This window comes from Cryptomeria japonica, chromosome 11, assembly GCF_030272615.1.
Source record: "Cryptomeria japonica chromosome 11, Sugi_1.0, whole genome shotgun sequence".
Lineage (NCBI taxonomy): Eukaryota > Viridiplantae > Streptophyta > Pinopsida > Cupressales > Cupressaceae > Cryptomeria > Cryptomeria japonica.
Genome location: NC_081415.1, coordinates 83955052 through 84027140, shown reverse-complemented (window position 1 = coordinate 84027140; position 72089 = coordinate 83955052).

Here is a 72089-nt window from a genome sequence, read left to right as displayed (position 1 = left end):
CATATTTGCCATTTACAGTGTGTGAGGAAGTTTTGCATTGTGGAGTCAAAGCGATTCTATCTCGATCGCTATATTCTTCTTCTTTGTGCGTGGTGACTTGGATATACCGACCACTTATATTAATGCAATCAGGTTTTAGTTGGGCAAATATATAATGATAATTTTAGTAGACGGTGTGACCTTTCTGAAGAGTTCAAAAATACTCAAATTTTGAGATTGGCCGCAGGTACTTCCAAGGGCATCAATATATTAAGGTAGTGAATCGCCTTACCATATGCTGGCCGCGTGGAATCATGTTAAGTGTGGAGATACTCTTGGCATGAGAAGGTGTGACTTTGTTTATGCCTTGAACTGAGACAGAAGTATGACTTTGTTTATGGATTGAACTGAGACAAAGGTAATCTTAGTACTGTTTACTGATAGGAATTTTGGAAGTGGGAAGTCTCGAGCTAAGTGTTGGACCTAATTCTGAGGATTCAAAGAGGAAAATCCACGTCATTTCTTGCTTCTCATCTCCTATAAATTCCACTTAGGAAGGTTGGTATTTATAAGTTGTATATCTATTTGTAGTTGTTAAGTATGGCCAGAAACAGAGCAAAAATAAGAATGTTACTCATCAAGTTTGTGGAAGAGAGATTTGTGTAATATCAACAATGAGAATAGAGAATTTCATTTATTATCCCATTGATAGACTTCATATTAGGAAGTTGTGAGAATGGATCGTGACCAATATGTAAGGATTGCAACTTATGCTTTTTATGATAACTAGTTCAATATTAATTGATCATTGTGGTTGGCCCATAACAATGCACTATCAATATTAAAGGATAGTTACCTTTTCATAAAAGGCACATCGTTTAGATTTAGATTTTGTATAGGGTTTTGATCTATTAAAGAGAACATACCTCTCAAAAAATGTATAAAATCAATAAGATTGATTGAAACATTAAACTATTTGATATACGGTGAATTTAAAATGATTGTGTTCATGTACTTGTTTTGAGATGGTGTAACTCATTTTATGAATTTTTTAATTGATTTAATCTCAAAAATCAATCAAGTGAAGATCTTTTAGCAAGAGAAGAAGTTGTGGGATGGATTTTCCTAAGGTTATTAATTTTTTTTATCATGGAGATATAGTTAGATATCGTATTATTAAATTGTATATACTTTAGATCCTCTTGAAAATAAATCTAGTCTTGTTGGAAAGAACCATGATTAACTAATATCATTTAATTACCTAAGAAGGTGAAAAATGCATTCTAATCTTTCAAATGAATATGCACCTTTCACAAGTCTTAAATTTTTGTGTTAAAATAATTTGATGATACATGTAATTCAAAAAAGTAATTCAATTTTTTCTACATTATACAAGATGCACATAAATTTTACATATTCAATATTTCCAAAATTGGAGGAAAGTAAAAAAAAATTAAAACTATTTGTCAATTATTCTCATAGAAAAACTTTCTATTTCTTTTAGAAAATGTCACTCTTTACCTCTTGAAGTGCAATCCCAAATGCTAGCCTCTTTTTTTTGGAAAATGTGACCTTATAATCATGCTACTCAACTAATGCAATATATGATACATCTCTTCCTCAAAAAAATAGCAATAAACAATTATGTCACTTACTCAAATTTGTGGCATGGATTGTAGGAAATTTCAAAAGGAGATTTTTCATCAATCTTGACATATTTTTTTAATATAACCTGTAAAAATGATTACTATAGCCTAACCTGCTCTGATACCATGTTAGAAATTAGGATCTTAGGATACTAATCATTATAAAAAAGATTATAAAGTAAGTGAAATATGAAACATACATGCAAAATGTACACATTACACAATATATACACGGAGAAAACCCTTTCGAGTAAAAAACCCCATAAAGCATCATTTAATTAAAACACTTACAAATATAGTCTATAATAAAATAGACATGAACCTGGGGACACTCCTCCAATACTTCCACATGGTCAATAATACCTCATATGCATAGTGATACAACTCATCATAAAGCTCCAAATTCACCCACCTCTCAAATGAGAGAGAGCCTCCTTAAATATAGGAGGAAGGGTGACTTCACTAGTTACACCTTTTCAATAACCCCCACTCATAAATAATTAATAATCTAATAGTTATTAGATAATAATTATTTCAAATGGGATATGCTTATAAAGCATATAATATATAAGGTTTTATAACCTTGTATTAGAACATTATATATAAATGTTATAAGGATGTGATCCCTAATAACATTATGTTCTAACACTAAGTGTTGTTCCATTAGGCATGCTAGAAAAATAACTATTGATCTCTAAATCCTATGCTAAGAGAAATGACCTTATGGAGAGCATGAATGGGGACAAATTATACTTCATAGAACAACCTCCTGGTTTTTAGAAGATGGATCTTCATTTTTCTTTTGGGGGAAGAAAAGGGTGAAAGGAAATAAGCATAAAAAAACATAATCTAAGATGATGCACCAAAGCTTTTTAAAATTCCATCTTAGAAATAATAGGAAACAAACAACTCGACAAACTGAGCACAAATTATCACAAACTCTTCATTGTTGGAAAGATGATAGAATGCATAAGGTCATATAAACACAGAGCATAACATTCAAATCCACCACTAAGGCTCATTGGAACTTGGATGTTTCTATTGTTTCATTCAAACTACTAATAGTCTGTGAATTTTGCTCAGCAAAGGGGATAATCTAATTCTTAATCATAAATCATTATAGAAAATCGAAGATTACATGACATGGTCTAAATTTCGTAAGTTTACACTAGAAATTAAAAGTAGAGACTTATAATTATCTGTAACTATATCCATCTTAAGATGACATGACATGGTCCAAATTTCGTAAGTTTACACTAGAAATTAAAAGTAGAGACTTATAATTATCAACAACTATATCCATCTTAAGATGAAATAGAGCATTAAAGTTAAGCACTAAAAAAAGATAAAAATCACAATAGACAAACTAGGAACAATCTATTGCATTTGATTTCTATTAGTAAAGTAAACAAACAATTCTAAGCTCTAAGATAATTTCTATTGATATTTCTAAGTGGTCTCTTTTATGACAAATCGTGAACACCTATCATAATTTTTGATTAGACTTATATATAAAAATTCCTCTTTACTAGACAAGATGGCTGCAACTGAAAGAGGCTCTGCATATCCACCACATGTGAGTTTCCATCATGAAGTTCATTAAAATTTCTTTCAAATTAATCATTTATGTTCCTTTGCATGTGGAAACGTTACCATCTAGTCATCCCACTACTTCTATTGCAACCTCTTGGACAAAATGGGCTCTTGAGCTATGTGGGCATCTACCTTTTCCAAAACTAACACTTGGAAATATCCATGGCCTTTTGAAGCCATCCCACTCTCAAAAGACCCAATAGAACACTTTCATTTTCCTTTAGGCTAAAAACATCCTTAAGCTTGTGCCCTGGTGACTCATGGCACCTTCAATGGCCTCTCTGTATTCCCCTTTTCTTTTCCTTTATTGACTTATGATCCTAGTTACATGGCTTCACCATGCAACTCACTGGTTATCTTAGTTCTTGGGATTTTCAAAGAGTACATCTTGCGAACATTTGGCACCTCTTAGTAAGCACCTTCAAAAATTAAAGGTTGTGAATGCTACATATTATTGACATGGGGGATCACTAGATGACACTTTCATGTAACTTTGCAAAGAAAAATGATCACAAGCTTGCTAAATCATGCCACTTTGATATGTCGTTCTCTCCATGCTAACTTTACACTTAAATAATGAAAGCTGGCAGACTTGATAAAATGAGGCCAGAGCAAATAAAAAAGTTGGGAATCTTTTCAAACTATGAATGGAGTTTTTTCAAAATGCTAGCTCAGCCTCGAGTTGTAGTAGATGATTCTATAGAAAATAGCAAGAGTACAATTGTTTGTTGCATCCTAGACAAAAAGAATTATAACAAGAATATGCTAACAAATGGCCTTGGTGGGCATAAATCTAGAGTCCTTTTAGCATTTGAATCCAGTTTAAAGAAGAATACTTTGCATAATATGCCCATAGTGGGATTCTAGATCCCATAATATATGTAATTATATTAATGAGATTCTGTTGGAGGGTGTGAGCAGGAAATTGTGCAAAAAAAAAAGATTGAAAACCTAAAAAACTACACAATTATCAAGCCTACACTCATGATTAGGATGCTAAAAAGGAAATCAAATAATGCAAAATATAAAGCAATAAAACGTGCAAACCCAATTTCCTTGATTTGATCATCCTTTTATTTGAATGTGTTCTCGTCGCTACACCTCCAAAGATGCTTGAAAATGCTCCATGATGGTTGAGTATGCAAGAACTTAGAAGCTAAAATGGATGCAAAGGTGAGTAGATGTGAGTAATTAAAATGGGATTATGACATTACAATAGCATGAAAGTGGATGGATTATGAAGGAAAATGAAGGGATTAAATAGGATTTGATGGGAAAGAAAGAAGGCTTGAGGATGTGCCACGTGTCTCAATTGAAGACAAGTGGCAATGAAAAGAGTGACAAGTATCCTTTAGAGGGGCAAGTGTCAATGCAAGAAATGACAAGTGTAACCATGGACACATGTCTATCTGGGAGACAACCACCCAAAATTAGTTTCTTTTCCTAATTTATTAAAATAGAGAGTGTGCACATGACTTGGATAAGGTTGGTTGAAGGGATGGGGTTGGTTAGAACCCTTGGGTTGGATGGTGGATTAGGTTAGATGGGAGGTTAGAGTGGGGAGACATGTGACCAAAATGAATTATTTGAATGATTTAAATTCAAATAATAGGAAGAAAAATGTGACATGAACTAAAAAAGATAATTATTTATTCTATTTGGTAGAAGGACATGGTAATTATTTAATTAAAATATTAATCATTTAATCAAACATGACTCGATTAATTAAATTAATTTAGCCAAATTGGATGCCATAACCAACTAATTAATATTAATTATTTAAAATATAGGTAACCAAAAGGGATTAAATTTGATAAAATTAATTAACGAAATTTAAGTGTCTATAGAGGGTTATGACGATGTCAAACACATATGGAATGTATATAATCTATGAGGGTTGCATAGAAATATTTTCATTAATAGACATGGAAGGTATGCTAGTTTATTTCAGTAGTAATTAATCCATGTGGCAGGTGCAAAACCTATTCCTAGCATGAGTGACCAACTATAAATTGTTGGGTAGAAAATGATGGAAAATAAGTGGGTAAAAGGGTTTCTAAAGAAACACATTGTAGAACATAATTAAATAGTTATGTAGACACTACAAATTGTCCTAAGTCTTTGATGACACTTTTCACTAACCTTTTTCATCTAAACTGATTAAATAATTTTAGTTATTTAATTATTGCTAATATTCTTCTTCTAATTTCCAATAATTAAATAATTCTTAATTATTTAATTATTCTTCTAAACCATTAATTAAATAATTTTCATTATTTAATTAATATTCATCATTATCTCTTTCTAATCAATTAATCTTGATCTTAATCAATTAATCCCAACTATTCCTCTTTGATTAAATATTTCTCTTAATTTTTTATTTTTTATTTTAGGCAAAAGTGGATGAACCACGAATATATTTATTATAATAGTAAACTGGTTCAAGAGCTCCTGGAGGAAAGAACCAACTAAGAAAACCTCCATTCCTTGCTCAAGATTACAATGCATAAGAGGAGTCCACCTCTGAGGATGAAACCTACATACCTAGCTAGATATAGAAATATACTACATCCCAAAAAACCTGAATGGTGTTAAAAGAATTTACTCAAAAAAACACCAAAACATCAGTATATCCAAGGACTAACACAGTCCAAACATGACACTTCAATACTTGTCATGAGATAATCGGCCCGAGCAAGCCATTCAGAGACCATAATAAACATCATTGTTTCTTGCATCATGTGTATATACAAATATCAACTCCCCTTTAGAAGACAAAACTTCTTTATCAGTAATTACTCCCCTTTATCAAAAGAAGAACAACAACGAATAAATGGTTATCTTCTAAGCTATCAATTGAATTACCTCCTTCATAGTTAACAAAATGAGGTTGCCGAACAAAGCTAGGAATAGAGAAAGGGGGCATAGAATATTATCACAAAATTCTGTGTGAAATGAAACCGAAAATACTCCTCCATTGGCTATGAGCCCGAATAGGAGCATTCTCCAACACTTAAAGAAGTAAAATAAATTACCAGTCTTTCGATAGGTGATTAGTGAAGCTCATTGACCTGGTTGAGAGTAAGTCTCTCAGGTGGAGAGTCTCGGTTAACATGCATCATAGCCTCATTACCCACTTGCAATGGTAGAAGGAGAACAAAGGATCCCATTTGCCCATGTTCATGGCCTAATATAGCTAATATAGCATGTATCTTTGAAAAGATTCAACTCTTCAAATCTGAACTCAAAACTCTACCCACATTCTGTACAGCTAATTGGAAGGGTCTCACAATTTGAATAGACAGAGACCACTTGATACTGTCAAAGATTAGGGGAAAGTCCTCATGATTCAACAAGAAATGCCTAGGAAATAGACCTCCAACTTTAGCTTGACCATTCCAGAGATCATAATGACGAATAGCTTCTAGAAGTTGATTATCGTCCAAAATATTTTCCCTAATAGTTTTGTAGACAATGTTTTTTAAAGGAACTCATGACTGTAACACATCAACTATGTTGGACAGGAAAATTGAAACCAGTTGGGAGGGAAAAACAAACCTCTTTTCCTGCGGGTAAAGGATTTCCTCACAAATTATCCTCTGAATGCTACGTTTGCAATGTTGACAGGTGATGTTGAAGGAAATTCCCAAATTCTCCTTTGTGATATGATCCTCGAACGACATCTCCCAAGTAGCAACCCTCAAGGGAACTCTGTAATTTCGAGGGGAGAATTCCATTATGCACCAAAACAAAGCAAGCGATAGAGGAAATATGCAACTGAAGCAGGGACACTCAGGTAATAAAACTGTCGCTAGCTTTATGCGTATGAAGGAAGAGATAAAAAATAATAATATTCCCCATCAAAAATCATTACCAATTCTTTCCATATGATGTCAAATAATTAATCGGTCTGAATTGCATGTGTGAACTGAATCATGTAATTATAATACGAACTGGCTAGTAATGTTGCATGTGTGAGATCAAATGAGGAAATAACGTCAATCTCATGATACTCATAGGCTAGGCCACCATCGTACTACCAGCAAGGATGGAGGAATAATAGATCAATCAGCCTGAGATAATAAAAGCGAGTATGAAATGTATCTGTTAGCTCGTAAGGTGCAATGCAAACCATCAAATCAATAGGTTGCAGATTGAAATTAATCATTATCTAATCTCTTGAAATAAAACAAGAAGCTACTCCATCATGAAGAGATATAGGATAATGAGAATGAAGAATCTGACATCCAATTAAAAATTTGTTTTTTCAGAATTGATAATGTTTGCTAGTTGAGGAAAATTTTCTATATTAAAATTTGAAAGTGAAGAATCCTCTTCCAGCTTGTCATAGCCCAGATTAGCTAGAGCATCTGCTGCTCTATTACCTTCCCTGAATACATGAGAGATGCAACATTCATCAAACAAGTCTAGCAACAACCAGGCTTGATTTAAAATGTAAGAAAATTTCCAATTAAATGAACATCTAGAAATGCAAGCTTTAACTATGATAGAAGAATCTCCTTCTATAGGGATCTTAGAGAACCTTAATTTTTTTGCCAATGTCAATCCAGATAATAGGGCAAGAGCTTTAGCCAAATTATTTATCTGGGAGGAATTGGAGAAGATTTAACTGCTAGGAGAAGACCTAAATGATCTCTAATACAAACTCCAATCCCCGAGTCACCGTCCTCTAGAGGAACCATCAAAATTTAATTTGACAAAGCCAAGTGGAGGAGGTTGACATTTAACTAGTTCTTTGTTGATTGAATGATTTCCATGACCAAATGTAGCACATAAAGAAGGGATAGTTAAACCTTTCCAAACCTTGATAATGCGACCATCCCAAGAGGAAAAATTAAAGTTGCTATTTGTGTTCTTGATGTAAGCATTAACCTGTTCTAAAGTATATTTCTCAATTCCCTCTAGAATCAATTGTATTGGAGAATCTACTTGTCTAAAAATTCTTCTATTCCTTTCCCACCAGATTGACCATATGCCTGTTGCCAGGATACTTGCAAATAAAGAATTAGTGAATAGAGATGGTCAGGATTGGAATATCTCCCATAAAGTATAGGGCAAAACATAGAAAGATTTAACTTTTCCAAAACATGAGTCCAACATTGATGAGCAAAGGGACACCTTAGGAGTAAGTGATCAACAATTTCAGTTTCAGCTTTGCATAATACACAACAAAATGAGTTAGCAATATGCAATCTTTCCAATTTATCACTTGTTAAGATCCTTTTTCTCGAAGCTAACCAAGCAAAGTAGTCTGCTTTAGGAAGAACCACACTATTCCAACAAAATGAAAAGGCTCTACTATTAACTTGTTGGTTTTCCATACGTCGAGCAACCACATAACCATCTTTAATTGAGTATTTACCATCATGCGCTGGAGCCTAGATCAACTTATCTTCTTGATTTGAAATGTACACTCTTCTTTTTGTAAAAAGCTCTTGAAAGCAAATCCTTTGATCATCTTTAATAGGTAAATCCAAAGGATCTTTCCAAATGACTTTCCTTGGAAAAAGTTCCACTCCAATAACATAATCTATCAAGAATGAGCTCCAACAATTTTTTAAAATTGGAATAGCATCTAGTAGAAGCTCTGAGAGCTTTAAAGGAGGTAGACCATTCCATGAGTCCTCCCAAAATTGAATGCTCTCGCCATTGTGAACCTCCCAAGATACATATCTTGTAATAACCTGTCTACAAGACATCATGAAGTTCCAAACAACTGATCCCTTTGGAGGGTCAAGAATAGTTATGACACGAGAAGGATTTAGAGAATCCAAGTACTTTTCCTGCATGATCTTGCACCACTTAGTGTCTGGTTTGGAAACCATTTTCGACACAATTTTACCCCCAAAGGCAATGTTTATTTTAGTTAAGTCATGTAGACCTACTCCCCCTCCCCCCATGTTATGTGCCATTTCCTGAATTGAGATAAGCAGGATCTTTTTTTCTTCTGATAAATTGTCCCTCCATAGGAAACCTCTGATAAGTTTCTCAATCTGTTGAATGAATCCAGCAGGGGCTTTAAAAAATGATATGTAGTAATTAGGAATAGCAGACAAGAGTGTTTTTATTAGGAGTAATCTACTTGACAAAGGCAACCAACGGGTCTTCCATGTGGAGATGGCATTCTTAATTCTATCAATAATAGCTTTCCAATAAGCTGACTTATTAGCACCCACAAAAAAAAGAATGCCTAAGTATGTGGAAGGAAGGCATTCTTGTCAGAAACCCAAAGTGTCAACAATTTTCCTTGTGACAACATCATTTGTGTTAAAAACATAGATCTTTGATTTCTGAGCATTAATTATTTGTCCCGAGATGGCCATGTAAAGATCCAAAGTTTGTTTAATCTGTTTTGCCTCTTGAACATTTGACTTTCCAAATAAAAGTGTGTCATCAGCAAATAAAGAGTGTGTGACTGAGACAGATGTTCCTTCAATATGAGCTCCCCTCCAAAGCCCTTGATCATATTTAGACTTAATAATTTTGTTGAAAGCTTCCATCATGATTATAAATAAAGACAAGGATAAAGGATCTCCTTGTCTCACACCTTGTGAGGCAGCAAAAAAGCCAATAGGAGCACCATTAATTAACACTGAAAAGTAAGCTCCTAAGACACATGCCCTAATCCATTTACACCATTTCTCAACAAATCCAAATTTGCACAAGACTTTAAATAGAAAAGACCAATTAAGTTTTTCGTTAGCTTTCATCATATCCAATTTCACTACAAAATAAGAAGGATTGTTGTAATGGATAGAATGCAACACTTCATGAGCCACTAATGCACCTGTTGGCATTATGATGCATTTTGTATGACCGGTGAAATGGTTGTCATTATTGGCAACATCATCTTCTAAGTCTTCACAATCCATCGATAATAGAGTAAAGGGTAACCGATGAAGAACAAGAGTCCTTATTCCTATCGACAGTGAGTAGACCAGTATATAGGGGTTAACCGGCTAAGTAGTGACTAGACCAGTATACAGAGGTTAACCGACTAAGAAGTAAGTAGACCAGTATATAAGAGGTAACCAACTAAGAAGTGAGTAGACCAATATACAAGAGGTAACTGGTTAAGCAGAATTTGACCGGTACATAAGCGACAACTGACAATACAAGAGTCTCAACTAACAGACCTAGATAACATCCAGTTGAATCGATAGTCTTCTCTTTTCAACCGATGGGCTTATCAACATGAACAACTATCTTTACCGATATTCCTGGAATGATTTTTGGAGAGTAATTTAAGGCACGGTAACATAATTTTGAATTAGATTTTTGGAGGGAAAGTTGGCACCAAAACTAAAGGCTAATATATTCACATAATTCATTTTGATTATGTTGTTGTCAATGTGAAAAAGATCTGTGTGAATGTAAATAGGGGGAGCATAATAGAGTGCAGTAGAGAGAGGTATGAATCGATGAAGTCGACACCGATTAGAAGAACAGAGCATGCAAAGTGGATCTATGAGATAGAGGTAGTGTCATCAGACAGATCAATCATCTTTGCTGCCTTCTAACAATTGCAGCACTGTAAATCCCTTAACAGGTTGAACCTTAACCAATTCTTTATGTAAAATCTCTTAATTGAGTCACTTCAGATATGAAGTTGTAAAATCCTCTAGCAAGGTGAGCTTTAATAGGTTCTAAGGCATTCTTAACCGGATATCAGTTACTTCTAATAGGGTGATGTTCTCAGAAAGAACTGGCTGTAATCTCTTAACAAGGCACTCTTTTTCACTGCAGTAAAAGAGATTGTGGGTTATTCCCATCATGGTTTTCTCCCTCTAACCGAGGGTTTCCATGTATAATTTCTAGTGTTATGTGATTCTTATTTGTGCATGCAAATCTCTTTTATTTGATGTTCTCCACTTTCATGATTTATGCAATGTTTAAGTAGATTCGGAAGGATAGTTGCAGGTTGGTCAGTTTGAATGTTTGAATTGTGTATAAACTATTTTGACTTATTCACCCCCCCTCTCAGTCATCGGTAAATACTAACAACACCTTCCATAGTCTCTCTCCTTGGCACAAAACCACCCTATTCAAAAGATATGCTTTTAATGATCAAGTTTTGCAGTCTCAAATAAGTGGCTTTGGTAAGAATCTTATATATTATATTGCATAACAAAATGGGCCTAAAATCTGCAAAAGTTTTAGGCTCTTTAATTTTGGGAATAATAGCAATGTTAGTGACATTAAAATTTTGAAGAATGGATGAACTCTTTCTCGATTCCTCCAGTACTGCCAACAATTTAGAGCCCAAAGCATCCCAACATTTTTGGAAAAAAGAGTAGTAAACCCATCTAGACCCGAAGCCTTATCCGTAGGGAAAGAAAATACTACTTTATGAATCTCTTCAATTTTGAAAGGAGCCAATAATTGTTGATTATCAAGGGGAACAACAATATGGGGGATAACATCCATTATCTCATGTTCTTGAACATCTAGTAAAAGGATTGAAGGAGTAGGGGAAAATAAGTTCTTAAAGTAATTTACTCCTTCATCCTGAATTTCTTGTGCATCTGAAAGTATTTTACCTAAGGAAGATTCCTTAATGGAAAAAATAGTATTGGCTGCTCTCTTTTGTTTAGTTGACATCTTAATTTTTTTTGTATTTTTATACCCTTTTCTTAACCATAGCTCACGAGATTTCTATCTCCAGTATTCCTCCTCTCTTTTACAAATTTGTTCCCATTCCTCCTGAAATTGCTTTTGCTTAACGAACAAATTTGAATCTAGCCCTTTAGAGATGATCTGCTCATTGATCTGTTGCAACTGATTTTCAACATTCTTTTTGAGCAAATAGGTTTTTGAAGACTTCATTATTCCATAGTTTAATTTGAGCTTTAACATGTTGCAATTTTTTATGAAACTTAAAATTTTTGGTGCCCAACACCTAAGGAGAACTTACCCACCATTGTCTAAGCAAGGAGTGAAAGTGGGGGTACCAGAACCACATCCTTTCAAACTTGAAAGAAGATCTATGGTTATGTTTTGGCAAAGCTACTGCTTTATCAATGTTCAATAGGATAGGGAAATGGTTTAAGCCTGATAAGGCTAAAATTTGAGATTGTAGTGAATAGTGATGAGCCCTCCACTCATGTGAAAAGAGGAATCTATCTAATCTCTCCACAATTTGAAAGAAGCCAGGCCTCCTATTAGTCCATGTAAAAAGACCATTTTGCGGAAGAATATCAAACAAGTCATTATCACTTATAAATTCTTTTAAATCTTCAATAGTCCTAATAGGGGGGCAAATACCACCTTTCTTCTCCTCTAATCAAGTAATTGCATTAAAATCCCCCCCCAAAATTACATTCTTCCCTGCAACTTGTTGAATGATCAAAGTGAGAAAGGACCATAAATTCTTTTTATCCTGGGTAGATGTTGGGCCATAAGCATTTATCAAATTAAAGCACATGTCAAAGTACTTTATACTAATAAGCTGCCAACTAGTTCCTTGCTTCCTAAGCTATGCAACTATCGATTTTGGATTCCAAAGCACAAGTAGACCTCCTAAAGCTTCTATACTCTGGCTATGAGCCAATTTCCAATTTGACCATTTAGCTACCAATTTCTGAAAAACCTCATCTGACATTTTGGTTTCTTGAAGAAAAACTACATCTTCCTGAGAAGAGTCAGCCAACTAGTTCCTTGCTTCTTAAGCTATGCAACTACCAATTTTGGATTCCAAAGCACAACGAGACCTCCTAAAGCTCCTATACTCTGGTTGTGAGCTGATTTCCAATTTGACCATTTAGCTACCGATTTCTAAAAAACCTCATCTGACATTTTGGTTTCTTGAAGCAAAACTATGTCTTCCTGAGAAGAGTCAAGTTGTTGCTTGATTCTCTTCCTTTTGTCAAAGGCATTTATGCCCTTGACATTCCAAGACAAAACTTTCATACCTGTTGAGGAGAACTACATTGAATCCTCCCCGTAATTGTCTTTGTAGCTGAGAATTTATGGTCAATGGTAGTTTGGACACCAGCCTCAATTTCCTCTTTTGCTTTAACAAATTTTGACTTTCTCCCTCTTTTTTTAGGAGTTCTCAAATCTAATTTATTTGAAGTAGGCATTTGGGAGATGGATAAGGTTTGAGAAAAATCAAAGATTCCCTTAAATTGATCCTCTTCGAAGGATGAATTGCAAGGGGCAAAAGCTACATTTTCTTCCTCTATTAGAACCGCTTTTCGATCTATTTTTGATATATTTCTTGGAAACTCTATAGGTGATAGTTGGTGAATGATCTCAATGTCACCTAGACTAGAGTCAAATGAACCAGCATAATGAAAATTTTCCAAAGTGGCATAATCCATTGGCAAATCTTGATCAATTGTAATATCATGAATTTGAGTTGCTATCTTTTGATTTCCAACAATCCAATCTACAAATTGAAACTATGAAAATATCTTAGGTCCATCAAACTTAGTTAATTGGGATAGAATATCAACTTTACCACTCAGGGTAGATCCAACCTTACCAACATGACCTAGTGGGTGCACATAATTAGCATAATTCCCAAACATTTCCTCTTGAGCAATTTCATCAAAATGTTGGGAAGCCACATTCAAAATCATCTCATCCGCCATTCTTTGAAGCTCTTCTTCTAACTTCTTTTTACATTTAAAAAGATGCAAGGGAGGAGAGATTATCTCTTTGTAAAAAACATCAATTGAGCATCTTTGGAAAATCAAATTTTGGACAGTTTTTTCCAATTTAAAGTGAGATCTAAGTCCTTCATGTGAAATATTGAACATATTTTGACTAGGACCCAATAATTTATGCAACCGAAATGGTGCATCTAGAGAAAAAATAGAGTAGAAATAGTTCCCAAAGTTCCTGCTCCTATCAAAACCTTATAACTTATGCTTCCTTTGAATAGATGGAAGAAAAGCCTTAACAAGTGCATCAAAAAAGGCAGTACAAACCAACTTAAAATTGAATTCATTTAGGCCCTTCTAAGTAGGAGACACATATGAATAGTTTGGATGGAAAGCCTTAAAAAGTGACTCAAAAGGAACATTTGAAATCAACTGATCCTGTAACTTAAGTGGCGGGAATTAAGGCTCACTGCCCAATTCCTCGACCTCGTACTGACCTCTGTTCTCTTTCAAATTTAAAGAGCACTGAAAGGGATACGAAGTGTGATCTTTACACACAGAAATCATTTTCTGATCAGTGCCCTTGCATTGAGTATTATAATGACCCAATTTTTTTTGATGTTGATCTACATAAGTAGCATTTTGGATTTCTATTTTCTAATCCCAAATACCCCACTAAGATTGAATAGAAATTGAGGAAGGGAATGAATTTGAGAGATTAAAAAGAAGGCACACTCTGACTGATAAATGGATAAACTCAAATGGAATCAGATCATGTTTTATAAAAATACCAAGCTTATTTGCCAAAATTTCAATAATATTAGGATCTCTGTATTCTAAAGGTAAGGTTGGGAATGATATCCAGAATGGCATGAATTGACACAAGTTTGAATCAGGTTTAAAATTTGGAACCCAAGGCAAAGTAAAAAGCCCCGATCCCTTACAAAACCAACCCTTATGTTGATGGACTGCATCTCTGTTATCTTTAGAATCAAATAAAACAATAAAGAATTTTGATTATGAATCTATGGAAGAAATAGTCTTAACTCCTATCCACATTTTCTTTGCCCATTGCATAATATCAGAAAGATGAAGAGTTTGGTCCCAAAATTTACCTATGAGTGTCGTCTCCCTTAAAAATTTGATCTGAGAAGAGAGTAAAATGTCTGACAAGGCAATCTTATATTCATTTTTAATGGATCTATCAACAACATCTCTCTCTATGGGATGATACGAGGGCTTGTCATTTTCAGTATGCGGCACCTTCTTTCTCCAACATTTGCTAGATTTCTTTGGTATGAAGGAAGCACTATTATTTCGTATTGCCTTTAAATTTACTCCCACTGAAGACCCCTTTTGGATCAAAATGTTGTTAGGACTGGAAAGAAATTTAGGGTTATTGACAAAAATATTATTTGGCCACGAAACAAAAGATGGGATACACCAGAAAGTGTCTACGCACTTATAAGATTCAGTCCTAATCGTGCCATGGTCACTGGAGCCTTGATTTTGCCACAATCTGTCATCATGAATTTTAAAATGAGCCTTATTTACCGACTGAGGATATCCATCACATATGTCAAACACAACCCTAGGATCAAGTCTCTGATGTCTTCTCTTATCCGTCAAATCATGTACTTGCTCATGATTCTTTTTGTACTTCTGACCGTGCTGCAAACCTGTCCTTCTTGTACCTCGACTGCAATCCATAAATTTTTCCCACCCATTACCCAATTCAAAATTTGGGTAACACTTGCTCCTCCCCATCCTCCTAAAATTTTCAAATCTTGTCAATTATATCACATTTTAAAATGGGTATCTATTTCGAATTACATCATGAAGCAGAATTACATAATTCTCTTAGTTATTTAATCTCTTTCTTCTAAGCTAATTATTCTTCCATGATTAAATAATTATTTAATTTTTTTAATGCCTTTTTCTCCAATTTTTCTAGTTAAATAAATTTTTAATTTATTTAATTGTCATGTGTGGGTGAAATATATACATTTCTACTTTCTAAATTTTATCTCCCTTATCTCTTCAACCTGATAATTTGGTATTTATGAGAAGATAATTAAAGATTTTATTATTTATTTTCATAATATCTTCTCATTTGCTTTCTTCTATCTTCATCCTTTCCCGAATGGCAGCTCTGTTATGCACCCAATCTTGTTTGTTGATTATTTTCAGTCTTAAATCAATCTTAGTCATTCAATTAATCCTCAATTTTTCTATAAATTGAGCTCTCATTGCTCATTTTCGACAACCACGCTTCTAGTATACTTATGCTGCAAATTTCCTTTGCGATCTTGCTTTTCATTTGCACTTTCTTTGTAAGTAAGATCTACAAAGTCCCATTTGAAGGAGAAAGAAGGACAATGGAATAACATGGAAGGAGCATTTGTTTGGTTTGTGTTTCCTTTTAATGCTTTGTTTCCATGATTTCATTGATTGTATTAGGAGTTATTTTCATTGCATTTTAGTCTTCGTGGTTGGCTAATCTATTGCTTTGATGCCCGTGTCTAATTTTCTAGTTACATTTTCTGGTGAACCCGATGTGAACATGCAAAATCTAACAATTCTATGAATCTATTTGCATGCAAGTTTAATGTGTTGATATGTTGTTGCATGCAGATTTTATGAACTAATTTGTTGTTGCATGTAGGTTTTATGAACTAATTTGTTGTTGCATGCAAGTTTTTTGTGCTAATATGTTGTTGCATGCAGGTTTTTTGAATTAATTTTTTGTTGCATGCAGGTTTTACGTGAGGATCTATTATTGCATGTGGGTTTTATGTAGTCTAAACAATGATTCATGTAGGGTTTCTTCATATGCAATGAACATTTTTTTTTCACATAGCCTAATTAGGAGGTTTTAATGAGCGACAATTTTTCTCATAGCCTAATTAGGAGGTTTTAATGAGCAACAATTTTTCACATAGCCTAATTAGGAGGTTTTAATGAACAACAATTTTTCACATAGCCTAATTAGGAGGTTTTAATGAACAACAATTTTTCACATAGCCTAATTAGGAGGTTTTAATGAAAAACAATTTTTCACATAGTCTAATTAGGAGGTTTAAATGAACACAAAATTTTCAAATATCCTAATTAGGAGGTTTTAATGAAAAACAAATTTTCACATAGCCTAATTAGGAGGTTTTAATGAACACCAAATTTTCACATAGTTTAATTAGGAGGTTTTAATGAACAACAATTTTTCACATAGTTTAATTAGGAGGTTTTAATGAAAACCAATTCTTCATATAGTTTAATTAGGAGGTTTGAATGAATCCTACAATTATCACATAGTCTTAATTAGGATTTGGATCAAAGAACAACAACAAATTTCACATTTCATGCATGCAAAGGGTTTAAAATGAACAACAAACTACATTTAATCATGGTTTAAATTGATCAAATCCTTTTTCAAATTAAGGTGGAATTAACCTCATCTAGTCTTAACTAGGATGCAAATGGATCAATGAACTCATATCATGCAAATTTTGAAGCAAGACTATTTGCCTTAGCGTAGAGAAAATTTCATTTTTTAAAGGTTAAATAATCACTAATTGTCATGTCTTCCTTTATTTTGATCATGTGATTTTACCTTTAGAGGGCATGCCTCTCAATTCGCCTAGCACTTCGCACAGGTATTGGTGAGAGGGAACGACCCAAGGGGTAACGAGCTAAGACCAAGCTCTTCTAAACCACTATAAATAAATGTGTGTTGTGACAAAAGTTGCAAGCGATGAGTGTCGATGTGTCATACCGACATAAGTCTCTCTCAGTGTCTGTGTGGCATGTGAAAACCTATAGAGCATAACCTCTATAGGCTAGGATGCCTCCTTAACGGAGTGAAATGCCACATGTATGGCCACCTGAATGGATTCCTTGACTAAAAGCTTTTTGTTTTAGAAGCCAAAAAACTTCTAGTTGTTGGTACAAGAGGTTGGACCTCTGATGATGTCTCACGTCCTTACGGTTCTTAGTAGAGATACAAAGTTCACCATGGGGAGTTTTCATGGGGACTGATGCTTGGCTGCCTCGAAGAAGTGAGTTTCGTAGAGTGGATCTAGTGGGGTCAAGCATCTATGTATCCGCTTTGAGCAAGCGTAGTTGGGAAAACCCAAGTGAAATCCAACAACTATTGTCCTTGCCAGCCATAGGATTCATTGTTGAAGGTGCATGATTGTCTTGTGTCAAGGTCAAACAAACACTTTGTCTTCCATGTTTGTCAAAAGGTGAAGCAAAAACAATTCTCATAAGTGGTCATAAATAACCTTGGTTTTCATCAAAAATAAAAACAATGTTTCCAAAAAGTTCAAACAAGTTTCATATCAAACAAAGTTCAAACAAGAGTTCACATTTTGTCCAAGTATTCATCCAACAATTGAACATGGATTGTCAAAACATTGGATAACCTTGTTTCAACATTTATGTCACTCAGGGTTAGCCTTTTCATAGCCCAAGCTTAGGTCTTAGGACCCATAGACAGTGCCTTTCATTTTAGCGTCCTCATTTTTCACTTAGGTTTAAAATTATTTCTCTAAGTCTCCATTGTATTATCATCATCCTAAACTATGTTTTGGCTTAGCTTATACCCTAGGTTATATCATTTCATAGTCCAAACCCTAGGTCTTGTCTTAGGTTGACATTGTCATACATTTGCATTTACATCCCTAATCTTACATCATTAGGTCATATCATATCATTTCTCCAAGTCATATCATATCATATTGGGTCATATCATAACCCTAGGTCATATCTTTGCATCATAATCATAACTTTGGTCCATATCATAACATGAGGTTGCATTTACAACCTTACGTCATGTCACATTTTTGAGTCATAAATTTGGTCCATTTCATATCTTTAGGTCATTTCATATCTTTAGGTCATTTCATATCTCTAGGTCATAGCACATCTTGAGCTCATTTTCACATCATATCTTGGGTTCATACCCTAGGTCATTGTCATTATCATTGTCCTCTTGCATTTAGTCTCAAAATTAGGGTTTTCAAACTTGCAAAATCAAAACTTTATATTAAACCCTAATTTATCATTAGGGAGTCTTGACCTTGTCCAATATTTGTCCTTTTGTCATTATCATTTTGTCAAACCTAGCTTAGTATCCAAGCATGTAGGTGAGACATTGTCAATTTTTCCTTTGTCCTCTTAAGGTCTTTACTTCATTTCAACTTCCTGAGGGTCACATCTTTAGGTTTGCATTCCAAGAGTTTGTCCAAACCTCAAAAACAACAAAAAACATAGATTACATTATTGTCCTAGATTGCATGATCATTACCTAAGATTGAATTTAGTTGCATACCATCATCACTCCAAAAATTCAAAAGGTCCACAAACATTTAGTTGCTTTGTCAATCACCTAGATAGCATTAGTTGCATATTTCATTCCTAAATTCAAAAATCCCCAAAACATTGCATAGTGACATGTCTATTGAAATAAGGTTCCAAGCTCCTATGATGTAACAAAATTTAACATATCAACCAATGATTGGACCAATGAATAACACAATGCAATCAAGTTTTAATACAAGAAAATTATAAATCTATCCAACCCAACAACAAGGCAATATCGGTCAAACATTTTATGATGAAAAATACGAAAACTAGAGGAGAAACTAGCTTGAGAATAAAGATTTTGGAACAAAAAGTGAAAAACATTGAGAAGAATAGACCACAAATGTCTAAAATGTTTCAAAAATTTCTAGGCCCAAATCCAAATATTGAGCTAGTTGATGTAAAAGCTCTCATCGAATGATCAGATATACCAACTCTCCTCACACAAATAGGGATGATAAAACAATTTCAAGCAATGAACACAAACTTCAACCAAGTCTCAAATCAAACCTCATTCAATCAAATTTTGCATAAACAACCAATGGTCCAATACATCCCACAACAACAACCATAGGTCCAACATTTCCAACTAGCACAACCAATTATACAATAACAACCAATCATCCAACAATAACCAATGATCCAACAACAACCAATCATCCAACAAAAACCAATGGTCCAACATATCCAGCCAACACAATCAATGGTGAAATTTAAACAATATTCTCGACCAAAAACACAATGTCAATAATTGGTTCAACCAAATGTGGAGTACCAACAACAAATTCAGCCAACAAATCAATACCAATAACTACAACCAAAAATTTAAAAACCAAAGTTGCAACTCACGTCAGGCCAAGTTTCTAACATGTCAGACCAATTCAACAAAGTCCCAAAACAAGTCCAAAATAAAAAGCCAACTATGTCAAAACCTTGCAAGGATTCAAATGCATCTCCAAAGAAAGGTGTCACTATTACACAACTCTTAAAGAGAGCCCTAAGTGATTTTTCTGAGAAAGATCAAAATCATGCACCTATGTCTAGCAATGGCTCACTCTTGTATGAGGAAATTGACTTTCTAGTGGCCTCTATTCCTACACCTTTTGAAGCTTCGTAAGAACTTCCCTTATCATCTCCTAAAGCGCCACAAGAGAAATTTCCACCATCTCCTCCAAATGATACATCAAATAATCCATCCTCCCAAGGGTTGTCTACAACAAAATTACATGCTAATATATGTCTTTATACAAATCCCTTGTACTATTTGGAAATGCAAGATTTAATGCCACTGGATGCTTCTCTTTTAGAAAGTCCCATTGAAAGTCCATCTTCCTCATGTCAAAGCATTAATCCCTTGCCAGAATCCCCCATGCATATCCAAAGTCCAACCCCATGTCAAGAGGATAATTTGGAGCATGAAGAAATAAGTCTTGAAATAGATCAAGATCAAGATCTCTAAACCTTATCATCCCATCCAATTGTTGACAAGGATCCTATCTTCGTAGACACACATGATGATCCCCCTATCCATTTTATCCTAGAACATAACATCTTTTCAAGTCCCATTGACATCCCACTCCTTAAGAAAGATCAAGCTATTCCTTCCATCATTTTTTAATTATCCCATTGAAAGTCAAGAACATAGCACCTTTAAAGAGAAATCCAAGGGTGAACTCACAATGCTGATTCCCACTTTTTCGTGCATCCTAATTTTTGCTGAAATCATACATTTTTTAGAAAATATAATGATTTAAGCTTTAAGAGGTCCCATTTGAAGTAATTAATTGAAGAGATTTATATGAAAGGCTCTTAGATCAAAATTTCTTGGATAGAACCTCTCTACTTCTAAATCACACTTGCAATGGACTCTCCTTTATGTCTATCAAATACTGATAAAAAACCAATTTTACATTAGCTTTTGGGGTGTCAAATGAATTTATGTAGAAGTTTTGTTTTTTAAGTATTTAGCTCTTATTATAAGCTTTCCAAATAATATAATTTTTTATATATTTAATTTCATTAATATATTTTTATTTTAATTCTTATGAATGTAGGGTTTTCACTGAACATGAACTTCTTTATTCAATGCTTATGGAATAATAGTAAATATCACCCAAAAAATTTTGAAAAATATTTACACACTAGGTATTGAAGTCCTCTTTTCAACTAAAAAAAAATATTGATTTTCGTTACATATACAACAAGTTATGTAATATCAAATGGACATATGACAAAATTATAGTTAACTCGACTTCAAATCTTAATAAAATATAAAACATTGAAGATAATGTTATTAAACCAATTGAAAACACTAGATATTGATGTTACAAAACCAAATTCTAAATAATCACGTTCATATCTATTATAGAAAAAAAGTTATGCTATACAAAGTGAGTATCACTCTTTAAAAATTTTATATTTTGGAAAAAACTAGTTTTCGAGGGAGATATAGAAATGGAAACAAATTGATTCCAAAAATTATCAAAAATAATAATTTAGAATCTAAATACAAAATGACACAAGTCACTAGTTCACATCATCTACAAATTCCTTACGGTTTATAAGTAATAGGTGTCTGAAGCTGAGGTTTTTTCTGAAAATGAATATTGTAGTGTCAAGATCAAATTATCCTTTTAAATCTTCCTTGTCAAGATCAAATTATCCCTTTAAATCCTCCACAAGATTTCTTTGTTCCTCCGTCTCCATGTCCTAATCCTCCATAGACACTCCAAGATCTCATTTCTTTTGATGATCCCATTATTCCTCCCATTCCATCTCATGAAGAGCTTGTTCTTGATCCCCCTCATGATCCTAACATGTTGGTGCAAGATGTTCATGAACCCCCTACATGCACAATTGTTTCCCCCTTTTTGGTCCTGTCTGATCCACTTCATAATCCCATCCTTCCCATTCATCACATCCCCCTCATAATGGATTAGCATCTTCTTCCTAAAATAAAGAGTATCCTATGGGTCAAAATATTCATGAAGGCAAAGGGATAGAACTTCATAAGTAGGAACCCCTCCATATTAAAGAAAATTCTAATGGTCATGGCCTCAATGACATTCCTCAAGATGTTGGTATCCCTACCAAACCTGAATCCAAACATATGCCTTCCCCTTCACCCCTTCCATCCATTTTAGGTCCTTATATCCCTTTGTCCCTTATGCAGGATCAACAAAGACACACATATTTGAGAACCTTCCACCTATCCAAAAGACCTTCATAGATTTCCTATCCATCCATACATTCCTATCCTTCTCCAAACAATTTGGATGACAAGCACAAAATTCATAAGTCCAAAAGTCTACATGTATTCTAGGATCAACATGCCCATCTAATCGACATGTCAAAACAAAGCAAAATATGATCCAAAAAGAAAAAGAAGTATCCAAAAGGCCACAAAGGCCCATTGCTCAAAAATAAAAAATAAACTTGATTATTTCGTACTGTGACTCATTCTCCTTATCTAGACGTAAAGCACACCTCATTGATATGTACATCGAATGGTATTCTATCCCCATCAACTACCAATAGGGGGAAAAGGTTTCAAGCTATTATGAGGGGCACTGGTTTCAAGCTAATATGAGGCCCACCATGGTTGAGATGGTCTAACTCCTAAGAGGACTGTATGAACCACTGAGTACTGGTAAACCTATTAAAAATGTGATCAAAGGGAGCAACTCTGGTGCTGATAGGGAATTAGCTAACCCAAATACAAGAGCCTTTAAAGCCAATTTTCTAGAAAAGGAAGGGACAACACCAATGGAAGAAGAGCAAGCCAATTAGGGAGATAAAATGACTTTATCTACTTTATCTAAGTTAGTTGTTCTTGTTCTTCTTTTTTCTTTTCATAAGTTAGTTGTATGAGTCACATTTGGTTTGCAATGACTTTATCTACTTGAAACCTACTTTGGATGTTTTTCTTAAGCTTGTAGCCTTTGACTCCCTTGCATGTTTTCAACATTTCCCCCATCAGGTTTCCATTTTAGGTTATCAACCTAATGGGAATGGTACAACTCTATCTTAGTAGAAAAATCCATTTGCCTTCAACATATTCTCCCCAAGTTTGGTATCTAGCTCGAATGACCATTTATCATATTCTATAAAAACTCTAGTACCATAAAATTTTTATAGCACCAGTCACATAGAGGTTCACATTCACTAGAATCAAGAGCTTATTCATAGACCAATTGTTCATATCCAACACCTCCTAAATCCCAAATAGATGTCAACAGCTTCACAAAACACTTTACAATAAGTTTTTTCATATATGATATTTTCTAGAGATGTAAGAGGTTACTTCTTTAAGGTATACTTACACCATGTTCAATGAATAATGATTAATTCACCTTGTGTTGTGTGATAGAGAGATGTGTGGGGACCCTCTGCATCCAATCAACAAGGTTGGAGATCATGTTGTAAAGGAAGAACATAAGAACTATTGACTGTCGTAGAAGGACAGACTGTGACAAATTGAAATTACTAGTGTCATTGCTGCAAAACAGAGTCTTGTTGGAGGGTTTGGGAGGTTGGAAGTCCAAGAGACTGGTCCTAGTTCTTGTGTAGTTTTGCAAGTCAGTTTCAAGGGTTTTTTTTAAAGTCATAGATGTGTTGATTTGGCCTTTGGCAATCAATATTGACAGTCCTAATTGCAAAGGACTAGTAACCATCAATGATAGTATGTGTGGCATTGTTGAGATCCACTAATTTGCACTTGTTATGATGTCACAAGCCCAAGACTAGTCTACCATGATGTTTATATTGCCTTGTAATATTGGATCAAGCCTTTAAAGGGTGATCAAAGTATAGTGGCCAATAGGTGTGTCCAAGGGTACCCATAAAGGATGGGATATGAAACCAATGTCATTGTGAATTGAAACACTTGTGAATTTTTAATTTGTGAATTCTTATGTTATGCATTTGTTGATTATTTTTATCCAGTGAATGACCTTTTGGCCATTTCCTTATATTAAGTTCATTTCTATATCTTCTTAAGCATATTTGTTTATTTTTCTTCTCCCTGGAAAAGTGAATGCAAAGAACCTATTGAAGATCTTATACTTAGTTCTCATAATCACACGATGATTGTGCTTGATCAAGTATTAGAGTGAGACATATATACACACCAACAATACTATAGGTAGACTAAAATTAAATAACAATTAACAAAATAGTGGAAGAACGTTAAATTTATAAAGAACTACTATCATATTTACAAACTTACAATAATGTCTTCAAAGTTATTTTCTTTGTCTATCATGTCTCTCCACTATCTTCAATTTCTATTTGTTAGATCTATTAGTTTATCTCAATTTATATATACCAGTGAGCATGCTAACATGAGTACAAGGATCATGTGACAAACACGATCGCTTGCCAATTCTAGGGTTTCTACATATAATCAATCTATGCAGAATGAATTGGTCCCTAAGGAACCCTTGCAAGGGATTTCTATCAATGGGTAGACAAAAGTGACGAAGTTTTCCCAACTATTGAACCATGGCCTACACTCCATTGTCTAGATCTTTGCCCCATGATCACTATAATTAGTGGGAAGATATTGACAAGGTTATATGGATGCTTTCATTAAAGGAGTTGTTGCATATCCTTCCTCAATTGTGTAAACTACTTTATGTAAAACTCCATTGGATTTATATCTTAAGACTGAAATCTAAACTTAATTATTATTATAATGACATCAAGCAAATGATGAGGTAAAGAAAAATCGAAGCCAAGCAAAACCTTAGACAAAAGACCTTTGGTGATTAGAAGTGAAAGAAATAATTGAAATGTTACAAACAACCATTTAACCTATGAAATGGGATGATTATCGATGGAATCCACTACACATTTCTTAATAGATTTTATGGGACATCACAAAAATAAATCTTCTGACAAATTTTAATCATGAATTAAAGCCATTTTTCTTTACCTTATTGTTTGGTTGATGTCATTATAATAATAATTAAGTTTAGATTTCAGTCTTAAGTTATGGATCCAATGAATCTTTACATAAAGTAGTTTACACAATTGAGGAAGGATATGCAAAATCTCCTTTAATGAAAGGATCCATTAAAACTCATAGCTGTTGTCACCTCATGAAATGTTATGATTGCAAGATAAGCACAGGTTTGGCCAAAACGGTCAAAATTTGAGATTTTTGTTTTTTTTTGTGTTATTTCATGTAAATAAGGCCATTTGAGGCCATTATTATGTATTTGGACCTAATTGGGAAAGTTTGATGTCCATTGGGCAAAAATTGTAAAAAGTTGTCATTATTGTCATGACAACGTTTTAAAATTTGGTTGGGAGGTTGGTTTTTGGAGGTTTGAGATTGTAACCCACTTGGATGGGCATAAATAGGCCTTTTTAACACTGCCCAAGTTTTTCTTGTTGAATTTTGAATGTTTTACTAAATGAAGTTGGAGATTTTTGTTCATACAAAAACGTTTCAGTTTGATTCTCATTATTTTTAATTGTGAAATTCATCATATTTTCATTAGAAGTCTATTGGATATGGTAGAGAAGTTAATTACCTTCATTTCATCTTTTGTAGCATTGAGATCCATTGAAATTTGAAGAAGATATCACTATTTTTCCAAAAACTATCAAAACCCCCACTAGGGTTTCCAATGAGTGGGAAAAAAATGTATTTTTGGCCTTTTCACAGTTAAAAACTCACACCACTGGTTGGAAAGGCTCTTGTAAATATTTATTTTCATTTCTCTTTCTTTCAGGTCTCCAAAACCTCTGAGACACATGCTAGATTTGATTGATTGGTCTGATATTCATCATGTATCAGACCTCTGGGATAGCAACATAGAGAAAGTGGAATATAAGATAGGTGAGAGAGAAGTGCCTTGGATGGAATGTTGGAAGAGATGTGTAGGACCCCTGCACACCCCATAGAAGCATTTAGAAGCCATAAAAAAGTGCCATAGACCAAATATTAATGATTGTCCTAAGGGTACCAATTGTGACAATCATAATTTTACTAGTGATACTACCTACTCAAACAAGTTGTGTTTGGAAACCCTAGGTGTGGATATGTAATGGTAATGAAATGTCCTAAGAGTATCCCATACACCAGTATGCACAAACCTTGGTGTCACAATGGTGTTGGTGTGGCCTTCAGCCAATGGTGATTGATTGTTACAATTAGGATAATTATCTCAAACACAATTTACGGTGTTTATAACTCTAATGTCCCAATCTACTTGTATATATTTTCACAAAACAATGAACAACCCAACCATAGCTATTAATAAGATTTCCCCATAAAATGCATGCAAAATGTATCATCATTGATAGGATAACTGACTTGCATTTAGTAAGAGACTTGAATGAGTGGAGTTTCATGCTGAAAAGAGTACTTGCAATAAAGATATTGAAATCAACAAGACATTATGCATTCAAAAATCCAAAAGGAAGATCTAATATTTATGAATGAAATTGCAAATCAATCTAAGTTACATGTTTGATATCTTACTTATATCATGGCAACATAAAATGTATATATGCACTCAACATACCTCTTTGCTTGTTTATTTGAGAATGTTGCTAGGAATTAATAGGTGAATGATACATTGATCTACACATGAATCACTTATACTTTCCTAATACTTTCATCCCTTGATCAAGGCCGCATACCCCCTAACACTTGAAGATTGTTTCCACCCTCTTGATTACTTGGAGTCCATGCTCAAGTCACACTAAATCACAATAGTTATTAGAAAATAGTGACCACAACCAAGGAAGCCCAAATTTACTCATACTCAAAATAATAAGAAATAACTAAATCATCTGGACCATTATTAATAACGTAACCTCTTTTCACATCATGGAAGGCCAAAATTACAAGGATTGAGCTTCTTCAAACGAGCCATTGTTCAAAGCCACCAAACTATCAACAAGAGTATCTAATTTATTTTTGTATGTAATAAAGAAGGTACTTTTCTTTTCTAGAGCCCGGGTGATAAAGAAGGGACTTTGGTCCCAAAACTGTTGTTCCACATCCTAGAGTGAAATTCCACTCACAAGGCCAGGGTTGTCATCATGCAAGTGAAACTGGCTCATCAACAAAACATGGAGGGTTAAAGGTCAACTCTATAAGAGTGGGTTATACCCAAACCTAACTGCACTCTTCACCCCAAATATTGTCCCTAGTTGAAGGAAGACTGGTTGCATGAAACCCCTATATAGCTGATATAGCTGGGTGAGCATAACACACATAAAATATATCTACTAAATCCTCACTTTATAATAATTCCTTGGTCATATCAATTGTCATGGATGCACAAGAAGGACCGACTTATTACTAAACTATTTATCTATGTTTTGAATAATGTGAGATTGGTGTATGGTCTTAGATCATTGCTTATTCATTATGCAGTAGAGTCACAATGCATTGTGAAACAAACAAATTGGAATAAAAGGTGGAGCTATGTATTTTCAATTTTGCACACAACTAAGATCATGAAATTTTGTAGCAAAACATACCTAGTAATCCATTCAACTGCATATGTTAATATATAAAATGAGAGGATCATTACAATACTTGCATTGTTCTTAGAATGTTGTTACATTCATTTGACCCAATCTTACACTCACGCCAACAAATTTGACATGGGAAAATGCTTGGTTATGGCCAATAAATCTTCTTGAATGTACACCTAATTCCATGGAGATATTCTACAATAAAAGCTACTTACAATACTACTCTTCTTTGATTCCACTGGTTTGTAAAATTTCAACAAATTGCATGTGGAGTCTATGATTGCCCTGCAATTTATTTGGTTTTTAGAGACCATATCTGAACTAACCTCTTCCATAATGGATTCCAAAACATTACTTAGTGAATGTTGGGCATGAAACCTAACCCGTGGTAATGTAGTAGTGCCAAATCTAAGGGCAAGGGAGAATCTCAACCAAAAAGGGCATCTTAGATCAAATGACGGGTTGAGCATTAAATTCTGCTAGTTGGGAGACCTTCTACATGCATGGCAATAGTTGGGAGCAAAGCTAGATGTTTATTTTGGTGCCCAAACTAAATTTAAAAAATATGCTTTTGGTTCCAAGTGAGGCCCGAGGCTTGGGAAGTAACTATAGGTTGGGGAGTTGGGAGTGGAAGTGGACCTAGAACCAAAACGTATAGGTTCTGGGTTCCAAGTCCCTTCTAGGCTCTAGAAAAAGGGAAGTGATAAAGAAGGGAGGAAGAAAATAGGGAAGCAAGTGAGGAAATAAAGAGGGAGATCTAATTTATTTTGGTATGTAGCCTCTACTACTCTTTTTCTTGTTGAATGATTTTGCAACATTTTGAGAATACTGCAAGGCATGAAGTAATGCTCATAAGGCATGAAGGAGCTATGTAAAGCACAAACCATACATATGAATACATGCAAGGCATTAATCATAAATGTAAACCATTAAGTAATACATAAATACACATAAGGTACAAGCATATATGAGAAAGGTTCTCATGGAGTGTACATGCTGAAGATACATTGATCATGAAGCATACAAGAGAGAGGCATTCATGGAATAGACATATGAAAACATCTCATTCATTAAGTAACAAAATGCTAAAGAAAATGTTAAGTAATAAAAAAGCTTACAAGGATGAGGCATATTCATAACTTCTGCAGTCCTGCCATGGATATAAACACTAGAAGCAACTAAAACTATTAGTGTACATACCCAACAACTTGTGGTGTTGTTGTTCATGTTGGCTCTATTGGACCCTGCAATTAAGATTCAATAAATATTATTCAATAAGATTAAATGTGCAGCATAATGAGATATTGAATAGTGTGTTATCTTATTAAGCTTCGCTTGGTTTCGAGAATAGTTTAATATTCTCTACTTAACAGGGTCAACCACATGAAGGTGGAAGCTCATTTGGCCCCTCCCCTCCCTAACATTACTCTATATTCCCTATTAATATCTAACATTCATTCATTCATTCTTTCTATAATTAATAAAATATAGCATTTATTCATTAATATCACAATTAATGGAGTTTGGATGGTGTAATTGACTCAAGGGTCGTTGAATGGTCTTGTTAAGGGATTGGGGAATTTGTGAGGGAGTTATAAACATAATCTAAGTGTTTGGTGACCAAAAATTCCCATCAATCTGTGAGGGTGTATGACTGTCCTAAACCTTGCATTGACTATCACAATTTGACAGTGAGTTGAGTTAGTCCATTAGCGAGATTGGGAAGGAGTTTGGTATTGAGTTTGGTGTTGGTGGAAGGTTTAAGGGGGTACACTATCATCATAATTAATGTTAGAGAGTGTTGTGAAGAAGAATGGCCATGAAAGGAGTGACTATCCTAAGTGCTTGAGACTATCACAAAAAGTGAGTGTTGCACTAGTGAATCTTCCTTTGACCTTTGGGTGGTTAGGAGGGTAAAGACCCATGGTGGTATATGTTGAGTGGTCCTTGTAAGAGTGTCCAAAATTACATTGGTTTTTGGATATCTAATACATTTTGTGATTTGAGTACCCGAGGGGATTAGAAGACCTAGTTGAAGGACGATTTGCGTGAATAAGGGTTGAGGGTGTTGGTGGTGATTGAATGTTGGAGAGTTGGATTGTGACTTAGACATGTTTATTTGTCCTATTTGAGTGTGATTCAATGGTTGGGGGAGGGTTGGTGAGTATGGGTGTGTTTTGGGGTATTGAATCCTTTTGAGTAACTTGTGTCCTTGTGAGGGGTCTTGTGAGTAAGTGAAGGGTTGACACCTAATTGAATAGGTGAGTTGGGAGAAATATCTCCCTAGTTGGTTGTGTTTATTGGATTCACTACATCACCATGCCTTTTCGCTATCAATCCATTCAAACTTCCACCCAAAGATTCAATCTTGTCAAAGTTCAAAATAAATTTCCTTGTTGTCCTTACTATCTTGCATCAACTTTCATATCACTAGGTAGTCTTTTTCTTAGAACTATCATCTTTCATGGTAGGATACCATCTCAATCCCTTGAGTTAAGTTAGCTTACCTTTAGAATTTATCATTTCCTAATCAAGTTGTTCAAGGGGAAAATGCCACTAATCAAGTTAAAATATCAATTTTTCAATTTGCATAAGCTAAACGGTTAAAATAAATTGCAAAAGATAGAACAAGGCTACGAGAAAATGAATCATCAGTATTACCTAAACCCACATTATCAACAAAATATAGAAATAAACTTGTATGCAAATAATTTATCATGCCAAAATTGCCAATTCTAACATGAAAATGAGACCAAGGAAAGCTCTAGAACAACTACTACTATTCATTCACATGTTCCTTGTTAACCCCAATCACCACGAAAGATGCACAAATTGATTATAACAAAGAAGATGTTTCATAAATGTAAATATTAATTCAGGACTAAGGAAAATGAAAGAAATAGAAGAATACCAAGCAATCAAAAAAGACTACCAATACTATTGCAAACTCTGAACTTCATTTCCATTAATTCTTCAAAATATATCAGCAAAGCACAAGTATTCAATCTACAACTTATTGCTAAATGTATTTTGAAAGAAAACAAACTAAGTAGTGTTACTAAACTTGGACCTTAAATAATCAATTCTTAGACCCTCAAAATGAATTTTGAAATTACATTTATAGGAAAACTTTTTCCTCAAAATTAAGGATTAAAATCCACCCAAAACCTTATCAAACTAAGAGGTACAATCAACACACAAGATACTAGCCTATAGCTGAATTGAGAACTATAAGTTGACTCATGAAAATGAAATATAAGTCAGAAGGAACTTACAATATGAAGTCAAAGAATCATGGAGAACAAGAAAAAGAGGATTTATCTAGGCCTCCACCCCCAAGATGAATCCTCCAAAATTTTAAACTTAGGTGCACAAGCAACAAGATAAAGAAGTTGGGTGAATATTTTTTCACTAGCATACCAATGACAAAATATATAATTCGCTCACAGCTATATTGAAAAATTAATCTCTCCTCTCATCAAGGGGAGGTTCCTTTTGAAATATCTTCTCTAATTAATAAGAAATTTAAATATGTGGGTTAGTGTTGGGCATATAACTCTCTTTTTTCAGAGTTAATGTATTCTCCCTTCACTTTGATACATAAGGAAATTAACTAATTTATCCAACAAACCATATCAAGATTTTATAAACAAGAAGCACAAAGTCTTTCTCAAATATAACACCACCTAAACTAATTATCCCAATGAAAAGGAATTCAACTTGCAGCTCAAAGTCCTCAAGTATAATTCCTTAATTCTAAAAACTACAAGCAATAGTAGCAATAAAAATCCTACTACTAATTACTTAACAATAGAAATTTTCTCAAATAATCAAGGAGCACAAAGTCTACTTTCATAATTTAAGAGCTCTTTAATCCGCTTAACAATACTTCCTATATCAAGAAATTCAAGAACATATATAAGTCATGAACTTAAGAACATTAACTCATATAAGCAATTCTTTTAAACACAACACAAAGTTTGGGATCAAATAAATTGCTTTCTTTATTTGCTTGATCAAATTCTCACAACAAAGCTCAAAGTCCTAGATGAGGCAAAAATTTAGTAGATTTTTTCTTAGCATAATCCAAGATAAAAATATACAAATGAGGGTCCCCCTTATATATAAGAAATTAGAGAAAAATATGGGCACAGTTGACTAATTCAACTGTACAGTCCCACTTGACTACAACTACAGCAGAAAGAAAATATGTTGTTGCGAGAAAACTTGCAGCATCTAAAAATGTAACTACATGGAAAGAAAATGCTAAAAAGGGGCAATTTATTCATTTTTCTCCTCCTCATTTGATTTGTGGAATTCCTCGAACCTAGTTAGGATGGCCTCCATCTCTATTTGATTCGACATCTAGGTAGAATCTATGATCACACGAACACGGGAGATGGTATCCTCAACCTCTACAAATTTCTTTTTCCCGTCCTTTAGCATAGATGTGAGGACCTCAAAACTGACTTGAATTTCCAGTAACTTATCAAATGCATCAAGTGAGAAGTCTTGTCCAGTGCAGTGATCCATTAAGGACATAAATTCTTGTGTGATGGCATCGCTAGTAATGAGATTATGATTGTCATCATACAAATAACAAGGAAGGTCAACAATCTTGGTAGAAATGAGATCAATCTCATCATCACCTTCCTTCCATTCTCGATCCAGCTTTGCTACCATCAACTTTATTGTCTCTTTCCTATAAGATAGTAGCGAAAAGATTTGGATATATTTTTATCTTGAAGTAACCACTTTATTTTCAACAAGGATGTCTATTCTGAAGTCTTCCATTTTGCTCCAAAGTGTTGTACTTTTTTCAATATTTTCAATCTTCTGAGATAGTGAAGTTTTAACACTTTGCATCTGACTTTGGATCACTTCAAAATTTGTCAACAACCCAACTATTGAACTTAGGAGATGAGACCCTTTTGAATTCAGTCATACTATCCACTCGTCCACCATTGGCCCTTGGCTCCTACATGTTCAATTTTATTGAGAGCTTCAGCGTCTATTGAGGATCTTATTGGCTGAACTTCATGAGAGGATTGGGTAACTGTCAAAAGAACATTAGTCAATTGTTCACATTTCTGTCTTAATTAATTCTTCTCATCCCTCTCTTGGTCAAGTGTTTGTATCAAAGATTTTAAAGTCATCTTAGAATCCAGCATAACACTTTCATGCATCTGCTTCCCAAGCTCTACAGTCTGCATGATGTAATCCTCAGGTCATATATCATCATTATTCTTATCTGATGATGACATCATGACCTCAACATACTTCCTTTTAGAGGTCGGATTTACTAACACCCCGGAAACAGTCTTCGGCTTCTTTGTTCCTTTGGGCCTTGGAAGAACCAATTTCTCAAAGTCAAACTTTTCAGGCGAAATCACATGTTTCTTCCTATTAGGTGCTACTACCTCCATCCAAGGTGGTAATTCAAGATTAGCTGGTGGGGTAGTAGCTTCTTGTTGAGTGTCACTTGGTATTTCAAGAGCATGGTGGCTTGAACTGGTAGTGATGATTGATATCAATGCTGAAGTATCTAGTGATATACCTACTAATGCACCAACAAGTGCTGATGCTGACCCTTCTTCAGTTACGGCCATAGAGGGGAAAGTGGAGGATGCAGTTGTAACAACTTGAGTGGTAACGAGAGGTGGAATTTCTATTATAACTGTCATAATAGAAATAACTTCAGCACTTACTTGAGATGGAATCTCTGTTATGACCACTGTAGAAGGCAAGGTCATCATTTGATGTTCCATGAATGCTTGCTCCATAGCTTCAGGAAACTCCAATATTGAAGATTCAATAGTGGTTGAAGGAATATCATCAAGGTTGGAAAAGCTGGATAGTGCAAAGAATTGTTGAGCAGTCTCTGATTGAGTCATGCCCATACCCAGGTCCTCATCATCGAATTCCTCTTCCTCTTGATCAGAATCAGAATCGATGGAATGAATAATCACTTGTGAATGAGTTGGTGCTTATGAAGTGCCTGGAACATTAACTTCACCACAATGTGACATTTCTTCAGCTCGTGTTTCCTCTTGTTGAGGAATTTCACCTTCTTCCACCTCTTTCTCTTTTCCAGTATCTCTAGTAGTCTATTGTTCAAGCTCCTTCATAACTGTCTCCTATGCTGCTGAGGATTATTTGGCTTTCTTGGACCTTTTAATTGTGATCTTGATTTCGGGTCCTTTCCCCTTGGATTGTGTTACAGGAGCTGAGGATAATGCTTGTGAATCTTACCAATTGGGCCATCACTATTAACATCATCTCCAGAACTAGCATGAAGCTATTTCATTCTAAGATTCTTTTTAAGCAATCATGCATTAGTGTTTTCAAAAATAGGAGAGATTCTTTGAGTGATAGATTTACTTTCCTTTTTTGACCATTGCACCAGTGGGAGCGGGGATACGACAATCTTCTTTTCATAAAAGATAGGGTCTATTATGTCATCAGTGTCTTCCATGGTCATTGGGATCCTTTTTAAATCCAAATTTTCAATCTATTCCAGGGTAAGATGACTGAAATCCATCCTTCTTATATCTTCTTCATTTTGACAGTCTGTCCATACATCTTCAAATCTATAGACATGGGTGTAACTCCTCTTGAGTTTGTTCTTCATGCCATGAAAATCAAAATTGTTTCATGCCTTGAATCTTCTCATGGTATTCCATTGCATTTCTTCCTCCATGTTTTTGGCTTTGGGGTTGGTTAGGACTGAGTACTTGCCAATTGATTTTGGGAACTTCAACGCAGTCTTATGTGCTTGTGATTGCTTTTCATGCGCATAGATTAGTTGCCGACACAAATCCATGAGAATGATCTTGTTAGAAGGATACCTTGGTAGAATAAAGGGTTCACCTGAGAAACATCCAATCCAGATGTAAGTGAATGTTGGGAACTAAAGGAAAACACATCCAAAATGAGACACCCTGTTATATGCAGCCTCTGATAATCTTTTCTTCTGCAGGCTCTTATCAAACATGCACTTCCACACAACAAAGAAGGCATCATTAACTCTTCTAAAGTGGCTACCTTGATTCTTGATCGTAAGTTATTCATAGTATTCCTAGACAGGAACTAATCTCCTGTCAACTTTAGTAGTCAAACCTACATATTGCCTCATGGAAGTGGTTGCATAAACTAGGTAGGAAGTCATATAAAATTTCAATGTTACTTTGACTTCTTTCAATTGTGCGCAGAGTGCATCGCTGATTTGCTCACCCCAATTAATCCTAGCAACCCTTTTCCTGATTATATTCATGTAATAACACATCCAGCTTTGAAAGTAGTGAGAGTCCTTTAAACCCTTCACTCTTGATAACATGGTGACCATGTTGTTGTACTCCTCATTGAAGTCACTCCTGTGAAAAATTTGGGCCATCGCGAGGTAATGGAATTTCTGGTAGCAGAGAGGTACACAATATTGATCAGTTTCTTGGATTTGGTCTCATTTTTTGCATAATACTCTTGAGCACTTTCTTGAGAAATGTCAGCTACTTCTTCAATTGGAGAACCTTTGAAGACAGTGTTGAAGAAAACACTATCCAAAGTCATGATGAAATTTTGATCAGCATCCCTAACCTGTCTTGTATTCAGATCGAAGTGATCCACTGCTACAAGTACAAATTCTGGATCATGAGTTGCAACTGGGAAGGATGCATATTTATGCAACTTAGATTTGATTAGGTTTGTTAGGGGGGCTAGAGCTTTCTCAACTCAATCAATAAACTCTTGCATACTGACATGTCCAATTTCTGTATCTTTGATCTTCTTGATGTTTGAGTCTACTGAACTTTCTGGGTACAAATTCAAGTACTTATCATACTTGTACTTCATCTTTTTTGATGATGTTTTATTCGAAGAAGATCCAACTAGCTCAAGGAAGGCTTCGATTTGTCATGAGAGGGCTTTGACATTTGCAAATGACCACATTCAATACTAAGGATTAGCTTCTTTGATATTTTTCATCATCAATAAAATCAACTTTTATGAATCGGATCCAAAAGTCAGACTCAGAATAAGATTGGGAGTAAAACTGTCAAAAATAGCGGGTTGGGAAAAAAAGTCCGATCTACTCCTTAGGAGACAAAATTTGCACATTGGACTTTAAAGTCCGATGTGCCAGGATAAAACATCTTTTCTTGCATATCAAACTTTAAAGTCTGATGTGCAAATTAGGGGAAAGTCATCGGCACATTGGAAAAAAACAAATTAGCACATCGAAATTTAAAGTCCAATGTGCTCATAGGTAAAACATTTTGGAAACCTACACATTGGACTTTAAAGTCTGATGTGAAGATTAGGGAAGGGCAATAGATTGACATGTTAGGTTTTAAAACCCGACATGTCAATCAGACATTCTCCTCTTTGCATATCAGATTTTAAAGTCCGATATGCGAAGTTGACACTCCTGCATATCGGACTTTAAAATCCGATATGCAAAGAGATTTTCATATAGAGTCCTGCGGATCGGGTTATAAACCCCATCATGTAGGCTGGGTAAAGGGAAAAGAAGATAGATTTTAGCATATACCTTGCAAATTGGGAGTTTTTGAGGAACAATCAAACCTTAATGTCCAATACGCATCCAATCAACATAAAACCTAAAGAGGAAATAATGCAAGGGAAAAAACCCGAAAGGAAAAATAAAAATAAAAATAAAATAAAACCTACCTCAATCCACCGTGATGAATGAAAATCTGGTAGGGATTTGACAAATCCGCAAGGCTAGCGAATGAAGATGGAGGAAAATGGAGGAGGGCACACGTGCAAGAGAAATTGCAAACAAGAATGGAGAAATAATCTCCAAAATTCAATAAATAACCCCTAATTTAGCATTTAATGCGGCCATTAATTACTAAACACGTAGTGGATGTCGAACTTTAAAGTCCGACATATAGGAATAAAACCCTTGCAAGTCGGATTTTAAAGTCCAACATGTAACTTTCCGATAATGCAATCTGTAGATCGGACTTTAAAGTCCAAACTGCAGGGGAAGGATTACCTCCAGGTTAGACTTTAAAGTTCGATCTGTAGATTTGAAAAAAAAACCTTTTTGGACTTTAAAGTTTGATGTGCAATTCCTTTGAAAAAGAAGGAACCCTGCAGGTCGGACTTTAAAGTCGGACCTGTAGGAAAAACTGCAAATCTTAAACACTTAGAAAATAATAAAAACAAAAACAAACAGCAAAAACGAGCTAACCGACGAAGTCGATCAAACTCTCCTAGAGGTTGCAAGGTATGAAAAGGACAAGTTTTGTAGGGATGCCTCATGATTTTGGCTGCACTGAAATTGAGGACAATAGCTGGCTCTGACTGGGGAACAAGCTACACCACTTGAAGCTTGTAGAATCCAAAACTCCGAGTGCCTGTATCAATTGGGCTATAGATTCAAGCGACTAAAAGACTTAAAAAGAAAAGACTATACAAATTTTACAATAAGTACAACTCCCTTTACATTGCTTTGTATTGAGTAAAGAGCTTCAAATGTTCTCCACTATGAGGTAGTGAGAATGGGGTACCATCCACATATGTAAGTAAATAGGTATGCTTGCCACATATTCCATGAATAGTGAAGGGACCTCCCCAACAGAGTCGCCAAAAAATTGTTGGGTGGTATTACAAAATGACTTGCAAGTGGAACAAATAAAACTTGCAAACTTGATGCCTCACTTGGTATGAGAGATCATCATGTAGAAGGTGGAAAAATTCATGTCCGTTGTAAAGGACAACACATTCATGGAAGTGTCACAAAAGGAAAATTATGTTGCTATAAAAATTCAAAAGTAGGATCAACAACTCTCGCTAATCGCTGCCCACGAGTTTAACTTCGATCAGCCAGATTATGATTTTTGAGAAAATCTGCAAAATAGATATTACAATGAAAAGAGCACTGCAACCCAAAGGGAAAATACCAGTTGCATGTCGCTCCGTAGTAGAGTCGCCAAAAAACTGTTGGGTGAATATTTTGTCACTAGCGTACCAATGACAAAATATATAATTCGCTCACAGCTATATTGAGAAATTAATCTCTCCTCTCATCAAGGGGAAGTTCCCTTTGAAATCTCTTCTCTAATTAATAAGAAATTTAAATCTGTGGGTTAGTGTTGGGCATATAACTCTCTTTTTTCAGAGTTAATGTATTCTCCCTTCACTTTGTTACAATTTCCCTATCACTTTGATACTTAAGGAAATTAACTAATTTATCCAACAAACTATATCAAGATTTTATAAACAAGAAGCACAAAGTCTTTCTTGAATATAACACCAACTAAACTAATTATCCCAATGAAAAGGAATTCAACTTGCAGCTTAAAGTCCTCAAGTATAATTCCTTAATCCTAAAAACTACAAGCAATAGTAGCAATACAAAGCCTACTACTAATTACTTAACAATAGAAAATTTCTCAAATACTCAAGGAGCACAAAGTCTAGTTTCATAATTTAAGAGATTTTTAATCTGCTTAACAATACTTCCTATATCAATAAATTCAAGAACATATATAAGTCATGAACTTAAGAAAATTAACTCATATAAACAATTCTTTTAAACACAACACAAAGTTTGGGATCAAATAAATTGCTTTCTTTATTTGGTTGATCAAATTCTCACAACAAAGCTCAAAGTCTTAGTTGAGGCATAAATTTAGGAGAGTTTTGCTTAGCATAATCCAAGATAAAAATATACAAATAAGGGTCCCCCTTATATATAAGAAAATTAGAGAAAAATGTGGGCATAGTTGACTAATTCAACTACACAGTCCCACTTGACCAAAACTACAACAGAAAGAAAATATGCAGCTGCGAGAAAACTTGCAGCATCTAAAAATGTAACTACATGGAAAGAAAATGCCAAAAGGGGGCACTTTATTCATTTTTCTCCTCCTCATTTGATTTGTGGAATTTCTCGAACCTAGTCAGGATGGCTTCCATCTTTGCTTTCTTTGACATCTGGGTAGAATCTGTGATCACACGAACACGGGAGATGGTGTCCTCAGCCTCTACAAATTTCTTTTTCTTGTCCTTTAGCATAGATGTGAGGACCTCAAAACTGACTTGAATTTCCAGTAACTTATCAAATGCATCAAGTGAGAAGTCCTGTCCAGTCCAATGATCCATTAAGGACATAAATTCCTATGTGATGCCATCCCTAGTAACAAGATTCTAATTTTCATCATACATATAACAAGGAAGGTCAACAATCTTAGCAGAAATGAGATTAATCTCATCATCACCTCCTTCCATTCTCGATCCAGCGTTGCTATCATCAAATTTATTGTCTCTTTCTTGTAAGATAGTAGCGACAAGATTTGGATATATTTTTCTCTTGAAGGAACCACTTTATTTTCAACAAGGATGTCTATTTTGAAGTCCTCCATTTTCCTCCAAAGTGGTGTACTTTTTTCAATATTTTTAATCTCCTGAGATAGTGAAGTTTTAACACTTTGCACTAGACTTTGGATCACTTCAAAATCTGTCAACAACCCAACTGTTGAACTTAGGAGATGAGACCCTTTTGAATTTAGTCATGCTATCCACTCATCCACCACTCGAACCATGGCTCATACTTGTTCAATTTTATTGAGAGCTTCAGCGTCTATTGAGGATCCTATGGGCTCAACTTCCAGAGAGGATTGGGTAACTTTCAGAAGAACATTAGTCAATTGTTCACATTTATGTTTTAATTTAGTCTTCTTATCCCTCTCTTGGTCAAGTCTTTATATCAAAGAGTTTAAAGTTGTCTGAGAATCCAGCTTAACACTTTCATGTGTCTCCTTCCCAAGCTCTACAGTCTACATGATGTAATCCTAGGTCGTATATCATCCTTATTCTTATCCAATGATGACACCATGACCTCAACATACTTCCTTTTGGAGGTCAGATCTACTAACACCTGGGAAACAGTCTTTGGCTTCTTTGTTCCTTTGAGCCTTGGAAGAACCAATTGCTCAAAGTCAAACTCAACAGGTGAAATCACTTGTTTCTTCCTCTTAGGTGCTACTACCTCCATCCAAGGTGGTAATTCAGGATTAGCCGGTGGGGTAGTAGCTTCTTGTTGAGTGTCACTTGGTATTTCAAGAGCATGCTGGCTTGAACTAGCAGCGATGACTGATATCAATGTTGTAGTGTCTAGTGATATACCTGTTGATGCAGCAACAATTACTGATGCTGACCTTGCTTCAGGTACGGCCACATAGGGGAAAGTGGAGGATTCTGTTGTAACAACTTGAGTGGTAACCAAAGGTGGAATTTTTATTATAACTACCGTAGTAGAAATAACTTCAGTGCTTACCTGAGATGGAATCTCTATTACGAACACTATAGAAGGCAAGGTCATCATTTTCTATTCCACAAATGCTTGCTCCATAGCTTTAGGAAACTCCAATATTGAAGATTCAATAGTGGTTGAAGGAATATCATCAAGGCTGGAAAAGTTGGATAGTGCGAAGAATTGTTGAGTAGTCTCTGATTGAGTCATGCCCATACCCAGGTCCTCATCTTCGAATTCCTCTTCCTCTTGATCAAAATCATAATTGATGGAATGAATAATCGCTTGTGAATGAGTTGGTGCATGTGAAGTGGCTGGAACATTAACTTCACCAAGATGTGACATTTCTTCTACTTGTGTTTCCTCTTGTTGCGGAATTTCACCTTCTTCCACCTCTTTCTCTTTTCCAGTATCTCTAGTAGCCTGTTGTTCTGGCTCCTTCATAACTATCTCCTATGCTGCTGAGGATGATTCAACTTTCTTAGACCCTTTAATTGTGAACTTGATTTTGGGTCCTTTCCCCTTGGATTGCATTACAGGAGCTGAGGATAATGCTTGTGAATCTACTTTTTGCTTGGTTCTTGTTTCAACCGTAACTGTCTTACCAACCGGGCCATCACTATTATCCTCATCTCCAGAACTAGCAGGAAGTTGTTTCATTCTAAGATTCTTTTTAAGCAACCATGCATTAGTGTTTTCCAAAATATGAGAGATTCTTTGAGTGATAGATTTACTTTCCTTTTTTGACCATTGCACCGATGGGAATGGGGAGTCGACAATCTTCTTTTCAAAATAGATAGGATCTATTATATCATCAATGTCTTCCATGGTCATTGGGATCTTTGCCAAATCCAAATTTTCAATCTGTTCTAGGGTAAGACGACTAAAATCTATCCTTCTTATATCTTCTTCATTTTGACAGTTCACCCATACATCTTCGAATCTATAGACATGGGTGTAACTCCTCCTGAGTTTGTTCTTCATGCCACAAAAATCAAAATTGTTTCATGCCTTGAATCTTCTCATGGTATTTCATTGCATTTATTCCTCCATGTTTTTGGCTTTGGGATTGGTTGGGACTGAGTACCTGCCAATTGATTTTGGGAAGTTCAACCTAGTCTTATGTGCTTGTGATTGATTTTCATGCACATAGATTAGTTGCCGACACAACTCCATGAGAACGATCTTGTCAGAAGGATACCTTGGTAGAATAAAGGGTTCACCTAAGAAACATTCGATCCAGATGTAAGTGAATGTTGGGAACTGAAGGAAAATGCATCCAAAATGAGACACCCTATTATATGTAGCCTCTGATAATCTTTTCTTCTGCAGGCTCTTATCAAACATGCATTTCCACACAACAAAGAAGGCATCATTAACTCTTCTAAAGTGGCTACCTTGATTCTTGATCATAAGTTGATCATAGTATTCCCAGACATGAACTAATCTCCTGTCAACTTTAGTAGTCAAACCTACATATTGCCTCATGGAAGTGGTTGCATAAACCAGGTAGGAAGTCATATAAAATTTCAATGTTACTTTGACTTCTTTCAACTGTGCGCAGAGTGCATCGCTGATCTGCTCACCCCAATTAATCCTAGCAACCCTTTTCCTGATTATATTCATGTAATAACACATCCAGCTTTGAAAGTAGTGAGAGTCCTTTAAACCCGTCACTCTTGATAACATGGTGACCATGTCGTTGTACTCCTCATTGAATTCACTCCTATGTTAAAAAATTGGGTCATCGCGAGGTAGTGGAATTTATGGCAGCAAAGAGGTACATAGTATTGATCACTTTCTTGCATTTGGTCTCATTTTTCTCATAGTACTCTTGAGCGCTTTCTTGAGAAATGTCAGCTACTTCTTCAACTAGAGAACCTTTGAAGACAATGTTGAAGAAAACACTATCCAGAGTCATGATGACATTTTGATTAGCATCCCTAACCTGTCTTGTATTCAGATTGAAGTGATCCGCTACTGCAAGTACAAATTTTGGATCATGAGCTACAATTGGGAAGGATGCATATTTATGCAACTCGGATTTGATCAAGTTTGTTAGGCAGGTCAGAGCTTTCTCAACTCGGTCAATAAACTCCTACATACTGACATGTCCAATTTTTGTATCTTTGATCTCCTTGATGTTTGATTCTATTGAACTTTCCAGGTACAAATTCAAGTACTTATCATACTTGTACTTCATCTTTTTTGTTGATGTTTTACTCAGAGAAGATTCCAACTGGCTCGAGGAAGGCTTTGATTTGTCATGAGAGGGCTTTGACATTTTGAAATGACTGCATTCATTACTAAGGATCAGCTTCTTTGATATTTTTCATCATCAATAAAATAAACTTTTATCAATTGGATTGAAAAATCAGACTTAGAATAAGCTTAGGAGTAAAACTGTCAAAAATAGCGTGTTGGGAAAAAAAGTCCGATCTGCTCCTTAGGAGACAAAATTTGCATATCGGACTTTAAATTCCAATGTGGGAGGATAAAACATCCTTTCTTTCATATCGGACTTTAAAGTCCTATGTGCAAAATAGGGGAAAGTCAACGACACATGAGACTTTAAAGTCTAATGTGCAAGTTGGGAAAAAACAAAATTAGCACATCGGACTTTCAAGTCCGATGTGCTCATAGGTAAAATATTTTGAAAACCTGCGCATCAGACTTTAAAGTCTGATGTGCAGATTGGGGAAGGGCAACCGATGGACATGTCAGGTTTTAAAACCCAACATGTCAATTGGACATTCTCCTCTTCACATATCGGATTTTAAAGTCTGATATGCGAAGTTGACACTCCTGCATATCAGATTTTAAAATCCGATATGCAAAGAGATTTTCACACAGAGTCCTGTGGATCGGGTTATAAACCCCATCATGCAGGCTAAGTAAAGGGAAAAGAAGATATATTTTAGCATATACATTGTGGATCAGGAGAGTTTGAGGAACAATCAGACCTTAATGTTTGATACAGATCCAATCAACAGAAAACCTAAAGAGGAAATAATGCAAGGAAAAAAACCTGAAAGGAAAAATAAAAATAAAAAATAAAACAAAACCTACTTCAATCTACCCCGATGAATGAAAATTTGGTAGTGATTTGACAAATCCACAAGGTCGGCAAATGAAGACGGAGGAAAACGGAGGAGGGCACACGCACAAGAGAAATTGCAAACAAGAATGAAGAAATAATCTCCAAAATTCAATAAATAACCCCTAATTTAGCATTAATGTGGCCATTAATTACTAAACATGCAGTGCATGTCATACTTTAAAGTATGACATGTAGGAATAAAACCCTTGCAAGTCCAATTTTAAAGTCTGACATGCAACTTTTTGACCGGATAACTTGTAAAGGGGAAGGATTACTTGCAGGTTGGACTTTAAAGTTTGATCTGCAGATTTGAAAAACAAACCTTTGCACATCGGACTTTAAAGTCTGATGTGCAATTCCTTTGAAAAAGAAGGAACCCTATAGGTCAAACTGCAAATCTTAAACACTTAGAAAACAATAAAAACAAAAATGCTTTCGCATTCCTTCCCACCCTTCAAAAGAAAAAATGAGCTAACCGACGAAGTCGATCAAGCTCTCTTGGATGTTGTAAGGTACAAAATAGACAAGTTTTGTAGGGTTGCCTCACAATTTTGGCTGCGCTGAAATTGAGGACAACAAGAACAAAGGCCAGAGTAGGTTGTAACTACCATGAACCCATCCATCCAAAGTGATGAGAATCTAGATGTTCCTAAGTGGCTACAATTCAACTTTGAAAGGATAAAGAAGAGGGTATTGAAGAAAGTAAGTTTCAAAATGATGATCAGTGAGGTTGAGGCTGGAAGGAAGCCAAAGAAGGCAATGACTTTATATGCCACCTAAAACTATGCAAAAGGAGAGATAGTTGCCAATACCCTAAACTAGAGAAGATTTAGTAAAATTTGCCAATACCCTAGACTAGGGTAACTCGAGACAGTAAGAAAATGGTTTGGGGGTCATATAGACTAGCTTTATGTTGTATGTTAATCACAAAGTGATAAGTTGTGTGGTTGGAGATTTTCAGTCCACCCCTTCTAGGTTGGGATTGTGCTAAATCGAACACAATTGTATCTCCCTAGGGCTTCCAGGTCGGGTGTGTTAGGTTGGCTAGCAAGAGAAAGAAGGGATTTCTTGAACAACATTGAATGAAGGTTGCAATTGATTAACATTCATTCCTGTTGTTTTCTTGTGCGTTGGTTTGATCTTCATCAATTCAGCAGCCAGAGGCAGACACTGCCCTATATATTAGCTCGTACAATAATGATCAATTAACATGTATGCGAGAAGAAGGGATTGCTCCAACAAACTTGAACCCTCACTCCTCAATCATAGTTATATGGTTTTACGAGGAGTGGATTGCTATAGGGATTACACATTCAAGGAACCACACCTTTGACTAGGAGCCATCCAGCCTAAGATTGGATAATCAATATGAATATATACAAGATTTGTTAGAGTAAAGGTTTTAATTTAATCATGTTGATCAAATTACCTTTATTCCTCTCTTAAGATTTCACTTTAGTTTGCATTTGTGACATTTAATAATTATATTGATTATTAAATGTCTACCTATTAGGGTTTCTTTTAGGGTTGCACAATATCCTTTTATAAGGATTCATCATTGTAATTTATCTCTCTCTTGGATGAATACATTTTTTAGCTTTCAGAGCACCCTTGCTTGTTTGTCTCCATCTCTTCTTTCGGTGACAGGTTATTTGCATGCAGGTGATCTTCGAGGTTTGTGAAGTTGGCTTTCTCAACTTCTACATGGTATCAGAGCTCCAGACCTGCTGCTTCCTATTCGTCTTCTGAAGAATTTGGAGCTACGAGGGTTAGATCTGATTTTACGGTTTTGGTTGCATCAGATCTGTGTGTCTTCTGTTTTTTATTTTGGAATACGGGTATTTTTTTTTAGGTGCACTTTGAGCCCAAACGAACCTGACCGTTGAGCTCGTAGCGCCCAAAAACCCCTATTTCCATATAAAATTCATCCGATTTGGACACAGTTGCACCAGAAGGCAAATTTTTTTTATGCCCCAAGGCCGTACGGCCCCAGGGCACGCAGACCGAGGCAAATCCAAAAAAAAAAAAAACACTGTTTGTGTTTAACGGCGGGCGCAGCCAGTTTAAAACGCAGCGCCGCCCAGTGGCCACTGCCCGGCCGCCGCCGCCGGCGGTCACCACCGGTCGCGGCCAGGCAGCTCCCGCGACGCCGCAGGCGACGCCCGCAGCCGCCGCGCCACCCGCGCTCCGCCTCCCGCGCCCAGCCCGCGCCTCGCCCACGTGCCTCCGCCGCTGCCACTGCACCGCCCCCGCGCCGCCGCCCCCTGCGCCCGCCCCTGGTCGCCCAGAGGACCAGGGGCTTATTTTTTTTAAGCCCTTGAGGGCTTAAAGGGTCTATTTGGGCTCTTTTGGAGCAGTTTTACTAAATCGGGTATAACTCGGGCATTTTAGCTCGGATTTTTGAATGAAAATAGGCATTGGAAAGCTGGTTCCGAGCCCAATCTAAAAGATATAAATCTTTTTTTCTGATTTTTCCGTTTTGCAGTGTTTTTTGCCAGTCGAAGTCAGAACAAGTTTTTTGCACTCCAGGAGCCATATCTTTTGCATACGGACTCCGTTTTTCACAAACGAATAGGCGTTGGAAAGGGGTTTCTGTGCTCTTTCCAGATCTATCATTTTTTTTTCCAGAATCTACACCAGGTACATTTTATTCAGTACTTTGTGTTTTCACACATCTGTCACTTACTTGGACGTTTTAGACTTGGAAATGATTTGTTTGCATGGGATGGCTTTATTTGATCTGCTTTATCAGTATTAAAGTCATTTAGTCTCAGATTTGTTAGTTTGAAGAGTTATCATGGGTTTTTCTACTCACCCTTCAGTTGTATTTCTAGAACGGGGTAATTATGAGTCATGGGCAACGGGCATACTTACACACTGTAGGTGGCTTAATATTTTGCCTTATTTGTATGATCTCATACCTGAACCAGCAACTTTAGAGAGAACACTAGCTTGGGATATCATTAGAAATCACATAGTAGGAATTATTTTGTCTAGTGTTGATTCTGACACTGTGTGGGCTATATCGGGCATTGATTGTCCTCACTCACTTTGGACACGTCTTTGGGAGATCTATGGAGACCCCAGTCTTTCTCCATTCCCAAAGGATCCTGCTTCAGATTGTCTTGTACCCATTGGTTGGAGAGATAACACACCTTTTGATCATGATACTTTAAAGGAACTTCAATATTTAGACACCCTTACATATTCCGATGAATCAGAGGATTGTCTCACAGTTCCTACTCTTCAGACTGAGATTATACATGTATCAACATCATCTCTTTTTGTTCCTGATCAGTTTGATATTGCCTCTTCTTTGGCTCCTATTGATTCAGCTAAGCAGGACATCACACATCTTTCAGACATGGCTACTTGGGATTCTTATCTTGCCGGCATTTCATCTTTGTTTGTAGAGTCCTATATTGCAGACTTGGAGGATTACTTTGAGGATTTTCAGCTCCTCTTTGTTGACAGCCATATTCCAGCTGTTCGCCCACCATCATCTGTGCATTCAGAGGTTGCAGTTTTTGAGTCTTCAGTTCAGTTTGGATTTGACATCTTTTGTTTCAGTTCAGACAGAGGGATTCTTCAGCATCCTATTATGGCACACATCTTGAGACAGATTGATTCTTCTCTCTTCACAGGGTTTCTTCATCTTCGTCCTTTGGATCCATTTCTTCCCAAGGCGAGGAATATTATATGTCACTTCAGGATCTCTTTCTGGCTTCTACCTCAGGCATCCATATGTGCGATAGGAGTTTCTTCATTGTGGGGGGGGCTTCTAGCCTCTTTCTTTTTCTCCTATGGAGACCATTGTATATGTACTTATATGATAGGAGTTGTCTATGGGGGGTATCATGTTATCCACCTCCTATCTTTCTGTTATTAGTGCATTTATTTCTTTCATCTCTTTTTGGAGTAGAGTTTTTCCCATGAGGTTTTCTCTATTTCTCCACTTTACAGAGATTTGGTTGTAATTGGGTACCTGATCAGGCCTTGTTGCCGGGACCCAAGTTTACTTTCTTGCATTGTAGTTACCTTTGCTTTCTTGCACATGTTTGTAACTGCACTTTTGCTCATCTTAAGGGGGGGTGTTAGAGTAAAGGTTTTAATTTAATCATGTTGATTAAATTACCTTTATTCCTCTCTTAAGATTTCACTTTAGTTTGCATTTGTGACATTTAATAATTATATTAATTATTAAATGTCTACCTATTAGGGTTTCTTTTAGGGTTGCACAATATCCTTTTATAAGGATTCATCATTGTAATTTATCTCTCTTGGATGAATACATTTTTTAGCTTTCAGAGCACCCTTGCTTGTTTGTCTCCATCTCTTCTTTCTGTGACAGGTTATTTGCATGCAGGTGATCTTCGAGGTTTGTGAAGTTGGCTTTCTCAACTTCTACAAGATTGACCAATTTGCATATAAAACTTCGGAAATTAACCACCACATGTCTCATTTCCTAACATCTTTTTCATAAAAAAGGAATCTCTAATACTCCAAGAGTTGCTTCCACAATTGGTCAATATCCCACAAAGAATGCAGGCATAGCTAGCATGTATAAAAGCAAATGTTGTAGAATCTCTTGAAAGGAATCTCTTGAATGGTGTAATTTTTTGCAACATGAAATTAAGGTGAAGAATCTACCTCATGCATGGGATTGCAATGCACAAATTCCTTCAACGCGGGTTTGATCTTGTTAGGGGTTGAAGTCAACATGGACGTCTGTGCGGGATTGCAATGCACAAATGACTTGCCCTCTTTTTTTTTTTAAAGTAATGCCCATTGTCATCAAAATTTCGAAGAACGCGAGCATTTTTTTTGAAAAAAAAACAAATTTCATTGCTAATGCTTTCTTCGTCGAAACAAAATGTCAAATTACCATCGGAATTCCAATGAATTCGGGCATTTTTTCAAAAAAAAATCAAATTTGGTCACAATATACCTTCTCCATTGGAAACCTCTATCGGAAATCTAGACCAAATGTATTAGTGTGTGGATCCCTAAGAAGCTCCTTGAAGCACAATGATCTAAAGAAAAATCCAACTTGGCATCCAAAATTGCTACTCCTCCATCCAAATCTTTCAAATCTATTCATCCATCACCTCCTTCATCCATTTTGGGTCCTTATGTCCCAAAATCCATGGCCTTCCCTCCATCAAAATCTCAAAATCTGAGATCCACTTTCCCTCCATCAGCTCACTACCCATCAAGGTGTGTGCCAATATTGATCTTGCCAACATTTCCATCTGTTCAAGCCCAATTACTCCAATACCCTAGCCATTATCCAATGCATATTTTTCATCCTTCTGTCCCTCTAATCCAATCCTTTGCATAAATCCTAGCCTTAGTCCCATTTCATTTCCATGTCATTATCCTACCAATGTCTTTCAGCATACTTTTAATAGTCATGGTCCATTTTCAAGGCTGCAATCCAAAAACAAGATGCTTGAGTGCTTCTTCCATCCCCTATCATGTTTCCATTTTCTAAGTAGTAAAGAAAAATAATTCATCCTCTGGTGAAAACCTGGAAAATAGGTGATAGTTCTGATACTTAATGTTAAGTATAGATGCCAAACTAATAAGATGAGAGGGGGGGGGGTGAATAATACAAACTTAATCTTCCATAAAAACATCAGATTCAACCTTGGTAACCTATACATCAGTAATATAACCATAACTGCTAAACATGCAAACTCAAAAGCATATAAACATCATAACACTCAAAACACCTGATTTAACATGGAAACCCAAAGAGGGAAAAACCATTGTGGGATTTCTGACCCACTAAGAAATATACTCTTCTAGAGTATGCTCAGTTAAAAGCAAATCCTATTAAAGATTACAAACACATTGCTAGATGTGACCCAGTTAAGGGATTTCCCTTAGATTTGTTAGGATCTTCACCTTGTTAAAGGATTTCAAACACTCAATTAGAATGTCACCTTGCTAGAGGGTTTTACAAATAAGACTGTTAAGTCCACTCGGTTAAGAGATTTTCTATCACTTTACAAAATAATAGTAATAAAAATCTATTTGCAACTTCACATCTAAAATGCTAAAGCAAATTCTTATTTGCTCAATACAATATAGACATAGAACTAATCTTGTCCATCTGCTAGGCTCTATACTCTATTATTCAAAACATGTCTTCAAGCTTCTGTGCTCGGTAATCACTATGTAGCATCCCTGTGCATACACTTGCCCACATGCATTGTTTATCAACAGTTCGTTATTTATAAACAATAGCTAACTGCTTAATCTCCTTGATCACATTTCCCATGATCAATCATAGCCATCAGATCTTCAAACTTTGATCAGGTTCAATGTATCCTTCGATCTAAAAATGTTTTACCCCACCTAGGAACATGCATACATTTCTTGGAACTTGTGCTAGGGTATTGCTGTTCAATCTGAGCTGTAGATCTTCTTGCCAATTTTCCTTTGCCATAGATTCTTTAACAAACTTCATTCATGACATACCAATCATTTAATCATAGCCAGCTCATCGGCTTCCTTCATTAAATAATGCTTTTATTCATTCAATGCATTTTGTTATTACTCGGTTGCAACTCGATAAATACTAAACTTCACTCGATAGACATTCCGCCTTCATTAACTGATAGCGATAACCTTAGGGTTTACTGACTAGGTTCTTTGCTCGGTAACATAGTATAGTATTAACATTACAATCAATAACATATGTATGATATCAAAACAATCTAAACATCATGATCTCATCATTGTCTAACTCGGTAATAGTTGCCCATTGAATAATTTATTCCTCCCCTTATTCATCATATTCTTTCTATGTCTTTTACCGACATCTTTATACTCATCAAATCATACTTCTCAAGATATGGCAACATCATACTGAATTAGAAAATCAATTTCTTGACATCAATGACAAAATAATAATATTAAGATAGTAAACATCCTTAATCAGTTATATCCATAATCATCAACAACCTTCTCAATATCCTTATCGAAATGCCAACAATTTCTCCTTGTCTGTTATAATGCCAAATGCCAACAATAGGTGTCATGTGTAATCCATGAACTTCTTGCATACCATACTTGGGGGCAAGTTTTATCCTATCATATCCGTTTTTCCCTTCATTGCTCCATTATCATGTCATATCCTATCATACCCCTATCATACCCTTCATTATCCTATTGTCCCTCATGTCCATATCCCCTTTTTCACCTATGGTCTTGACAAGGCTAAGGATCATCATGAGTGTTATGCATCCTGTAGACACCGAATAATGTCTTTTTCATCATGTACTAATTATTCATCCTAATTAATTAAGTAATTCTTTAATTATTTAATTAAGCTAGTTATTCTTCTAAACTAACTCAAGCATCTCATTCAACATTATTAATTATTCAATTTCTATTATTTAATTAATTAATCGATTAAACCCCTTTCTTAGATAATATTTAATTAATTACGATCAATTAACCCTTTTCCAAATATTAATTAAATACAATTTATTTAATTAATTACGACAATTCCTTAATTAAATAATCTTTATTATTTAATTAATCACATTTCTAATGTTTAAATAGTTTTATTTATATTAATTAACTTATTCTTCCAAATTCCCCAAATTCAAATTTCAATTAATATCATCTAATTCCAAATCATCAAATTCACATTTCCCCAAATCTGAATTTCAGTTAATTTCATGTGCATTTCAGCATTCGAAAGTCCAAATTGAAAATGAAAATCAAATTTAATTCCAAAATCCTACAACACATGTTGAAATCATAACTGACTGATCAAATCAATTAACTAATTGGTTAACTCAGTTAACTCTTCAATCACCCCTTTTTACTCTCAATCACCTTTTCTAACTGATCAATCAATCCACTTATCTAATCCATCAATTCAGTCAACTGACTAATCTATTCAGTCCACTATCCAATCTATCTAGTTGAATACTCAATCAAATGAGTTAACAAGTCAATCAATCTTAGTTAACAAATCAAACAACTTTATTAACTGATCAATCAATTTCAGTTTACTATCAATAAGCACTTGAGTTCATTTTCTCACCCCATATGTGTTGAAAATATATATAAATAACATCATTTTCTCAAACCAATCTAGAGATCACACTCTTCAAAGTTGCCATCTTATGCCGGAATTTTAGTGTAATACCTAAGAGCCACCCACACAATTCAGAGAAGAACAATGGAAGCACAAATCTAGAATAGGTAGTTTGAATTTGTTTAAAGCTTTCAATTCTTGCATATAATTTCTATTGGTTTATGGTTGAGTTTGTTTAATTAGTTAAGGATCCGTGATCGTCCTTATTTCCTAATTAGCTCATATGACTTTTAAGCATGAAAACAATTGGTGAACCCGATGCAAACTAATTTTCTGATCTATTTTTCTCATGATTTGCAAGCTTTGTATGGAACAGAAAAATATGATATGCAATTGTATTGACAGAAATTCACAATTGTTCATTTTGATGCACAATTGTTATTATATTAGTTTGCAATTGTAGTCATTTTAATTTTCAATTATTAATTCTGATTCACAATTGTAGAGATAGGTTAAAATTTCATTTTTGTTTTTCATTTCAGTGTTTTTGACATTTATGCTACTAAACCAGAAAAATATTTCAATTCTGGAAAATCTGATTTCTATGCATAAAATGTTCCTAACCCAATGGTGGTGTAGCGTCATAAATTGTACACACTTGCTAGGGTGGTACAATTTCACACCTAGTTTAGCACCCGCCTTGGTGCATTTCACATTTTGCATTGCATCTCTCCTTTAGCACTTAATTAATCAAATTAATTAGGTATAAGGTCCTATTTCATCGTCCTCTACATCATAAAGTTGGGCCCTTTCGTTAAAGCGTGCCCTTTTCATTTTATTCCTCCAATACATCACTCAATCAAAAACCCTAATTAAGTCCTATTTTGAACTTGGGGGCTTGGTTTCAGGGGTCAAAACATCTTGAAATCACCTGTAACTTCGGGATTCTCTCTAAAATCATCATATCCGACGACCCTGAAAATTTGGTGAAAAGTTGTCGGGACCGTGGCGCCCGGAGTGCACATGGTCCCAGACATTTTTCTTGAAATTTTAGGAGCACAATCCAATCATAAAATAAAGCTTAACCCCAAGAAATTGGCGGGAAATTCAATCTCTAGGTCGGCCAAAAGATGAAATTACGATCTAGGGTTTCCTACATAAGAGCTCTCTTTCTTCATTTGAAAGGATCCGATTTTGGTTTTTAGGAACTTCAGATGTAGCGAAGGAGCAGATCTTTGAAGACTTCAACAAAATTCAACATCCTTCTATCAAGCATTTATCAATTTCATTCCTCCATTTAGGGCTTGGAAGACATTGAAGAACAATAGGAGATTACCGACTGAAGATTGGCTTGTACTCCTCCCTTGAGGGTTGGGTATGATTTCATGTTGTTTTCATGTCTTTGCATAAGCTTCAATATATATATATATCCTTTATTCATGCTTTAGATCACTTTGCATCTTGATTTAGAGCATTTACATTATCATTTACAAGCAATTAGGGTTTACTTTCTAGGTCGCTCTAGTTTGCTTTCTTGCGTTTTAGGACCTTGCACACACACTAGGTCTGCACACACAATACATTTTACAATACAACTTGGCTATTTGTGGAGGTGGAAATCATCGAAGCGGGGGTTTGACTAAGGCAAAACCCTATATAGCCGCCCATACCCTTTTCAGATATAAGTGCAGGTTTCGGGACTCGGACGACGCCGCAGGTGACATATCCGGGAAGAGCAGGTCGAGACAACACTCCACATCAAATTGCAGAGCAAAAAACCTGGACAGGGGCGCTGGGCACCCTGGTCCTGATAGGATAGGGGTGTTGGGCGCCTTGGTCCCTGGGATAGAGGCGCTGGGCGCCCTGGTCCTCCAGATAGACAGTGTTTTTCGACATTTCCGACAGTTTTCCAGAGTGCAAAACAGCAATCTCAAGTGCAGTTTTCGGGATATAATCAGGACAGTGGCACCTGCGCCCCCATCTTGAACATTTTCAATCAGATTTTGACTCCGGGTACGCATCTGCATTCTTGTTTTGTCCTTGTGTTTATAGCTGTTCATTGTTTAATCTCAATTCTGCAATCTTGTTATTAGTTCATTCTTGCATTTTGGGATTAGGGCTTGAACTTGCATCATTTGATCTTCCAATTTCAACAAAGGAATAGAAATCCTAATAGGTAGCCCGTGGCTCTCTCTTTGACAAGAAGAAGTAGCCAATTGTGTGATACCTCTAGGCTCTTTCGTATTCCGTAATGTGTGTCAAAAGGTAGGATTAGGGCATGTTAACCTAGTCTCGCTTTTTCCCCTACACAGGTGGGAAGGGTAACTTTCAAGATTTCAAGTTCCAGAAAAAGGAAGGAACACAAGAGACAAAGAAGAGCACACCAACAGTGGATAGAAGAAGAAAAAAGACTTCAAAATCTTGAAGAAACAACAACCTTATCCTAGTATTATCACATTGTACATAAGTATCTTGAAAAATTCAACATATCCGATGACATTGAGATAATGGGAAACTTGATAATTGATTCAATCCATGCTAGAATTGATTGACTTCTTTCTTCTGTCTTTTTCCTCTGTTTTCAAATAATTTCCAAAAGTTGACAGGTTTAAGTAATCTGCAATTGTGCAGTCAAAAAATCACAATTTTTGTTATATTAGTTTGCAATTGTAGTTAAATTAGTTCGCAATTATGGAGAGGTTGATGCATAATTGTTAGGAGTTAACAAAGCATTATTGTTCTATTTTTGTTCAAATTCTCTATCATTGATATGTTTTGTATTCACCAAACAAAGGAGTCAAAATTGTAATCAAAGAAAAGATTAGGCTGGAAAGCATGTGCTAACCATTCTCATGTTTTCTTGCAAGAAGCTGGACTTAGATTAGACAAATCTTTCCCTTTTGGTTCTTTTTTAAAAAAAAAAAAAGTCTGTTTTGTTATCTTTCTTCATCATTTTAATATTGGATAAAAAGAAAATCATGTCTCCTGGGAGCAACATCTCCATTTAACTTAGACAATTTTACAATGAAGGTTTAAAAAGAATCCTCATCTTTTTGTGTTTGTGAAGTGATAGATATATGCTCTCCCCTTCAATGGGTGATCCAAAAGCTAGAACCATCTCTTTTATGTTTTCTTTCAATTTCATGCATTAAAACCTTTAGAAGGCCTACCCTCCCAAGTTGCCTTTAGGGCGCCATTAAGGCCGGTGAGAGGGGAATGACCTAAGTGGGTAGAAACTTTATAGCCAAGTTTACCAACCCACTATAATCAAATGTGGAGGTTGATGAAAATCCCCTCCAACGACAGTTTGCATTGATAGCCTTCCCCTAGTATCCTTGTGATGCAAAAATCCTTTGTTCTAAAGGTTGGGAAGCCTCTTGAGGGAGTTTATCTTTTTCACACTGAACGAAACCTTTACTAAAAGCCTTAGAAATAGAAGCTTTTATCCGAGTCAGTAACTAGACACTTTTTATTATCACAGTGCAAGGGTGGGGAAGAATCTACCCCCAAGACACTCACCATATATCTCCTAGGATAATGAGCCAATTAAGGAGCGATCCTTTTTGGTTTAATTTCTAGACAAAGGCAAAAAAACAAGCACACCTTAGGGTGTGACAAGGATGTTTGAGCTAACAGAGTATCAAGATGTGGGCTATGGTAATATTTATGACCTTTGACTATTAGGAGAGTCTTCTTGTTGTGCAATGGATTGACCAATTACAACGAAAACAAAATGGGGCCTTGAAAAAGTCTCCAACATTAATGAGAATTTGAAAAAGGTTCCTTAAACAAGCATTTTTTTTATGACTTTTTATTCTTTGTTGTGTCTACTTTATCTTTGCTACAATCTCAATATTTAGAAAATCACCAACAAAAACATAATACCAACATCAACCAAGAGTTTCTTAACTTAACATTCAAGAAAACAACCAAGTATTTACATCCAACAAGTTCAAATTTTTTTGCCAACATTCAAGTGTATGGAAGAAAATGGTGCTTCATGTGATCATAGGTCCTCCCACATATAGGGGATGCATAGTCTAAGTTTTTCATCCACATCTTGCATAAGTATCCACAATTAGGAGAGTAAAGTCCATCATTTGCATTCAACTTAGGATAGAATCTACCATTCACACTCCTCATAAAATAAGAGTCTTCACATTGCATATGTCATCTCATTACCCAAATCATTTTGCATAGTCTTCATTAAAGATTTGTCATAGTCCTTTGTCATCATAGCGATCTCAAGCACAAAAAAATTGTATGGGTCTAAAGGAGACAATGATTTTCCATTCAAAGAACCCAATCTCGAACCAAACAATGATCAATTAGAGATAATTGATGGTTTGGACAAAATTTCTTGGGAAGTAAGAATTGATCTTCCATAATATGAAGAAGTAGAAGCAGTCATAGACAACAAAATCCAAAAATATGTCCACCTTGATATGAAGTTAGAAAAAGAAATTAAGGAACAAAGATAACAAGAAGAATTTTGATAATTTGTCAAAAAACTGAGAGGGTGGGGCGAGGGGGGGGGGGGGGGGGGGGGGGGTCAATCAGTTTTCCACAAGTTAAACAATTATTGCAGAATATAAACCTTCTACTGGAGCAAAATAAGAACAACACAGTGAAAGATAAAGAATAAGAGTACACACCACACAACACCAATATTTTGATGTGGAAAACCCGATGAAGGTAAAAAGCACGATGGAAAACTCTACCCACAATCAGATAATAATTTTGCAACAGTATGTGAAAATATTACAATGGGGATTGCACTTGCAATCAGGCCAACAACCTAGAGGACACTCCTCAACACAAAAGGGAAGTCTCACTGACTTACATAATCATTGGACTACAATCCGGAGGAAATGAACTATGAAAATAGCATCTCTAATGCTTAGTTATAGTTCTTGTTAGGCACATATGTCTACCCTACAACATCAAACTCACCACAACACTTCATTGAATGATATATCCTTGTTCACATATTTACCTCTCTCTAATAATGTAAACAAAATAGCGATACCCAAATTACATAAACATATCTCCTATAAATACAAATCATCAACCTTGAGAACAAGGTCGGCTAAAACCTCAACCCTCAACTCATAATTATTAAATTACATTACACGATACAAAGATTGACCACTGGACCAATATTATGGTTTACATTACCTAACATGGACCTAATTCAAATTCCCAAACAATTACATCCACTGGATATCCCACCAAGATGATTCGCAACACATTACACCAACCGGGAAAAACCCTCAATATCAATAATACCAAATATCCAACTGGACCTAAATAGGATCACCAAATCCTCACGCTAGCCAATGTGAAGCCACCAAACAATTGGGACATGATCAAGAAAACCTTCAGCACATTAAGAACCATTTCTAGAAGCTGGATTAAAACCACTTCACCATTTTATCAAATATCATCAATCGAGACCAAGAACATCAATTGGCAAACTTGAACATAATCAATAGCTTCCAAAGCACCAAGACATAAACTAACTGAATATGACATGCATATAATCATCATGAATATCCTTCCGAAACTGAATCCAACAACCTGAACATACTAGAGAAAAATCTCTGATAACCTTTGCCAAAACCATGTCCAACCGGAGCAGGTCAACAACCAACCAGAGTAGTGTTGATATCAATGACAACACAATCAATTCTAGCATATTGCCAACAATCTCCCCCTTTGGTATTGATGGCAACACTGAATGTGAAAAACATCCAAGTGCCAAGGAATGGCAACAATCTCCAAGAAACTCTCTCCCAAGAAGACAACAAAGAACTAACTGAGCTCTCCCCCATACTGAACTATGATTTTCTATTTTTCACATGGACATCTCTCCCCCTTTGACATCAATGACAAAGGACTAATGCCAAAGTATTGAACCAATCAACTAACTACCCCCCTTTGGTATTGATGGCAACACTAAATGTGAAAAACATCCAAGTGCCAAGGAATGACAACAATCTCCAAGAAACTCTCTCCCAAGATGACAACAAAGAACTAACTGAGCTCTCCCCCATACTAAGCTATGATTTTCTATTTTTCACATGGGCATCTCTCCCCCTTTGACATCAATGACAAAGGACTAATGCCAAAGTATTGAACCAATTAGCTAACTGAGTAGTAGCACCATCTCATCAACCCAGATCCGAAGATATTTCTGATAAGCTCATAAAGGATTGATGCAACTGTGCATCTATAAGTCTCTTCTAGAGGGGTGGTGACCCCCAATTGATTTATGAAATAGTCAAAAGTATCTTTAGGCAATGGCTTGGTTAGAATATCTACAATCTTCTCCTGAGTGGGCACATATACCAATTTGACTTCCTTTGCTTCAACTTTTTCCTTCAAGAAATTATATCTTATAGATATGTGTTTTGATTTGGAATGAAATACCAGATTCTTTGACATATCAATAGCAATTGTGTTATCATAGTGATTAACAATAGTCTCATCATAAGTTACCCTTATATCTTTCAACATTTGCTTCATCCATAAGATCTGAGTACAATTTGTTGTAGCAGCTACATATTCAGCTTCATCAGTCGATAATGAAGTGCATGATTGTTTTTTGCTAAGCCATGAGACTAATTTCTTCCCAAGAAAGAATGCACCGCTTGTAGTGCTCTTCTGGTCATGAACATCTCTTGCCCAATATGAGTCTGTATAAGCACATAATCTGAAATCATCATTCTTTGGATACCATAACCCATAATTTGTTGTTCCTTTCAAATATCTAAATATCCTTTTAACAACAATGTCATGATTTTCTCTTGGACTGGACTAGAACCTAGAAGCAACGCAAACAACATTTATTATATCCAATATGGTCTAAGTTAAGTACAATAGTCCACCAATCATTGATTTGCATCTAGATGAGTTCACTCTAGGAGATTCATCTATTTTTGACAGTTTGCAACCGATTATCATAAGGGTTCCAAGTAGTTTTGAGTTTTCAAGTCCAAATTTCTTTAGCAATTCTTTCACATATTTAGTTTGACAAATGAAAATACCGGGTGGTTGCAAGAAGTTGAGCCCCACTTTTGGGCAAAAAATGGAAGTGTTTTCCCTATTTTTCAAATTTTTTGTCAATTAATGTCAAAATTTGAGGCACTTAGAGATTGAATCTAAAAAAACTTTAGTAATAGAAAATGTAGTGCTCAGAGTCTAATTTTCAAATATGTAATTTATTTCAATACCCACATGGTAGAAATTTCTTTTTAGTAGGCATGTTTAAAAATCATTTTTTCAAAATGCCTGTTTCATGACCATACCACACATGTATGACCACCATATTTTGACATAAATAAATGAATTTTTGCAAATCCTTTTGGGAAAAGATACCAAAGACACCAAATATTGATGAGAATATTTTTTCTTATTTTTTATTTAATATATTTTTATTTATTTATTTTTAATTGACTATAAAGTACATTTTCAAAACATCTGGTGTACGACCACCATAATTTGATGAAAATTTCATATTTAATTTTTTTTTTTTTTAATCTTCAAAATAATTGTATGTAGATTGATGTCATATAATTTATTTTCCAAAAAACCTAAAAACAAAAAAGTTATTAAAGTTTTATTGAACCTCACTATTTTACATTTAGGTACCACTTTTGATTTATAAATAATGCAGAAATAGTAAAAATAATCATATCACTATGAAATTTACATTTTTAAAATCAAGACAGTGAGAACTCTAATGGGTTTTGGTTTCATAAAAAAATACGATCAGGAAGACCTTCAAAAAATTATAGCAAGGTAGAAATTTGGTATTCTAGTGCCTTAGCCATTTTTTTGGAGGTTCACGCATAGGCTTCATCACACCCAAGCCTAACTCGAAGCCAAAACTGAGGCATAGGTGTGTTTCCCGCTCCATATTTTGTGAAATGGACACCGGTTATTTAAAATTCAAAAAGCGGGCACCCGTTTTGAAATTTGTAGCATTTTAAGAAACATGTGCCCATTTTTAAAAATGGGTAGAAATGTTTACCCATTTTTAGAAACGGGTAGAAATGTGTACCTGATTTTAGAAACGGACACTCGTTTCTCTACAATGGTCAAATCCTAAACTGACACCCATTTTTCAAAACGTACACCCATTTTATTTTTATGGGTCAGGGCCCCGAAGCTAAATGGGTGTCCGTTTCTTAAAAAATGAGCACTCGTTTCTAGCGGCAAATGTTTTTGCTCACAGACTTCCATGGAATTGGGACCCAACTTCTTGCACCCACCATATCAGCCTAAGTGATCTGTAGACCTAAGAAAAATTTAATCTCACTAATCATAGACATTTCAAATTAATTCTTCATGTCATCAGCAAATGTCATGCATAGATTTTCTTCTCCTCCAAAAATTATATCATCAACAAAGACTTCGATGATCAATATGTCATCATGCTCAATCTTATAATATAAATTGCTATCAACATTACCTTTGCTAAATCTGAGCTTCAAAAGATGTTTATCTAATCTTGCATAGGAGGCTCTAGGGGCTTGTTTCAATCCATATTAGGCTTTCCTCAATCTACAAACTATGTCCTTATCCTCTGATAGTGAAAATCCATCAGATTGCTCAATGTAGACTTATTCTTCAAGATCTCCATTTAGAAATGCATATTTGATATCCATTTGATATACCTTGTAGTTTTTGTGTGCAACATAGGCAAGAAATAGTCTTACTACTTCAATCCTTGCAATTAGAGTATAAGTTTCATCATAATCAATTCCTTCTTGTTGTGAGTATCCTTTGCAAGCCAATCTATCTTGTTCTTACAACCTATCCTTCTTCATTTAGTTTGTTTCTAAATACCCATTTAGTTCCAATAACATTTTTATCTCTAGGCCTAGGAACCAATTCCCATGTGTTACTCTTTTCTATCTAATTTAATTCATCTTCCATTGCTTTCATCCAATTCTCATCTTTACATGATTCAATAACTGATTCCGGTTCAATTTGAGAGATTAAACATACCTCTTCAATAGCTAACCTTCTTCTTATCATCATGCCTTTTTTCTTATCTCCAATGATCTGATCTTTAGAATGATTCAACTTTACATACCTAGGAGTCTTTGGATTATCTTGAATTTCTGACTCTTTCTTCTCTTCAACAGTTACTGTGGAATTTTTTGATGTTACCGGAGCAATTGAATCAATGCTTTAATTTGATTCTTGCATTACAGGTTCTAATTTGACAATCTCATCTTTTGGTCCATAATCATATGATTTGATCTGATTGTTGCTTTTCTCATCCCCCCTAACATTTATGCTTTCCACTATCCTATGCAATCTTTTGTTAAAACATCTATATGCTTTGATCTTAGTAGAATAACCCAAGAATATTCCTTCATCACATCTAGGATCAAATTTCCCTACTCCATCATCTCTTTTGATATAACATTTACTTCCAAAGATTCATAAATACTTGACAGTAGGAGTATGATCGAACGATAATTCATAATGAGTCTTATCGGTATCACCTTTTATGTGTACTTTGTTGAAAGTGTATACTACAGTATTGACAAATTATCTTCAATAGATATCAGGCAATTTGGCTTCCATCATCATTTTCCTTCTAGCATTTAAGATACTTATGTTCTTTCTTTCCACTACTCCATTTTGTTGTGGAGTTCTAGGTGAAGATAATTGTCTTTTTATTCCATGTTTCTCACAAAAATTGTTGAACTCACCGGATGTAAATTCACCACTTTGATATGATCTTAAGGACTTTATCATGAGTCATGTTTTTGTCTCAGCTATAGCTTTAAATATTTTTTAATTTTTCAAGAGCTTCTAATTTTTCTTTCAAAAATGCAACCCACATCATTCTAGAGTAATCATCAATAAACAACATAAAGTATCTATCTCCTTGAAAGCCTTTAGTCATTTCCGGACCACATAGATCAGTATGAATAAGATCAAGAATTTCATTAGATCCGTCATGTATGCTTTTGAAAGAAGTTCTAACTTGCTTACCCATTTGACATTCTCTACATACGCGATTATGAGGCTTGATGATCTTGGACAAATCTTTGACAATCTTGGTTAAGTTGATCTTTACTATGTGATGCTCTGCAAAATGGACAATGTTAGACTAAAACTTGTGGTCGTATAACACACGAAAACACAAGAAACAAAGACAAAAGTTAGTGTTAATAAAAAACAAGTCTAAGAAGACATATCAAAAGAGACACTAAAAACATGATGAAATATATAACTATGGAAGTAAATACAACAAGGCATCTCCAAATGCCTTCTAACATGCTCTTAGCTCCTTCTCCCTTATTCCTCTCCTCTTCAAGTTCCAAATTAGTGTAGCTCTCAGTAGCTTTTTGCACTATGGATGTCTTATGAAGATTCAAGATTGAAATGATGATTAATCTAAAATGTTATGCAAATGTGAACAAGAGCTAAAACAAGAGATTATCTAATTAGCTAGTGTTGATTTTAAAACAAAAGAGTGAATATGATTGATTATCTAATGTTCTCTAAAAATGGCTATAATGTAAATGCATACAAGTTTTTAGAATCTGGATTATGAAGAAATGACTCTATTTATAGGAAAAATGGAGCAATGGATGGTCGAGATTGAGTAATCTCAACAAGGCTCAGGATTGAATGTCAACATGAGATGAGTTGAGAGGAGAGGAAATAAGCATTAAATGCTTGACATGACCTAAGAGTTAACTTGGGAGTTAAGGTTAAGGTTGGGTTGAGTGAATAAATTCATTATTCAAAGAATAATACTTTTATCCAATGGATAAACTCTTGTGCAAGAGTTAGTGAGGATAACCATGGTCAAAGCAATAAATGCTTGAGGAGACACATGGGTTACATGAGGGTTAAGTTAGGGGTCAAAGTCTCTAACCATGGGTGCAAGTGGATTTAACCATTAATGGTCATGTAAGAGCTATGAGTGGTTTGGAAGACTTTAGACGTTAAATTGTTGAACACACAAAGCATTTAATGATTTTCAAAGACTTTGAAGTCTTTGAGAAGTGACTCCAAGTTGCGTAGAAATGTGACAATAATTAGGGGATGGATTAGGCTAATTAGGAAGGGTTTAGAAGAATCTAGAAGGGGGTTAGGATTGCAAGTGGGTTTGGTGGGTGAGTATAAATAGGATTTAAATTAAAATAAAATTAATTTATTTCAACTTGTGGTTGCAAGTTACATTTTTATGAAAATGCAAGTGGGGGGGATTTTAATGATTTAAATAATTGTTTTATTTAATTTATTTAAAAGAGGAAAGGGGGTTAAATTGAATAAATAGGATTTATTCATTTAATTGATTGTGAATTTTGGTCAAATGAATTAATTAAAATAAATGAATAATTTATTTAATTAATAGGAGAATTTTTTGAAGAAGAATTAATTAAATAAATATTAATTTAATTAACTGATGGCTAGTGGATTTTTAATCAAATAAATAGCAAATATTCATTTAATTAAAATGGATAGATTTATGCGACTACATTTGCCCCTCTTTGAGACGATGCGGTTTATCGTGTTGTTTCAAAGAAAGAAAAATAGGTGTGAAGAAATATGCCCCATAAAATGTTAATTTAATGGGTGGTATGCCCCCTTGAGAGATGGGTCGAAAATTTTTGAAAAATTGGGCAATCTCTCGAAAAAGAATAAAAATTCGTGGGGTGGTAGAAGAGAAGATTTTAGCAATACTGGTGAAAAATAGAAGAAATCAGAGACAAAATGGAGAAATGGGAGGTTCTGGAAGTTCACGAGGACCACGGTGGTGAGTGGGGTAAAATTAGGGTTACAGCAGAGGGTATATATGAGGAGGAAGGGGTGAAAATGGGGTCATTTGCATTCGCGTCCATAGTGGAATTTGAGCTCTGGGAGTGACCTTTTGGAAGAGCAAGGAGCAGTCAAGATGTCGGTTCCCATAGCAGAGAACCAATTAGAGTGAGTTTGTCAATTCTAGTAGCTAGACGACTACGGACCATCGGTATGTGAATTTGAATTTTTGAATTTCATGCATTTTTGGTATTTTTTTTCTTAGTCCAAGTTGAGTCAACACAATATCGCTAAAACAGAGTTTTGGTGCTATTGTCAACTAAATTAGCACTATTGTGCCGCTATAGCGCTATTGCATAGTGGTTTTAGCTCTATTGCCAAAAGTAGCACTATTGTATAGTTGTTTAGCGTTTTTGTTGTTAGGGTTTCAAGTAGATCTAAAGTAAATATGAACTAACAATTATATGCAGATTTAAATACAAAAGATAAAGGAATAAAATAAGACACAGATAACACAAATATTTAACATGGTTCACCCAGAATGGGTTACATCCACCATACACAACCGTCCAATCTTTCTTATTATTCAACAAAAATAATACATCAACCTTACAATGCCTTAAGTATCTCAACCGCTTATAACATGTGTTTTTAGGGCAACAAACAAAGTCAACCTTTTTATGGTTTTATTACAATGTCGGTTTAAATCAACAAAAAACATCCAAATTTTTTTTTCTGAGTGTACATTACTTTGCTGATCAGTCGCCACATATCAACATTTGTTTGTGTAGTGATATTGTGTAGTTGATTGAGCATTGTTGTTGTGAGGTGGTGCTATTGTATAGTCAAGGTAGCGCTATTGTTGGTTTAGTGCTATTGGGTAGTTGATTTAGCACTTTTGTCAGCCCTTTAGCGCTAGTGTGTTTGGAATAACACTTTTGGTTAGGAAAATAGATGCCCCAGTGTCATCGGATACATGTTGATTTAGCGCTATTATTGGTTTAGTGCTATTGGGTAGTTGATTTAGCGCTTTTGTCAACCCTTTAGCGCTAGTGTGTTCAGAATAATGCTTTTGCTTAGAAAAATAGATGCCCCGGTGTGCTTGAACAAGAATCTCCTGATGCCAATGATGGATGGATGGAAAGGTGAGGTGAGAGTTGTTTTGAACCATAATAGCCCTGATGAGACTTAGGTCATTAGGATAAATGTATGTTGTAGTCTAGGTGTGCCATGATTGCTTACTTGTTGAGACCTGAAGATACTTGATCAAAGTATCTGTTGATAGTATAGGTTTAAATTTAAGAAAGTTTGAAACAAAACAACTGATGATGATAATTGATGCATGTGTGTAGGAGTATCTTCACATCTTACAAATGCACGAGAGGCATCCCGCCACATAGGTGTTGCACGATCGATTGACAAAGGCCAAGGTGGATTGCATTGCAATGACAAGCTTGTATGATGTTATGTATATGCCCGTGATTCGAATGAATCATGGGTTGATCACAACATTGGTAGAGCGATGGCATAGTGAGACATGCACATTTCACTTAGTGCAGGGGGAGATGGTAGTTACACTGGAGGATGTATGGCGCATCCTGCACATTCCCATTCAAGGAGAGCTAGTGACATATGATCGAGCGTGGGGGACAATAGCAGTGTATAGATTTTTTGATGAGGATGTCTTCATTGATGACAGATCGATAGCCTGGGAGGATATAATAGCCTTGTATGAGCCATTACCATCAGTGCTATCAAGGATTGTTGGGGGATTGCTATATCTAGATTGACGATCACATGGACTTACCGTTGGTTGGGGTCAAGTGATCAAGCGGGCACTGAGTTATTTACATATGTGTCAGGAGAGATCAGAGAGGTCTCAAAGGATGCAGAGCAGTGGTGGTGTGATGGGTCCTCCACAACGAGATAGGTCAGGTGGTGCAGGGGGTAGTGGGGGAGCAGGTGGTGCAGCATCTCGTTAGAGTGGCATCTGAGAGGGCATTCTTGTATGCTTTTACATTGTCATTTTGGACATTTTGGACTGTGTCTTGGATGGCTCTTGTTAGCCAATATTTTGGACTTCATTGTACTCTGATACATGTATGTTTTTGTCGATATGATATGATATATGAGGAGATCCCATATTTTGTGATGATATGCATGTTGATGATATGTATGGATGTTATGCAGGATGATGATACTTGTACTTGCTATATGGATGTGTTTATGAGATGATTCCTATATGCATGTTTCATGATGATTTATTCCTACATGATGTCTACATGCATGTTTGATGAATGTGATGCTAATATGTGGATGCAGATTGATATGCATGATTTGTTGATGTTAATGCTTCATGCATGTAAATGCTATGATGATTATGTATGCTTAAGTAAATGATGATTATGATGGTATAGATAGTATCTTGTACTTTATTTTGATGTGATGATGAGATGATGATATGCAATGAGGTTATAATGTAATGTGTTGAATGAATGATTTATTTATGTAAATGCATCTAGATGGTTTTTAGATGAATGTAATATGGATAAACAAATGTGAAGTACAAATGTTTAAATGATGGTTTCTAAATGAATGCATATGTATAATGTATGAACCAATGTTGAGACAAATGGTTTTGTTATGATTCTAAATGGCAAAAAATATGATGAAGTGAAATGATAATGTAATGATAATGCAACTCATGGGTAATGAATAACTGCACCTTAATGCAATTAAAAGGATAATGAATGCATTTTTAATGAATCTTAAATGGTAATGAATGCATCTGTAATGGTTAATCATGATAGTAAATGCAAACAAGGACAATTTTATCATATAAATGAATCTAAATGTCATGATTATGCAATAATGATTTGATATAATGATATTAATGTAAGTAAATGAGAATGAACTATATGTATAAAATGTAACTAAATGATATTAAATGCACGCTAATGAAGATTTATAGATTTTAATAAACTTACATGCAAGTAAATGATAATGAACTAGGCTTATGCAAATGCAACTAAATGTAATGCAATGATGATGTGATTATGATAGATGAATGCAAGGTTGTTTTTACTTTTGCATGATGCACTGATGATGTATCAAAGTACTCTATTGTGATTGTATCCAAGACCAACTCATTTTCACATAACTGCTCATATTAACTTATGTTCACACTTGCATACAAAGCCATGCATATGAATAATGAATGAGTAAATGGATGGGTGATATGCAATGGAATGCAATATAAATAGATGAGATGGAATGATGATCCATAGTGCTTTTATTTTCATCATTGAGCATGATAAAATTGAACTTGGATGAGGCAGTAGGAACCAAGGATGGAGCATCGTACCTGCAAACAAATAACATACATAAAGAATAAAGAAAGAAATATGGACCCTCGATAATGGTTCATGCTCATATGGTTGAGGTATACGTTGTAGTTAGCAAGCCATAGTGATCCATGACTATATTTTGCATATGATCACGTAGCTTAGTGAACTTCCCACGTAAACACCATTAGGACATGCCCCAGAATTTCATCGGAATAATTCACAGAAGACATACAAACAATGCTTAGGAACCATCTCGGCCACTCTAATCACTTGTGGATATCCTGGAGTAGCATACGAACTTGATATATATAAATGAATAAATAACCTACAAATCAACCAAGTATTTGATAGTTTAAACAAAATTTTCTTGTCAAAGAAAATGTCATCTTGTCTTTGGTTTGGTAAGGAAGGATGCATCCTTGTTAAGATAGTTTGTGTGTCAATTGTTGATTGTTTGGTTGATGTGATAAGTAGTCATCTTTGAGTATTTTACAATGTTTGTTTGGTATCTACTTTGAAAAACATATGTACAAGGTGTTGCCATGTTTTTGTTTGTTTGATGTTTTTTGGATTTTGTGAGATAGATTTCTAATGTTTTTGGTATTTTGTGAGACAATTTTCAAATGTTTTTGGTATTTTGATGATTGTTTTGAATGTTTTTGGATGTTGTGAGATAGTTTTGAATGAAGAACTCAATGAATCATAAGTAATGCATAATCTGCTTCCATCAAAGAGATTAAGGGCATTGCTCCTAGTTTAGACATGACTATGAAAAAGTGGGATACAAGACGTATGAAGTACTATCCTTGATTGCAGATCAATAACAAGCCATGGTTTGGATGGATGAATGGATGAAATGAATATGATCGCAACAAGTCTGAAAGACAATGGAACCATGGCCATTACGAGTGGTGCCTATTTGCCAGGTTTTCACCATCGTACTTACCCAAGGTGCCACCGAAGTGGTTGTTCACCATTTGGATGCATGATTTTTCTTTACTATTTTGATGTTTTTGTATTTTCTTCAAGACATTTATCTGAATGTTTTTGGTGTTTTTCCTGATATGTATGGGAGCTTGATGCTCTATGCAGCTTAGGTATAAAACTGTTTGAGGTGCATGTTGTTGATTGGATCTGCTAGTGGTTCTCCTTCTGAAGTAGCCAACTGATATGCCCCGGACCCAAATACAACAGTGATAACATATGAACCCAACCAGTTTGATTCAAACCTTCCCTGATGTTCTCTGTTTTCTTGGTTATGAGGATTCTCTCTTAGATCAAGATCACCTACCTCAAATGTGTGAGGTCTAACTCGATGATTATAGATTTTGCTCATGCGTTGCTGATAGGCTCTGAGGTGATTATATGCAGCTTGTCGTTTCTCATCAAGTAGCTCTAAATCTTGGAGATGTGAGACTCTATATGCTTCATCATCTATGAGATTATGAAAGGAAACCCATAGAGATGGTATCTCAACCTCCATAGGAAGGATGGCTTATGCTCCATAGACTAGTGAGTAGGGAGTTGTGCCTGTAGGGGTTCAAATGCTAGTTCAGTATGCCCATAGTGCTAGATTCAATTAAACATGCCAATCACGAATGACATCATTGACTGTCTTCTTGAGGATTCTCAATATGTTCTTGTTTGATGCTTCAACTTGACCATTTCCTTGTGGGTAATAGGGTGTGAAAAAGCGGTGTTGGATGTGAAACTTCTCATAGAGTTCACGGACATCTTGACTTTTGAAAGGAAGATCATTATCTGTGATAATGGACATGGGTACACCATACTGGCATATGATGTAATTAAGGATGAATGAGACATATCACTTGTCGGTGACTTGGGTAAGTGGAACAGCTTCGATCCACTTTGTGAAGTATTCGGTAGTGGTAATGATGAACTTATGACCGTTAGATGAAGATGGATGGATTTTACCCACAGGGTCAAGTCCCCATTGACAAAAAGGCCATGGTGTTGTGATTGGTTTCAATTCCTGTGCTGGTGCAAGTATCAGGTCTCCACAAACTTTTCATTTCTTGCACTTTCAGACAAAGTAGTAGGAGTCTTTTTCTATGGATGGCCAATAGTATACAATGCGCATGAGTTTCTTGGCTAGTGACAGACCGCTTGCATGAGTTCCACAAATTCCTTCATGTACCTCTTCCAAGGCCTTTGTTATCTCATCATGTTCCAGATATCGAAGGAGAGTACCATCAAGATTGCATCGGTATAGGGTTTCAGCAATAATGGTATATTGAGCGGTTTGGCAAATGAAGGTTTTATGTTGGTTATTCGATTAGTTAGGAGGAAGTATGTGATCATGTAGATAGGTGTAGAACTCACCGTATAATGGGGATTCAGAACTGATAAGGTGACATATCATCTCTAATTTAGGGATATCATAAGCGGAAATCCAAAGTTGTTTGACCAAGAACTCGTAGCGTGTTGAATTCTGAGGAAGATCTAGGAGAGATGCAATGGTAGCCATAGCGTCAACAGCTCGATTATGATCTCTAGGTATTTTCTCAAAGGTGATAGTAGTGAATGATGTCTTTAATTTGTCCACCATTTGTTTGTATGGCACAAGTTTATCATCCTTGGTTTGATATTCATTTGTTGCTTGTCGAATAACCAGTTGGGAGTTGCCATATACTTTTAGTTCTGGTAACTTCCATTGTACAGCCAGTCAGAGTCCTATGATCAAGGCCTCATACTCAACTATGTTGTTGGTGCATGAAAAGTGAGCCTGTAAGACTTCAGGATGCTATCACCTTGAGGTGTGATAAACATAATGCCTGCCCTCGAGCCATGCTTAGTGTATGAACCATAAAAGTATAGTTTGCATGGTTGTGTTGTTGTGATCATGAATAGTTCTTCATCTAGAAAATTGGAAATGAGAGGATGATCACCTATGAGTGGTGCATCGGCCAACTGATATGCAATAACCTGACCCTTGATAGCCTTTTGGTCCATGTACTCGATGTCAAATTCACTTAGAATCATCACCCATTTGGCCAAATAGCCAGTCAGTGCTGCTTTGCTAAGTAAGTACTTTAGTGGATCGATCTTGGCAATGAGCTGTACTTGATTTGTTAATAGATAGTGTCTCAGTTTAGCAGTTGCCAAGATTACTGCTAGGCAAGCTCACTCAATAGGTGTGTAATTGAGTTCATAGTCGACTAGTGTGCGAGAGATGCGAGAGATGTAGTAAATAGCACACTCTTTCCCTTCTGCATTGTGTTGAGCCAATAGTACACCCAATGTTGTATTGGTTGCTAAAATATAGAGTAATAAAGGTTTATTTGAATCTGGTGGGATCAACAACTGTGTATTCATGAGATAGTCTTTAAGCATCTGGAATTCTTGCTGGCATTTGGCATCCCATTGAAAGTGGATGTTCTTGTGTAACAGGTGTGTAAAGGGGTGACACTTATCTGCTAGTTGTTCTATAAATCTTCAGATGGATTGTAGCCACCCTTGTAATGTCCTTAGCTAACTGATGTTCTTTGTAGGTGGCATGTCCATGATTGCTTTGACCTTTGTAAGATTGACCTCAATGCCTTTGCTTGAGACAATGTATCCTAGAAGCTTCCTTGAGGTTACTCCAAAGACACATTTCTTTGGGTTGAGTCAAACATGATATTGTTCTAGTCTATCAAAGATTTTCTCTAATATTTCCAGATGACCTTCTCTTGTTAGTGATTTTGCCAATAAGTCATCAACATAATCTTCCATTATGGTATGCATCATATCATGAAAGATTGTTGTCATTGCTCTTTGATAGGTCGCTCCTGCATTCTTTAGACCAAAAGGCATTACATTCCAACAGTATGTTCCCCATGGACATGTGAAGGTCATCTTATGTTGATCTTCTGGTGCGATCTTTATCTAGTTGTATCCTAAAAAGCCATCCATGAGAGAAAGCATGGCATGTCCTATTGTTAGGTCTATGATTATGTCGATGTTTGGTAGGGGGAAGTCATCTTTAGGACATGCTTTATTCAGATCTCTGAAGTCAGTGCAAATACGGATGCCCCCATTTGGTTTGCCAATAGGCATAATGTTGGATATCCAATTTGCATAATCAATTGATCTAATAAAACCAACATCTAGGAGTTTCTTAAGTTCTCTTTGACTAGTATCATGATCTGGGGATGCATCTTGCAAAGTTTCTGCTTGATAGGCTTGGCTCCTTTTGCTACGGCGAGATGATGCATGACTAAATCAGGATCAAGTCCGGGCATGTCTGCATATGACCATGCAAAGTTAATCTGGCACTTTTGGAAGAATTCTACAAACTTAGGTTGTTCCTTTAGAGTTAAAAGAGATGCCAGATGTATGTGGTGAGGAGTTTTAGGAGTCCCCATGTTAAATTCTTTTGTCTCTTCAATAAGGATTGTTGATCATTCCTGTTGTGTACTAGAAGGGAGAATGTCAAACCTTTCATCCTTCGGTGCCTCAAAGAGGTTTTCACCATTGGATACGCTCTTTCTTTTTACTTTTGTGGGATCAAATAGTGCCATATTGTGGTTTTCAATGGAAGATCCATGTTTTATTGTTATATTTTTGTAGCCGAAAGGTTTGGCATCCACCCCAAAGTATGCTACGCTATTAAGTTCAATGGCAAATCCAACTTTGTGATCCCTGCTTGGTATGTTATCCCGTAGTTCCAAAAAGTCAATGATTGCCTCATCATTTTGGAAGTGGTCAAGGCATAGGGGATTAGGTTTGTTCCATTTGATGAGTTCAGGATGGATAATGGGCATTACCTCATCGATTAGGTTAAGTTCATTGGATATGTCAGTGAGGGTTAAGACATTGTGGTGAAGGTTGTTGATGGTACTCTCCCTATCGGAATTAGGCTAGGATGTGATGTAGGGTCTGTGGAAGATGTTTCTAGTTCAGGAATCCAAGAGGTCTTTATCTGTGCTTCTCCATAAACAGGGATGTCTTTGTGAGGTGGAGGTAGTGATGTGTCTTCCTCATCTGAATTATTAAGCTGGATGGAATCAAATTCCCACTCATGTGAGTCAGTCTTTGAGTCGCTTTCCAGTATCCAATTAGTATACCATACTAGGATATCTTTTGAGTTAAACACTTTAGGTGTAATTGGCTAATGTACCATTGTAGATGAAATGATCGGTGCTGTAGGAAGGATTATGGGGATTAATAAATCCGATACGGGGAGTATTGATAGTGTTGAATTTGTTACTTTTGTTGGAATTGTCGGTGTTGTAGATACTATTGGGGGTTTTGATAGTGCTAGTGGTGTTGTTGATGTGGTTGTTGTGGTTGATGGGATCGCTGGTTTGATTGGTGGGATGATTGATATTATGGATGTTTTTGCTGGAATTTTTAGCCTCAATGGGGTAGTTGGTATGGTTTGTGGTGCTGCTGATATAATCAAAGGGGACCTCTTTATGTTTTTAGTAGGCTTATATAGAGGTTTTTTGGGTTTTCCTTTGAATATGAGTTTAGGAAGAATCTCTTTTTGAAAGCCTCTGACCATCATAACCCATTCTTTGCATAATGAGAAGGCCTTTTCCATACTGATATGTCGGAAGCTTAGCTTGTGGAATGTCTGTGGTGATTGGGTCTTTATAGATCCATTTCACTAAGTCCTCATCTCTGGTTTCTTCTGCTTGACTCTTTCCAAGGATGAACAACATCAAAGTACATACTGGCGTGACCAGTGGCATTTGAAGTAACTGTTGAGGTTTGCCATGTGTTCTAGGAGAAGTAGGCATTTGTCCAACACAAAAGAGTTGACTCAAATTGTACTCTCCAGGACCTTCCTC